The following is a 71,851-nucleotide window of genomic DNA, read 5'->3' as shown; positions in this document are numbered from 1 at the left end:
CTGTGTTGGTATGTTGTGTGTGCTGTGGTTGTGTTGGTATGTTGTGTGTGCTGTGGTTGTGTTGGTATGGTGTGTGTGCTGTGACTGTGTTGGTATGGTGTGTGTGGTGTGGTTGTGTTGGTACGTTGTGTGTGGTGTGACTGTGTTGGTATGGTGTGTGTGCTGTGGCTGTGTTGGTATGGTGTGTGTGCTGTGGTTGTGTTGGTATGGTGTGTGTGCTGTGGCTGTGTTGGTATGTTGTGTGTGGTGTGACTGTGTTGGTATGGTGTGTGTGGTGTGGTTGTGTTGGTACGTTGTGTGTGGTGTGACTGTGTTGGTATGGTGTGTGTGCTGTGACTGTGTTGGTATGGTGTGTGTGCTGTGGCTGTGTTGGTATGTTGTGTGTGGTGTGACTGTGTTGGTATGGTGTGTGTGGTGTGGTTGTGTTGGTATGGTGTGTGTGCTGTGACTGTGTTGGTATGGTGTGTGTGCTGTGACTGTGTTGGTATGGTGTGTGTGGTGTGACTGTGTTGGTATGTTGTGTGTGCTGTGGCTGTGTTGGTATGGTGTGTGTGCTGTGGCTGTGTTGGTATGTTGTGTGTGGTGTGACTGTGTTGGTATGGTGTGTGTGGTGTGGTTGTGTTGGTATGGTGTGTGTGCTGTGACTGTGTTGGTATGGTGTGTGTGGTGTGACTGTGTTGGTATGGTGTGTGTGGTGTGACTGTGTTGGTATGGTGTGTGTGGTGTGGTTGTGTTGGTATGTTGTGTGTGCTGTGACTGTGTTGGTATGGTGTGTGTGGTGTGGTTGTGTTGGTACGTTGTGTGTGCTGTGACTGTGTTGGTATGGTGTGTGTGCTGTGACTGTGTTGGTATGGTGTGTGTGCCGTGACTGTGTTGGTATGGTGTGTGTGCTGTGACTGTATCGGTATGTTGTGTGTGCTGTGGCTGTTTTTGCTACACTGTGTGTGATCATTACAGCCTCATCTTTCCAACGTACCACCACCGTACCACCAACGTACCACCAACGTACCATCAGCTGTTGTACGGCGACTGGACTCTATCTCTGAACGGCTAACCCAGCAAGCTATGTCCATCACAGCACTGTCCGCACGGAGTGATACGCTAGAGGAACAGCTTACAATGGCCATTACCAACAACCAGACCACCACACAACAACAACTGACTGATGCACAACAACAACTGACCGCTACACGTGAGCAAGTATCCGCAGTTCAAGACGAACAGAGTTCAGGAACGCAACGGCTAACTGGACATCTGGAGACCATTGCACGAAACCAGGCCCTGGCACAGACTTCCAGAGAGACCACAACAATTAACGTCCAAGTTACTCCGCTCCCTGGCCAGTTGTCAACGATGTCTGCTTCCACCCATCAGGTATGAATCTTAAATCTCAGAAATAGATAGCTAAGTAATAATTATCTTTATCAGATTGCCTGTTCACCAGTCGGGGAGATGTCCTATCTAGGGCATCGCACGCTGATTGGTCACCGGTCCAGGGTTGTCAAGAAAGCGTCGGTTGCGCACACGCGGTGAAAAGAAGTGCTGCGTGAACATTTCTGACTGTAGGTGGAGGATGCACGATCGTGATGGCGATGAATATCAGAGATCGGCGGGGATTGAGGTAGTGTATGTTCGATTCGCCATCGAATACCCGACCGAATGGCCACTTTTGTTTGGGGATTTCATGTAGGGTTTCTCGTAGCCACGCGGCGCTTCTTTGGAAACGATCGGTTCTAGTTTTGAATGTTTGCCTTTGGAATGTTTCTTCACGCCCCGTGCATTCATTTCGCCCCAAACCTGGCCATGCATGATGCAGAGGAGGAAGACGAGGCAGCAGGCGCTAAGCCCGTAGATTACTGCCTGGAAGATAATATTTGGCCAAAGCTTGCTGTTGGCGTTTTTGATTTCTTGGATACGACAGCTCTTGGCTAAAACTGAACCTTGGACGGTCTTTATTGGACATCAACCCAGGACGTACCACACTGGGCGTGGTGGTCATGGACGTATCACCATCGCTTTCAGCCAGACCCTTCTGCTGCCTGAAACCAATGGCGAAAGTAAAAACTTCATCGCAGCAGCAGCTACTGTTCTGCTGAACGTGCGAACAGAAATTGCTTTGCCAATCCTCTTGTGCACTTGGAATTTTCAATGCGACCAAAACGATTCCCTTGCCAGTTCCTCCGTCCAGGCGTACTCCACAACGAAGAAAATAATATTCGTGAAGGCAAGAGGCAAGATACGAATCTCGACTCGCTTGAGCCGTTGAGGCAAGCCGCCAGGTGAACGACAACTTTTGAGATGAAAGGCCTTCGTTGCGTTTGTTTTGGGTGCGAAATGTTCATCTTCCTCGGACGCAACACAAAGTTTTGAGTCACGTGTCCCGATTACTATGGGAACAGCATAGATGTATGCTGGGTTCCGTGATGTCCTATCTAGGACATCTCCAGGACTGTTCACCCTGAATGAAAATTTTGAACAGGACTGAAATATAATGCATGCCTTCTGACTGTCACTCTCCCAAGCATGTTGTCTGCATGCAGCAGTATTCTTTTTCTTAACATGTAGGTGTTAGCATCCGGCGTGCACGCGCGCCGTGACATTTTTTGTATCACTTGTATAAACCCGCCAAATACATGGCTAGTGGTGTAAGTGCGCTTCGGTTGTCCCAAGTTTAAGCCTGTTTTTGGCGCATTGGCTTTGCTAGTTCCAGCGGCTGTAGCTCTGACCTGTTGGGCTTTTCGCGTGGAGCTTGCCGTGAGAGGATGATCATTTGGTTCTTCCACCAATTTTACTAATTTTAAAATGTATTCTAACTTCTTCTACACCTAAGGGCGTGTTCCAGTTGGCTGGTCTGTGCGTGACGGCGTGGGGAAGCGAAGTAGGGGAATTAGTTGACAGCGTGGTGCCGAAACCCGGGACTAAACTAGGTTTGTTGGGAGTCGGGTGCAATGGCTTCTATGAAAGTGGACAACTTTGTGAAGCCGTTTGGCGGTAGAGCCGGCCAAAGCTGGGAACAGTTTTGGGAGAAGTTTCTAGTACTGGCGAATTTTCAGGGTTGGGATAGTGAGGAGAAACCTATGAAGAATTTTCCGTTGTTTTTGGATGGCGTCGCGCTCCTTGTTTCCAGCAAGATGAAGGAAGACGATAGGAGGAAAAAAGACGAAGTCGTGAAGAGCATCAGTCTATCGTTCAGCATGACCAAGTCTTCAGCGTACCGAGCATTTGTAAGTCGGCGACTGAAGGTGGATGAGTGGGCTGATGCCTACCTGGCCGACCTGCAGAGGTTGGCTGGCCTATTAGGCCATACTGTGATTGGCGACGAAGATGCAATGATCCTGGAGCAGCTGGTTTCCGGCCTGTCGCCCGAGTTTGCTCGCGAGCTGCGACTGTCAATGGCATCGAAGAAGATGACCGTGAGAGGCTGCCTGGATGTTGTGCGAGCTGTCCAATCTGCCATTGCAGATTGTCCGGTGACCCAGAGCAGCAGCGGCATATCTGCAGCAGCAACCAGTGGTGATAGTGACCAGTCCAGGTGCTCCGTGCTGTGTTATAGGTGCGGAAAAATTGGACACATGCGTAGGAACTGCCCACAGCGGAACTCTGGTGTGCAGCAGTCAAGCCATGGCAAACCTCGCAGAGCCACTTGCTTTTTCTGCGATCAGGAGGGGCAGGTCAAGGCCGAATTCCCAGAACGACGAGCCTGGCAGTCCAGCAGGCAAGGCAAGTTTGCTCGTGTCAGTAATTTTGGTACTGGCGAGAATTTCCTCTGCACGATCAGCGTTGCTTCATCTTTGTAAACGTACGCTACCCTGGATCGCAGGGCCAATGGGAGCGGCTACGATCGGTCGTCGACAGCTGCTCTACGCGTACACTGATGGAAATCGGATGTGCAGAGTCCATGGAATTGACTGTCGAGCATGACTGAACTATGGAGAGTCTGGTGACCCCGGACGGGAAACCACTCAATGTGAGAGGTACGGCTATTGTACAGCTGGAAAGGCTGGATGGATCAGTGCATCTGCCTTGCTGCGTGAGTAACTGCCGTGTTCGTGGATAGTCTTGGCACTGTGGCATCATCGCTCTTGATAGGAGCTGATGTCATTGCTATTGCTGGCGGAGTGCGCCTGGAATATGATGACGACCACCAGCTGTCCAGCGTGACATTCGGGAGAGCCGAAGTGGTCGCTGCAGCAGCGTCGAACAGTCATCCACTGCCAAACGTGGGAGACGAGCAGCGAGGCAACGCCACCGTTCTCTCTACGGACAACGGGGAAGTCACATGAGACGATACAGCCTGTTGTTGCGTGCTGTCATGGAAGTGGGAAGATGGCAGTCCACCGGCCGGTCCTGTTGGCCACGGAGTTGGCGAGTAATCACGTTCGAACTCGTACCTGAGCAGAAACGCATGTTTGTTGGCAAAGTGAGGAAGTGGATCGACGCAGGCTGGCTTGTGCCTCACAATGATGCTCTCCACAGCTCGCCAGCTGCTGTCCTGCCGCTCCAAGCACAGGTGAAAGAACACAAGGTTAGTTCCCCAGTTCGTCCATGCCTGGACTACCGCAGCCTGAATGCTCTGCTGGTGTCGCCACCTGGTCGACATGCACCTGTGTGCGAGGAGACATTGCGGAAGTGGAGACGCGAATGTGAGCCTGAGGGCCTGCGATGGCTCGATATCAAGAAGGTCTATTTCCAAGTGCACCTGGCCTCCGAGCTGCAATGCTACCAGACGCCCCGCTCTCTCTCTCTCTCTCTCTCTCTCTCTCTCTCTCTCTCTCTCTCTCTCTCTCTCTCTCTCTCTCTCTATCTATCTATCTCTATCTCTCTCTCCTCTCTCTCTCCTCTCTCTCTCTCTCTCTCTCTCTCTCTCTCTCTCTTCCTCTCTCCCTCTCTATCTCTCTCTCTCTCTCTCTCTCTCTCTCTCTCCCTCTATCTATCTCTATCTCTCTCCTCTCTCTCTCTTCTCTCTCTCTCTCTCTCTCTCTCTCTTCCTCTCTCTCTCTCTATCTCTCTCTCTCTCTCTCTCTCTCTCTCTCTCTCTCTCTGTCTATGTCTCTCTCTCATTCTCTCTCTGCTATTGGCGCGCCTGGTTGTGATGAAGCCGAGACCCAAGGTGGGCAGAGCATCCCAAACCACGCCACCACTCCCCTTATTCATGGCTCACACATGACGGGTTTACGTGGCTCTAGTAAAAAAAAAGAAAAGAAAGACGGTCATCTGGCAGGAAAAGGCCTACGTGATGACGCGCATGGGTTTCGGGTTGAGTGTCGCACCGAAATTTATGGATATCACCGTCCGCTTGGTGACGCGCGACTTTCCATCGGTCGATTATTACGTTGACGATGTGAAAATGCCTGCCAACGAGGTCAACGCCGTAGCTGCAAGGATGCTCGAGAATGGCCTCCCGACAAAGCAGGCCGAGCCGTTTGCCTCATCCAGAGTCCTTAGCCTGCAGCTGCAGAAAGATGAGAACCATCAGGTCCAGTGGTCGCGCTGTGGCAACATCAACGTGAAGTTACCTCGACTGGCAACGAAACGTGACGTCTTCAGCTGATGTGGCCGGCCGACCGGCCATGTCCCGGTGTGTGGCTGTGTGTGGCCGGTGTGTGGCTGGCTGCAACCCGCCTGCAGCTTTATCAAGCGCATGGTCAATGCTGAAGCCACTTGGGATCAGCAAGTGCCCGAACCTCTCCTGAAGATCTGCGACGAATGGGAGGATCAGCTCCCCCGCGAAGGTGATCCGGCTCGTGGTCAGTGGAGTGCTGCCGGTGGGACTGACGAGTCTACTGGCTGCACGGTCTGGGCCGATGGGTCCGACATCGGCATCGGAGTTGCCCTCGAGGTGAACGGCTAAATTATGGAGGATCGCTCTTGGCTGAGGCCATACGACGACAAGCGCCATAACAACATTTCAGAGTTGGAGGCGACGATTAGAGGTCTCTCGCTTGCCGCCAACTGGCAGATCAAGCGCGTCCAACTGATGACGGACTCGAAAACCGTCGCCAGTTGGCTTGACGATGTCATCAGCAATGCGCCCTCCCCCCTGCCCCTCCTTCATTTTTGTTCTGGCTAAAACCCTGCTTATTTTTGAAGATTAGGAAATCAGACAACTGCAATTTGTGCCTGCAATCAGGTTTATAATAGGGCTTGAAAGTGCTACGTAACAGCACAGCAACAATTATAAAAATTTCAAATACCGGATCCCTATGGATCCAGTTTTTGTATGGATCCAAGTACATTTCAAGCGGTCTTACTCACAGTAAGGTGATATAGCCGTTGAAATTGACTGGGTTGGCTAAGGGCACATTCACACGCATGGAAAAACCGGATACGGGTACAGCTTGCCGGGCGTGAAAAGTGTTTTGCTGCATTCAGACGTACTTTGTAAAAAGCGTTCAAATCCTCGAAGGCGCTAGGCACTCTTTTCGCTTTACATTTTTGTTCTAGAGGAGAGAAAGATATAGAGATAGAGAGAGAAAGCATGGCGGGTTTTGTAGCTGCACTTGACTTCTTGAAGAGGACCTTGTCTGCTTGGCTGAAACGCGCCAGGAACGTCACGTGAGCACTTTGACATGACAACTTTCCAAACTGCCGTTGTTTTATCCATGCGTGTGAATGCGCCCTAATGGGGGTGGGGTCACAACTGGTGGCTAAGGCCGTAAGGGCCCGGTCCCACATGCACTTGAGAGTTGCGGATCCGCTGCAGCGGTGTCACAACAGCGTGTATCACAATGGAAACTGTGAGTAGCGGAACTTCCGCTGTGGCGGAAAGTTCAAATCCGCTACTCCAAAATTTTTGGAGCGTATACTCTCCTGCGGAAGTTCTGCTCCTGCGACACCCGACATAGTGTGCGATTTGTGTTTTTCGATTTTATTTTTCGATCATGAAGTGGACACTTTGACGTGAGTCAGAGCGGCTACGGCTGCAGTTGTACACATCATGTATGAGGTGAAGACTCGTTTGACCAAGGGATGAAAAGAGATACGGAGCGGTATAGGTGAATAGCCGAGAAGCTGAAGCTGAAACCGACGGCTGCGGCGTCGGCCAAAGACCAAATCGCGAACCCGTGAGCAGCCAAGCATGGCCATCAAGTTTAACCACGCAGGGGGACCACTGTGAGGTAATCATGCAGTTTAGAGCCCCAAATTATTTCGCACTTTCCCAGTGTTCAGTGTACTGTCACACGCGTTTTCAGACGAAGAATTCAACAGCAGTACCCAGTCTGATCTGTCCTCGGTTTTCATGAAAATAAAGTTCATGATGTGAAAATACACTGAAAACGCGGAACACTGCGGAGCAGGGAGCCGAACGTGTTGTCTTCCGCGCGAACTCTCTGTCTCCACACGAACTCGCGGAGGTACGTCGGCAACAACTCTCGCGAGGTGCCGAAGTTGCGCTTCAGCTGGCGCTTGGCCCGCATCCACATGTTTTCACGTTGTTGGTGTGGATCGTTCGGTCGTCCGGATCAACAAAGTTGTCGTCGTGGACAACGACATCGTGCTGGTATACGCCACCGTCGATGTTCCTGTTCTGCGCGTATGCGGCCCGGCCGTCAGAGATGATGCGTGAGCCAGGCAGAATCCACTCGCTGATACACCGCCGAGCAGCAAGGAACTCCAGTTGACCAAGTTGGGTTCTAGAAAAGGTCGGCACTAGTGTGAACACCGTCCACTTCTCCAGCAAAATAGCATGATCATTTAGAATGTGTGCCTGAGGGACAATGCGTATCGGCGCTCCGGGACGCCCAGCCATTACCACAAAGTCAAAGAAAAACTTCCATAAAGGAGACAAAACTTTGACAAAAGAAACAAAACTTTGACACGAGAAAAGAAGAAGCATAGTGAAAGTACACATGTTTTCATGAAAATAAAGTTCATGATGTGAAAGTACACTGAAAATGCGTGTGACAGTACACTGAACACTGGGAAAGTGCGAAATAATTTGGGACCCTAAACTGCATGATTACCGTACTAGTATTCAGCAACGACAATGTCGCTGCCTTCTCCATTGCCTTTCGACAACGTCTCGCCAATCGACCTCTACCCAACGGAAAATCAATTCTTTCAGATTATACAGAACAAAGACTCAAAGTCAGCAATACCGCGAGCCCACGACATGTAGCTAATGGTAATGCTTGATTCTCAACTGAACAAAAGCAACGATCTGTCCAACACCTAGTATCTACATCATCAGTACATCAGTGCTGCGTTGATGTGTCCACAAAGCCGTCAAAGGATGAAACAGTTCTGTCCACAGACACAGTACTAGTACTGTACTGTATCAGTATGTGCACGCGTACTTCGAAGTGAAAGCATGCTTGAGAAGTTGAGTTGCAGGAGAGCTGCAGTGATTTTTTTGGAAGTCAGAGAGGCGCGCTCGCTTCGTTCGCCGTGCACTCGTGATCATGTGAGACCACGCGAGCATTTTGTTGCAGGAGAGGTGCGACACCACTCCCGCAAAACCTTGTCGCACCAGCGGATCCGCCACTGCATGTGGGACCAGGCCCTAATAAAAAGTCACACCTGAATACGACATGAGTGGGTTGCTATAAACCCACACACTGTAGGCAATAGCAAAGTCACACCTTAGTGGATCCAAAAAGCAGAAATTTGATGTGAACTTACTACTCCCTGGTCGCTTTGATGTCATCACTTTCAAGCCTTATTATTGCGGGCTTGACCATAGTGTATTGAACTTTTCCGTAACTTGGCTTGAAGGAAATTTATGTACGACCAACTGCTGGGGCTGATGTTTTTTTGGTGTTCGCGTGCACAAATGTGTGCGTGCCTGTGCACATGTGCACACACTCTCATAATGTGTGTGTGTGTGTGTGTGTCTGGTAGTTTTTGGCAGCTTCTAGCCATCCTGGACGGCTTGGGGTGGCCTAAGGTACCTCAGCCGTCCAGGAGAGTGTACTGAGGTAGAGGACTCAACAGGAGATTTGGTCGGATATTTCTGATGCCGACACTCTCCTCGTTGTTCCTCTTAAATTTCTCAGATACCCCGCGAGGTATTGCGAACCCGCGGGTGGTGACAACTACCGCACAAGGACAATTAAGCGAATGAGAGTCGATCATTCTGCAGACACAGTGGCGAACCCTCCTTTGTCTGTGCCCAACTCGGTTGCGGCAGTACCAGTGCCGGTGTCATATAGTAGAATGACCCCCGTAGTGGAAGCCCCCCCCCCCCCCCGGTCATTGTACTATAATATAGTAGATTGCCCCCGGGGTCACTCTACTATATAGTACAACGACCCCCCTCAGCCGCTATTTTAGTAGAGGTCCGTGAACTCCTGAACTCTTGCTAGTACTACACCATATACGTATAGACGTGTAGATCGACCCCGAGGTCATACTCTTTCTCTCTGACAGATGCACACATTGGTTAAAATTTAATCAAACCTGGGGATTGTCATTCTCCTCTTTCAAGGATCAGAAACAAAACTGTTATTAGTTTCGCTCCCATGTCATTGGGCAACTCTGCCCGTTTGGTTCATGCGAAGTAAAATAAAAACCAACCAACCAACCAAACTCGCTCAAAGTGCTCGGGGTGTACGTGTGTTGGGAATTTCTATGGAAATGTTTGGTCTCTCACGTGCGAAACGACAAGTCTGGTGGACTCTGTAGTAGAATGACAGGGGGCAATCTACTATATAGTAGAACGACCCCCGGTCATTGTACTATATAGTAGAGTGACCCCGGGGTCACTCTACTATATAGTACAATGACCGGGGGTCCATCTGCTGGGGGGTCATTCTACTATAGTACACCGGCGAGGACTCAGCTAAAACTACCCTGCTGCCAGGCTCATTGCAGCGCATGTGGCAGATTCTGCCGATCAAAGAGGGGTTTCCAACTCCACAGCTTTGCAAATTATACCCGAACTCTCGTTGGCTGCGCGGAGCGTGCTGCGTAACGTATTCAACGACCTACCCCATGTCTGTCGACCCCTCGTATGAGGAGACATGTGACCGTTTCACGGCAATGTTCAGGACAGGTGTGTGTGTATGTGTGTCTGTGTGTCTGTGTGTTGGTGTGTGTGTGTGTGTGTGTGTATTTCCATCAGCTGCAGGTTAAGCCTACCAGCGCGCCAGAAAGCCTGTCAAGTTCTGCATCTGCCACTGCCTCTGCTACAACAGCTACGGTAAGTTGCGCAACATTTTTCTCTGTACTGGCGGTTTCACACTAGTCCGATTTATCAGCCCATGCTTCTACATGGACTCCGGCATGAAATTGGTGAACTGTGTCGGACCAGTGTGACTACCTGTTCACACACACACAACTGAACAGTGACCTAATTCACTTGTAGGGCTGTCTGTGCACATACATACAAGTTGTACACAGCCACACTCGAGAGTGGTAGACGTCAGAGCGGAGATTTGATCGTTTCTATATACACAAGCTACAGGGTCAACAGCATAAAAGGGCTGGTTCACAATCTGCACTGACTTTCTCTGCTGTCATGGTGAAATTAATTGTTGAAAGCCCGCTCCAACATGTGAAAGCACTAAAAATCGGCCGTTCTTTGGGTCAAATATCTACCCTGCAATACTTGGCCGAAAAATCATTATGATGAGAAAATGCAAAGGATCAGTCGGGGATGTGAACTGCCTGAAAAGAGAAAAGAACGCCAGACCCACCAGGACTCAAATCCGGGACTAAGCTTGTCATGAGCAATGCTCTAACCACTGAGCTATGGGACCAGGCTTTAACCTAGAAGGCGCTGACAAGTTTTTCACTCCAAAGGCAACTCACAAAAAGTGCCACGCATACTGATGGCACTTGCGTCTTTTTCCCCTTTGGATTGAAGAACTTGTGTAGTATCCCTGCCTGGCTGATACGGAACTAATACGGAGCTTTGCCTGATGTATGTTTGGTGTGTCTCCGTATGTAAGCGTACGGCGTCTGCTGCATAAAAGCTGCTGCGCATTTCTGTTTTAATTAGATTAGATAGCAACGACCAAGCTAACTCGAAGAAGAAGTATTCAACCTCCAGGTGTGCACCGGAGAGAACTTGAATCATATTTATTTGCCGCTTCTTCTTTAACTTCTAATTATATCCCAGGTGTGTACCTAAGAGAATAATAATAAAAGATAACTCGTGTTAATTGCACCGCGCCTACCACTCGGCTACCTGTTACATTGGTGGCAGCGGTGTAGTTTTAAATAAAACAACGTGATTCGACCCCAGACCCCCATGGCTCAACCCGCAGCAGCTACGTGCGACGAATCAAGATGAGAATCATGTTTCTTGCCTTCCTGGGCCCTGCCCTGCTTATTAATATTAGCCTGCAGCACAGTCAGGGTGCTAGCGTGGATCACCCTTCCCTACGCACGGCACACACTGGTGGCTCCGATGGCGATTCCAAGCGACCCGCTACCTACATGTATACTACCGGTGGTGATGACGAAGCTTATGAGGACGACAACAGGCAGGCTGCTGCCCAAGACAAGGAGGGTATTCCCCAAGACCAGCAGCGTTTGATTTTCGCCGGCACGCAGTCGGAAGCAGGAGCCCACTCTTCACTTGGTACTTCGCCTCCGTGGTGGGATGCAGATTTTCGTCAACACTCTTCCTGGCTAGACCATCACTCTTTACGTCGCGCAAAGCGATGCTATCGACAATGTGAAGATCACGATTCAGTACGAGGAGGGAGGTCATTCGTCTGACGCCGAGCTAGCCGCTCTGAGTGACCGGTGTATGTATGTGTGTGTGTGCGTGCGTGTGCGTGTGTGTGTGTCTGTGCCCGGCATGAACTGGCTGTTGGTAACCACCCAGGAGAAGTGGTGTGATGAGTGTGAGGGACAAAACGAAAAAGACCAAAAAGTAGGCATTCCTTGGCCAGAAAAAGCCACTTCATAGCTATGTGGTATAGACCATGCTGAATAGTGACGGTCAATTCTTCAGCCTTGCAAGCTGTTGAATGGTGCAATCCCAGCAGAAGGTGCTATAGCTTCTGCTGTAGCATGGCTATCATCGCTTTCGGAGATGGACGTCAAAATAGTCAAGGTCAGAGATGTGTGTGTGTGTGTGTGTGTGTGTGTGTGTGTGTGTGTGTGTGTGCCCAGGAGCGTGGTAAATGGCGCAGTGTGTATTCCGCTCAACCAGTACCACGATCGGCTCAGCGTGACACTTCTGTACTCTGCGATGTCTGCCAGCGTACTTTCGCCCACCAGAAATACAAGAATCGCCACAAGTGCCTGGCCGAGAGGAGGAAGCCCATATCTGAGCAATCCGGCAGCCGACTATGTAATGTGTGCGGGAGATGGTTCTTGAGTGCTGGCGGGCTAGCTTCGCATAAGGGTCTCTCCAACTCGGCTGCTGAAGGGGCGTCGGTCTCGGCTGTGGCATCGGCAGACTCGGTCCGGAAACAGCGGGTTGCCCTGCCCTGCTGCAGAGCGCATTGTCTCGGCTGTGGTCGCTGCTGCAAGTCATCCCGTGGTTTCGACCTGCATAGCTGTGCTAATTTCCTGTCCAGGAAGTAGAGCGGCGTTTCTGGATCCAATGCTGAACTCAGTGCTGTCGACCCCTGCACAGGTGACATGTGACCATTTGATGGCAGTGTTACCAAAGACCAAGGTGTGTGTGTGTGTGTGTGTGTGTGTTAGTGTGTGTGTGTGTGTGTGTGTGTGTGTGTGTGTGTGTGTGTGTGTGTGTGCAATGTTCTTCCTGCGAGCGCTGGTTATGCAGTGCCGGAGGTTTGGCCGAACACAAGTGCCCTAACTCCCGGATGCTCCCGCGACATCGTCTCGGGCTCCTTGCCGGGTGGCGGTGTCTACCATTGCTGCTCAGGTGACTCTTCCGCCGCCGCGTGTATGGCTCGCCCTCTCATGCAGCAAGGCCCACTGTGGGGCCTGTGGTCGGTGCTGCCGCTCTACTCGTGGATCCCAAATCCATAGCTACCAAATATGGCTCTCTCGTCGTGCCGATTGAACATGGTCCCTGATCTTTTGGCAGACTGCCGACCTACTGCCGTCACTCGTCGTTTCCATGTTGTCGGCCTTGCAAGGGGACACGTGACCGTAATGGCAGTGTTTACCAGGACCAGGACCAGTTGTGTGTGTGTGTCTGTGCCTGTTTGCTGAACTACAGGTGCCTGTTTCTAGTACCATTGCTGCACAAGACAGCCGGGCAAGTTCAGCTTCTGCCTCTGCTCCTGCCACTGCTTCTGCTACTGCAACGAGAGTAAGTTGACTGACATACCTCTGTTGTACGATATCCAACAGAGTCAATGTCGGTAGCGACCAAAACATCCGCACAAGGCCAAATATGCTATTTTGCCCAAATGTGGCTCCTTTTTTTTATCCCAGATAGGGCCTCATTCCCCCACGGTGACAGTTTGCTGCAGATTCGTGCATAGTTTCCAATGCAACAAGCACCTCATGAATATCGGATAGCTATGTGAGTTACAGCACGAGCTCCTGTGTTAGGAGCAACCAACTTTCCTATACAATTGTACCCAAAGTCACTAGCACTTTGTCATGCTTACAGATACTTTCATTCCACTTTGTGTTTCATGATATAGGTCCACCTCACTTGTTTTTCTCCTCAATCCTGATCATGGCTCCTGGCCGAAAATTTGATTGAAATATTCTTATTTTGCAGCACAGATTCCACTTGATTTGAGCATGGTGTGTGTATGGTGTGTGTATGGTGTGTGTATGGTGTGTGTATGGTGTGTGTATGGTGTGTGTATGGTGTGTGTATGGTTTTCACGTAACTTAGATACTAGTAAAATAAATCAATGATATTGTATAATTTTGAGGTATTATGGATATTGTATCTCTGATCCTTTCAGGCTGAAGCTACAGCAGCTGAAAGCACAGCTGTTTCATCCGTTGATAGAGGATATCATGTCTTACCTGCTATGCCAACCCTAACACAGATTGCAGACATCAAGAATCGCAGAAAGGTATGATTGGATGAGTCTTTTTTGTTTTGATCTTACAAGTACTTCCAGTAGCAAGTTCAGGCGGTATCGATTAGAAGATTGTTTTATGTCTGGTTAGTACATACCCTTCCCTTTCCCAACTGACAATCTCACAAATGTATTTCAAACAATCACGAAAATTGCGATGGATATTACGGATAATATTTCCAAATTCTCAGCCCTTACGCGGTGTTTAATGTCAATATGCGGCCATTGTGTGGTTTACACAATCATAGTGAAACCAATGGGTCTACAGCCCCTCACTAGACATCTCTGCATGGTGCTAACAAATTACTGATTAAATTGAATGGCATCGCGTACAATCAGCTTCCACCATGGGAAGCATAGCACAGCCTATGCCAATATTCTTTTATTTTTTGAATAGGAAAAACCCAACCAGCGTCTGCCCCAGCACCGGGTCATCGACCCGGTTTGGGGGTGCTTAGACCCGTTAACCCTTTCAGTGCCAAGGGGGTCAGAAAAATATGAATTTTTCTGAGTTCAGCTGAACTCAAATTTTTCATAGCTCAGCTTTTATATCCACGGATCTTTACAAACGATGGCTCTTTGGGAAGATATCGTGGCCAGGCACACAGCTGTGAAGAGAAAATGCAGCGAAAATAGTCTTCCTCGCGAGGGCGCCTGAGCGAAGTCCGTTTTCTGCATTTTCGTAGCATCTGCACTTTCTCACGCGCGATCGATCGCGGTGCAGTCAACTTTCAACGCACGAAATTTGGACAAAGTTGGCATGAAAGCCACTGAAAATCTCGATGTTTTGATAAGCAATACGCATGGGTTGCTGGGAAAGAAATAGAGAAACCCGCGATACGCATACGTCATGTTTTCTACGGGCGACAATTGTTTGTTTGAGCGAGCGCGCTTCAGGCTTCGCCCTGGCGATATCTATCCTCACGGACACAAAACGATGTGATGAGTCGATAGTCAAGGTCTTTTTGAACACGTAGAGTGGTCGTTTGTAACTCTCCTGTATGTAAAAGTGGAGATACGAATTTATTGTACACACATACTCATTTTGGGCGGCTAAAGTCGCCCGTGACACTGAGAGGGTTAAGGTAGCCCAATACCAAAACTGGTGCGAACGTTGGTTTTTTATTTTATTTTAACAGCACTACCTAGATTTATGAGAAGAAAAGAGGACCAAGGATTAATTTATAAGAAAAAAAGAGGACCAAGGAGCCTTCCCCCTCCCCTTCCCCTCCAATGTTATTTCTGTAACTTAGAACCTTCCAAACTGGAAGGCTGTTGGAGTGCGCGTCCAAGATGTACTAGAGCTGATTGACAGTTAGGTGTAAAACGTCAGTACCGTTGGTCAGTGTTGTGCAATGTTATCGCATGAGCTGATTGTCAAGTAACTGCTGGTGTTAGTGGATATTATAGGGTAACTTGTAGCTCTTTGGTCCTCTTTTCTTTTTATCAATTTCTCCATAGGGTCTACTTTGCTAGATAGCTTTGCATAGGCCAATATCATGCTCTAATTCCTGCAGATAGGCCACCTGTACAATGTAACATTTCTAAACAACAAATAACAGTCTTTTAACCCACTGCAATCTTCCCTAGCCATTTGCAGACGGTGAAATGGACACAAATTGTTACTTTTGCACGTAAACCCAACTATGATTTTTTTATCCTTTTCAGTCGAGGGCACTTTTTGTACTTCAAGGTGATATGCTCCAGCAGGCAAAAGCGATAGGCGCATACAAACCGAGTGTCCAGTGCGCATTGTTCTTACATGTATGATGATGAAAGCAAAGCATTGTTCATACACCTATGATCCTGACAGGATAGCATCGCAGTCGTAAAAAGATTACCTCTATCATTTACGACTTCCCGATTTACGTGCAGCAGCCACACTTGAACGTAACCCGGCTCAAACCCTCTCTGGCTCTGTAAACGTTGCACCAGGTACACGTAAGTTGCAGCGCATGTGAAAAGGGTGCTTGGCTGCACTTGACTGAAACAGACAAGAGCTGATTTTGAAGTTTGAACTTGCCCTCAGTGTTGGCTAAAGACCGTGCACATAAAACCATCACCACAGTATTTGAACGGTCTCTGCCGGAATGCCAGCTACACCATAGCTCAATGTTTAGAGCATCGCTGGCCTCAAGCTATGGTCCGTGGTTTGAGTACTGATAGGGTCAATATATTTGTTCGAACGTATTCTTCAGACTAATCAGGCGAACTACCCTGCATCAATGTGAAAACTAGGAAAACACTAGCTGAAAACTTGTTACCTCCTGGTCTACATTTTGACCATTTACGTCCGAAGAAACAATTAATGTCCATTTCTGCGCATGTTTTTCCATGTGTGCGTTTGTTTTATGTGTGTGTGTGGGGGGGGGGGGGGGGTGAGTGGGTGTGTTGTGTGGGTGTTGGTGAGAGTGTGGGTGTGAGTGGGTGCTTCTGTGGTGTGTGTGTGTGCGTGTGTGTGTGTGTGTGTGTGTGTGTGTGTGTGTGTGTGTGTGTGTGTGTGTGTGTGTGTGTGTGAGTGTGGGTGTGTGAGTGTGTGCTTCTGTGTATGTGAATGTCTGTAATATGAATGTAGGAATTTGTAAGTGTGTGTATTACAGTGTTTGTGTGTGTATGTGTGTTTATGGTTTTGCAGCTTAGCCGTATAACGGCAGCTGTATGTCAATGTGAAAGGCAAGATGTGTTTATGTGTGTGTTTGTGCGTGTGTGTGTGTGTGTGTGTGTGTGTGTGTGTGTGTGTGTGTATGTGGTTCTCTTCTGTCATGCAGTGGAACAAGATAACAAGAAGTCCTGGAATGGGATTATTTAGTTTTTGGAATACTTCACATCCGGAAGTACAGCAGCATGGCAACAATGCCAAGCTTGCCACGTACAGTGACAAACTGGTTGCTGTGTGGTATGATGGTGTGAACATCACCAAGATGATGGAGACATCAGACTTGCAGACATGGCACAGTATTGACCTACCAAGTGAATACAGTAAGCTGCAAGCCCCATCACTGGCATCCCATGGTGGTATGCTGTACATGCACTGTGACATATACACCAAGAGCAGCAACACATGGGTGCGCTCTATTCTGCAGTACTGCGACACACCAGATAACAGTGATGGCGGCCGCAGTGGTGGTGGTGGTGGTGGTGGTGGTGGTGGTGGTGGTGGTCAGTGGACGAAACTGACGGACGTCTCGCAGTGTACTAGTGTCCATAGCTGGTGTACTCTACATGCATGCCATGATGCTATTTCTCTATATGGTGGCCAGCATGTTGCAACAAGGCACAATCATGTTAGTACTTATTCTCTAGCTAGCAAGCAGTGGAGCTCTTTTTTTTCACCATCCAATACTAGCCTAGTATTACCTTCATTGCCACTACCATGCTGCGAAGCATCACTTGTCACATTCCCTGATTCACTGTACTTAGTTGGTGGTATTACTGGTTGTTTTTTCAAACACCATGATGGTAGGTGGGTGTCCACCAGTCCGCCTGCTGGTGTAAAGCTGAAGTTTAGTGCAGCATGCGCACTGTCTGACCATTGCATGGCTATTTTCCCCCACACTCCTTCTGCTGAGAGTGTTGTACATGATATTTCATCTGGTCAGGTCTATCCACTACCAGCTATGCCAGAGCACAGTCGTTTCACCCCATCTCTCACACTGTTTTGCAGTACCCTGGTACTCAGTGTAGGTGGACCTGACAATCCTGGTTCTCTGTACACACTGGATATGAGTGTGTGAGTGTAGTAGGTTACTAACTACAGTCAATCACTGATGATAACTACAGTATGCAAACTGTACTGCTTTTCACTTTCTTTCTATCGTCAGAAGGTTGCTAATCTTTGTTTTCACATCTCTCTGGTTGTCAAGACAAGTAACTGTCTAGTTTTACGCTGCCTCATCCCCTGTAACATATTATACCCAGATTGGTTAAGTGAATATTACTCTTACCTCTATAGTCACGTCCACACTCAATCCGCCGACTGAACTCTTTCCTTCTTCATATTTATGTCCTGACTCAATCCGCCGACAGAACTGTTTCCTCCTTCTTATTCATGCCCCGACTCAATCCACCGACTGAACTGTTTCCTCTTCATATTCATGTTCCGACTTGATTTGCCGGTAGAACTGTTTCGTACTTCATATCCATTTCCATTTAACTATTTGTGTATATCAACTCATATCTCGATGTTGAAATGGTTTTTCACGTGAACATTCTCTTTCAGGGAATCTCGGTCTTGCACAATGCCATATCCGCCATTTCCCTGATTGTTGATTGTGTGTGTGTATTTGTGCATGCTTCCAAGCCCGGCGGGGGGGGGGGGGGTATGTAGGCATGGGAGGGGGGAGGGGGTAGAGGGGGTGCCTTGTGGAGTGGCACCATGTATGGTATCTATAATTGGAGTGTCATTATGTTCAAGAGGCTGTTCACTGAGCACCAGATGCTAATGCTTGTCTGCATGTCTGTACTTTGCATTTGTGATATCCATAACAAAACCATGTCTGGTTTCTTGACGAGAGAGAGACGAAGACAGAGACCGATACAGAGACAGAAACTAAGAGTCTAAGACAGGCAGAGAGGCATAGTGAGCCACGCCTTACTGCTCATACAGATACCACACATATGCTATGCTCCCTGACAGAATCCGGTAACGTGGGTCTCTCAGAGAGAGAGGGGAAAGCTTCTAAAGGAATGTTGAGGACGTTAGTCTATTGGCTAGTGAGCGGACGCACACTAAAATCCCCGGCCTCTGGTGCGGATTTTGGAAATGATTCTACTAATTGGCTCACCTCACTGCAGTACGTGACTCAGAACCCCGTTCAGGATAAAGAAAGACTGGCAGCATCAAGCTTACCGTACTGTTTGGTTACGGTCAAGGTTACCATACTGTTTACTGTTTGGGTTCTTACATGTATATCACAGTGCTTCTCCTTGACATAATTATTATAGACGTCACTGGAACGATATGTAACGCCAGCGTTAATCAGTATGTTTCAATTTTTTTAACTCGGATACTGAGCCAGTGATCAGTCTCGGGTCACTGAATGTCTCAGTAACCTGTCAGTTTTGTGCCCTATTATCGCACTTTCTGACCGTTTATCATCTTGTTGCAGTCGTGGATAGTTGCTGCATGACTCGTTCTCATGCGTTTCTTCTCTTTTTTACATTCAATTTTTTTGTGCATGTTAAGTTTGTGGATAAGGAAATGGAGCCGGGAAGTGCCTACCAGACTCGGATGAAGAGTCAAAGATCAAAATTTAAAGAGAGGAGCAAAATTTTACAAGTTACTGTAAAACATGTAATTTTAGGCCGCATTCACAGTACGCAAAAGCAACTGCCTGCAAAAGTATGTTGAAGGCGACTTGAAAAAAAATCTGTTCACACACGATTTGCGATGCGCGTCACGTGATGCACTTTTTACCTTCGCCTCGAAGTAGGCCCCGGTGTAATATGCCCGAAACTTTGCCGAAAGTGCTTTTGGGAAATTCTCGTAAACCTTGCCGAAAATGCTCCCAAACCTTGCCGAAAATACTCGGAAAATGCTCACTTTTTTGTCATCCTCAGCACACGCCATCAAAACCAGGGAGTCAGAAAATACTCAATAAGAGACTTGCTCGAGTTTGCCATGGTAAACAATTCATAAACTACTCAACAAGAAGCTAACCCACGGAATGCGGAAGTGACGTTCTTGTTTGGGAAGTTTTTCTTCTCTCAATTTTGATACACAACGGCCAAGTGCTCCGTTTCCCCCAAAATGCTGCATCACGAGCCCAAAGTGCTGGGTTCGCGGATTGTACCGAAAATGCTAAAAAAATTACGGGCGCCTACCTCGAAGAGAGGGACATAATATTTCATCTCCACATTTTCGCGAGACTTTTGAACAGTTTCTGGCGATCTGAAAACACATCAAATTTTCGTTGATCGTTGTAAATTTCTGGTGATATCGCAAGGAAATCCTTCTTCGCTGACATGGATCGCCATGCCCGTGACAGACGTCGGCGAAGAATTGCCGCACCCCTTGCCATTTCTACTTCTGTGGCTGGTTTTGTGACACAACAGCTTCCGCCTCAGAACTATATGGTTGAACTGTTTGGGAATGCTGAGAATTCACTGCATTTGTGGATTCCAGTTTTGTTTCACCTGTTTCTGGGTGAACAGCTTGGAGGCGAGGAGCGTCTGTTGTGGACAGTCCATCCACAAATTGAATACGCTACATGTGACGAGTTTGGGGAGAAGGAGGTACTGGGTAATTGGGAGAGAGCTAGACTCGAATCAAGGCAATATTGGATTGGCCAATGGAGGACGCATTTCAGAATGAGAAAACGAACGTTCTTCTACCTTGTGCAGCGCTACGGTAATTTGATAGAGCGAGCCACAACTCAATTATGTTGAAGTACGACGGACAATTCCAGTGAGCAAGCGCTTTGCAGTAGCGCTGTATTTCCTAGCACATGCAGAAACCTATTCAGAAATTGCTGGATTGTTCCAGATCGGCACCAGTACAATGGCCAGCATTGTGCATCAATTTGTGACAGCCTTGGTGGGACCAGTCACAGGGGACAGTATTGTCTTTTCTGTGGGACGGCAGTTGAACCGCATCATGCGTCAATTTGAGGCCTTGTCCAATCTTCCCTTCTGTGCGGGTTCAGTGGATGGAACTTTTATGAAAATCCAAAAACCAGAAGAGTACGTTGACACCTATTGGTGCCACAAGGGCTTCTCAGCTATCCTGCTGATGGCATGCGTGGACAGCAAAAGTCGCTTCACATTTGTGGATATCGGAGCCGCTGGAAGCGTAGGTGATGCTGGAGTGTTCAATAGCAGCCAACTGAAAGCCAATATCATCAGCAAAGTATGGCTGAATGCGACGACGGGGATGTGTGGCAATGCAATGGTTCGTCCGTATCTAGTTGGCGACAGTGCGTTTGCCCTCACTACAACTACGATGAAGATATAATTATCATAACGATGGACAGCTCACGCCGCAGCAGCTCAGTTTCAATGCCGCTCAAATCCGAGCACGTCGTGTCGTGGAGTGTGCCTTCGGTCGTCTCAAAGTCCGATTCTCTGTTGTTCATGAGTGCAACATCAAGGATCCTCACTTTGCTAGCCAGGTTGGCTTGCTGTGCTGTGGACTGCATAACATCGTCAAACGCAGACATGTTGACTACTTGCCCCAGCTCGTCAACTATGAACCCCTTCCACTCGTGGCAGTCAATTCTTCCCCTGCTGCTGCTATTCGTGAAGCCCTCGCTGCATATGTGCACACACCATAAATTGCGGCAGCGTGTTGTTTTGATTGCAGCTGTATTTATTCATCTTCAGGACTGGCATCAATGTACCAGACGTGTTGTAGAATATTCAGGACTATCATGCAATATGCACTCAGTGTATGATTTCTACATGTACATACTATGTTGTGATTTAGTCTGATAGCATGCAATGCATTGAGTGAAGACTATTCATACCTTGAGAGTTGATCTCAAAAAGAAAGAATACACAACAAAAAATATCCCAGGGTATATCGAGAAGCGAAGCGTGCTATAGCAGTGATCTTTCAATCTTTCAAATACTTCTGAAACAGCTGTGCCTGGAAGTCCATTTGTCCCTGAACCAAGGCTTGTGTGTGAGCTTGATGCTGCTGCATCATGGTCTGGTGCTGGTTGATGATAGTCGATAGGAATGTTTAGTGGTTCTGCTGTATCTCCTGGGAGTCAGTGATGGCAGTGACAATCGCCTCTGCTGCTATTGCCTGTGCGGTAACAGCACCTCCCTTCTTCTCGACCTTCTTTTTCTTCTTCTTCAGCTGTTGCTGCAGGGGCTGATGTGGCTGCTGCTGGGGTTGCTTCTGTGGCTGCTGCTGTGGCTGTTGTACGTCCTGCCTGTTCTCAGCCTGCAAGACCTCTACAATGTCACCATCCTCATCATCATCGCTGTCGTCTTCTTCGTCCGTAGTGTATGTTGCTGGTCGTTTTGTTGGCGTTGGTCTTGTCTTGCATGGCGTGTACAGCATAATTATCATCAAGCATTCTAGCGTCATCATCACTATCCACTGTCAGTGCTGGCCGGGTACCTGCCCTCACCGTTGTAGGGGTGGAAGCTAGTGGTGACACTGACAGTGATGGACTGCTGCTGCTGCTGGCACGCGACACTGATGCAACGTTTGAGTTTGCCTGGGACTGCGCTGACGGTGTACTGACTGTCAGGCTAGCAATATCAACAGTGCTCACCACTACTGTTGTGGAGTCAATACTCTGCAGAGGCCCGTAGCCAGGAACACACTTGAACGTACTGTGCCACGACTTGAAATTAGTCCATGTGACAAAAGCAGTCTGCAGGTCGTAGGCAGAATCTTGGCCTGGGCTGCCAAAAGGAGAACCGGTTTCCGTTTTCTTCCTATATCTCTTGTAGAGATCCCGGGCCTTTGTTTTCAGGTTGTCCACCTTGCTGTGGACACTCGCCGCCGTTAAAGGGGAAGTGCATCGATTTGTCGAGTAGGGTCCAGAAGAAAGACAATTTGATATCGGTTCGAATGGCATATCTCTCGCTTCCATACAATAAGCCAAACTTGCCAAATCGCCAATTGTATGCTCACGTTGCCATAGCGACCAGAGCAGTGATGACGTATGAAAGGCTTAGCTCCTCCACAGAGAAGGTCAATCACTGCAGAAATTGGTCATTTTCAATTGTCTTATTGTATTCACGATGTGAAAGAAGTGCTGTGTTCAATGCTGTTAGTGCCGTGAACTATTTATCGCCCTTCTCATGCATTTCCCTAGGCTGACCGTGCCTAGGAAATGGTTTCCTCCAGGACAAGATGCTTGGAATTCGCCATCTCTCCTGAGACATTTTCAGCAAACTTTCAAACCTACGACATTATTTCATTCGTCAATCTCCACCACCCGTCGTCTCACCTGTCTTCAGAAGATGTTACGAGAGATAGGAGAGTCGCCAGGAAGAATCACATTCATCTTCAGGAAGTGGAAAGAGCAAACGGCATGGTCCTTGGTTGGGGGAAATGCTGAACGTCTGATTTGTCCCAACCAAGATTTCAGCATTTGGTTCGTCACTATTCTCGCTTGTCTGCTGGTGTCTCCGCACTCCAGCTTTCTCCTGTCGGCGTCACGTCCCAGTACACAACCGAGAGGACTACTAACAAACAGTTCACTGCACTAACAGCATTGAACACAGCCCTTCTTTCACTTCGTGAATACAATAAACCAATTGAAAATGACCAAATCCTGCAGTGATCGACCTTCTCTGTGGTGGACCTAAGCCTTTCGTACGTCATCACTGCGCTGGTCGCTATGGCAACGTGAGTATACAATTGGCGATTTGGCAAGTTTGGCTTATCGTATGGAAGCGAGAGATATGCCATTCGAACCAATATCAAATTGTCTTTCTTCTGGACCATACTCGAAAAATCGATGCACTTCCCCTTTAACACGACATCCTTGATACCAAGGTGCTGGACGTAATCATTCAGTTTTGAAGCAATCTGACGATCTGCCACAGATTGCTTCATCATCGTGCCACATTTTGTTCTCTGGTACTCTCCCCACAGCTCAATGAGACGACACTCCACATCATCCGTGAACAAAACCTTCGGCATATTGAACTAATTTACTTGAAATACTGGTACTCTGGAAGAAAAATACAGTTTCCTGCAAGCTGTCGACTTCTGCTTGAAAGAAGAAGTTGCCTTGTACAGGGGTACCGGAGTTGCGGAAACCTTTTAGGTAACTTTTATACTTTCGCGCCAAATTACCGAGGTTGCCAAGGAGAATGGCCTGGAAAATGGTCCATGACGCACTTTTTCAAGTAGTGTGAATGGGGCCTAAGGTGTATTCCCGGTATGGACCTTCCAGCCTGGGTTAAGGTGTAATTTGAAATTAGGTGACGAGCGTTGCCTTCCCATACATGTACAGTACCTTCTCTAGTGCTCTTTTAGGTGTAATCTTATATTTAGGTGCCTGGTTTTGCTACCGAAATCACCGAAATTAAAGTTACACCGATAATTACATGTTTTACAGTATGTGTTTTGTGTCCAATACTCAATAGGCAAAACTTACAATTAATAACAATCGTTGCACGTTCCAATTCACCAGTTTCATGTATATAATTGTTAGTGCTGGACACGAAACGCATAACTTGTAAACGTTTGGAAGTGCCTACTATACGGTTCGTATGGTTACGTCGTTATCACTGCCTTGCAAGCAGAATCTGCCAATTGTTCCGTCATTATTAAATTTTGTCAAGGACTATTGTCAGCACACAACCGATCTATTCAGTTGTTGCAAACTCGATGCGTTTACTGGAACCTAGTGCATTTTTGATGTGTGCAAGAACAGCGATTAATTAAGGGGGCAGCCTACCCATAAATTTCATACGGCATTCAATTGACCGTAACTTTGGTGTTTCTCAATGGATTTGAGCGAAATTTTGACCAGACACTCCTGCCACTATGCTGGCCCTCCGGACATGATCTACAAGTTCTTGCGCCTCACTGACAGGCTTTCCAGGCCGGAAAAACTCAAATTTCCGGTATAGTTCCACGGTGTGCGAGCCACCCAGAAGCCAAACAAATGCATTTACAGTTTTTTCACATTTTCGTGCCCATTCTGTCCGTGCGCGGAACCCAAACCTAAAACAAGTCCAGAAGCAGCCATGGGTGATGGGGTAGGGCCCCTCAACGTGGCCCTGGAATCTGTCGCAACGGAACGAGTGGGCGTTCTCTCACACACTCACACAGACCCAAGTCAATTTTTGATTTTTTTAGGTTTAGCACGTGCTACGAGGTCGTACCTTTGATACAACATCCAGTGCTGGGACGTCCACAGCAAGCCATTTCCACAGCACTGCACACCAAATCCAGGATACCCTCAGAAACCGGCAAAGACTACCACTCACGTTCCACTGTTGCCTAGTACTGAATCCTACCTGACTTCTTGACACGACTCAAACTTGCCAAAATCACTAAATCAACGTCAACTACAATAATCAAGCCACACAGGCTTTGCCCGCCGCCGTGCAGCCCAATACGTGGTTTTTAACGGGATTTTTTGGACCTTTTTGGACTTGGTGCAAAATTCTTCACACTTTCGCGTGTTTCCATGATACGACAAGTTTAGGGTTCACGGATGGGGCTGTTAAGTGTGACGTCACGGCCCCTTCGATACGCATAGCAACGGAGAGCACTGGGGACAAACAAAAGTCGCGTCCTCTGGATGGAACCAGTTGTCAAAGGCAACAGCATCTAAATGACTGGAGAGAGAGCAGTTTTTCTTTGCTTTTTCTTCAAGCGATTGTTGTCGCTCTTTACTCCTTGTTCTTTCCACTACAAATCTCCTGTAGTCGTCGAGGGCCTTCATAATGGTTGTGAAATTGGCTGCCCACTGTAAAACTCCGTGTTTGAGAGTGCTTTGAAGATTCTTCGCGTCCTAATGGATCAAAGCACGAGCGCTCCCTGTGGATTCGATTATATGTAGGTGAGTTGTTCAAGAAACCAGTGTCTTCTTTCTGTCTCTGCCCTCACGCTGGCACAATAATATCAGCCTCTATATCCATGACAGCTCGCACCTCCCGTAAACTGCATGACTTAGATATATTCTCGCCCTCCGTGGTGATTGAAGACCCATGGAAGAAGTTATTATGTTCACAATGATGTCCTGAGAATATAAAATAAAATAATTCTAGAGAATTGTTACAGGGTATTTTGGAGGGATGGAGAGAGAGAGAGAGAGAGCACTGAAGTGTTTGTCTCCCTGTAATTGCTCCAGATTATTGAATGGTGCATGATCTACTCGATATTTTCCACAATGGTTTTTCCTGATTTGCGGGATCTCTTCTTTTGCTGTTTGCGTGTTTACAGGAAGTGACTGTCTGGTGTATCTGCACCAGATCCTGGTGACGTGAAGTCAGATGCAGAGGCAGGGTCGTCCAGTGATGCAACACTGCCGTTCTATGTGCAACGTCACCGCTAATTCCCCCGGCGAAAACACAAAAAGACAAACACGTCAAGAGACTACAGTATTGACCGTTCTGGTAACGAATCGCGACTGCTCGGACAGTCGATAATCGAAACACAGAGCACCAGCATGATGTTTTGATATTGGGAACCACACACCAGCTCAATTCTCAAGCCCAAAAAATGATGAATACAAAACACAGAGCGACGCAACAAGAGATCATCCGGCAACCAAACCAACCTGGATCTATTGCACTGAATAGTCCTGAAATACGCAGGCCACACAAAGCAGTGCAAGCACATACTGTTACAAGGTACATGCATTGCAGAACAAAGTGTAACCAAAGATACACGGGGTTATAGCTGCACACTCGTGCATGTGCTCGCTCAGCCCAAGAACACGCATGATGATAGAAATAATCCGGGGGAAACACGCTAGCACCGAAGTAAGCTTCAAGACGTAAACAGTCATCATCACAAGCCCTAAGGCCGTCGGGGCGTCACAGAGCAAGTATGAACAAGCGAGCGCCATAAAAATCGATCGCGTGCAGCAGCGAGCAGGGACTGCACGTCAAGTGCAGTCCATGAAATAATATTATCAAGCCATGACATTCTGGGCCTGCCTCGGCCACGACCTCCAGCAACACAACCCTGAAGAATAGTCAATGACAAACAGCCGGAACGAACAATATGACCAAAAAATTGCAATTTCCTTTTACGAACAGAAACAGTAAGTGGGACTTGTTTGTGAATACTATTTATTTCCTCTTTAACAGACACATTCGTCCGTAAATAGTGCAGCTCTGAAAAAGTAAAAATTACATTGACATGTACATTGGTGTGCCGAGTAGTATCATCCTTGATTACCCATCCAACCAAGACGTTATCAGGTCCCAGACGCCGAGATCTCACGCCGAATGTGAAGTGCATCTAGCCTTGAGCCTGTTGCACAAGGCACACACATATGACAAAAATGACATCCACTCCGATTATTTCCAGAGGCCAATCATAACAGAACACAGAAATGAAACCACGGGCTCAACAAAGTACATGTAAACGCAAAGGAAATTAGTTAAAATAATCCATGAAGTGCTATTTTAATTCCAGCGCTGATTGCAGCGTGGCGTCGTGGCCCGATACCCGCTGAGCATAGACACAAACTCCATTTGACAGGGGCAAGACATACTATTTTGGAATAAAGTCATAAAGTACAGCATTTCAATGACATGACGGACACCTCTTGCAAATGCGTGGTCTGTTCATCCGGCCAACTCGGCCACGCATGAGAGTGTGTGCATGTACACGCGCACACAAGCGCGCGCGTGCACACACACCATGTATTCGGTGCGTACGGCGTACCTGTTGCGGAGATATGAAGATGGAATCATTATCATGATGTTACATGTACATGTACAGTGTTTGTTTGAGTGTAAAGTAAATTTTATTTTATTACACATTTCTTCGACACAACTTACTCCACATCTTCGCATTTCTCATAATCCATCCAGCTACACTCCGTCTCAGTTGAGGAGAAACTCTCCCAGGTATACACTAGTCACCACAGCCATGTGATGACATTGAGATGGGTCCCAAGCACGATTGCACTCTCCAGTTACAATATAATTTATTTGTCCAGATTATCTGTGAAAACAAAATGCAATGCATAGTGGCAATCGATGGATGAAGAGAGAGTTTGTAAATACACATATCTTTCCATTTGTTCAGGAGCTTACCTTTTGGAGTTCTCATCGTTTACACGATCTCTTATGCTGTCTTGCACCTTGGCTTTGTTGACCATGGATACGCCATCCCAGAAGACATTCTACAGGAGCTACTAATGCAGAGAGTTTTCACGCTCGATCTCGGCGATCTACCTCGTCACGCCAATAAAATCCTCCGTGACACTGGCTACAGTCACAAGAGACGTCTCAGTAAGGTAATGAGCACGACAACACCGTCGAGATCAAGGACAAAGAGAAAACAAAACACTCACTGAAAACAGCAAAGAAGAAACGAAGAAATGTACACGATTCCTATATGTTGCCACTGACAACTGGTTCGGTGGAGACGACGCTACTTTTGTTTGTCCCCAGTGGGATCGTTGCTATGCGTATCGAAGGAACTGTGACGTCATCACTTAACAGCCCCATTGGCGTGGCATGCTAGCGTCGCCAGCTACATCATGCACGTGACAGGCGCGTGCATATACTGTCCCACACAATCGGTCAGTGCTCAAATCGCATTTTCCCATCAATATCACTCACTTTCAACTCTACGGGATTCATTACGGTTGGCTCAACTGCCTGAATTTTTGAATCCACACGCACGAAAGACGTTCCAAGACTTCCACCGTTCGTATTTTTTCAAACGAGTTCCGGGTTTTCCAGTAACTTTGGCCAAAGTTCGGCTAAAAAAACAGGGGGAGCCGTTGCGTTTCCGTAAAATACTGAACGGTAGAAGGATAGCCAAGGTCGAGAGCAAAACAACAAGCCATTATTTGTCAAAATCGAACAAGAAACGGCTCAGCGCATCTATTTTCCGTGCACGCGCGCGCGTACTTTGGCCGACAAGGTGTGGAGAATTTCTGAAGAAGAAGAATAACAAGAGCAGCAGCGCTCGGAACAGCCGTGCTGGATACTTCCAATCCCGACGATGGAGCGTGTTGGCTGTCGTGAGCTGCTGAAACGACCATGGCATTTCTTTTTCTTTGTATACCCTAGATATCTTGAAGTGCCCTAGCTCAGTTTCGGCCTCTTTACAGGAAGAATATTTTCTTCCATGGCATCAGCGGCCAAACAGCAAGAAGAGCAACAGATCGAGATTTGCAGGGCAAACAAAGGATGCGTGCAGCTACATCTAGTCAGGTTCGATGCAGCTGCGCTTTGCCAGAACCTCAGCAGATAAGAAAAGACGACAGAGTGTCTCAGATGGAGCTGGATCTTTCGCCAAGACCGCCACCGCCGCCATCATCAAGTCCAGGTCAGGCAGAAAAATGCAAAGCCCGAGTGAAGTGAAGCCACTGAAGCCAAGGAAAAATTCAAAAAGTACGCTCTCCGGCTAGACTTCGAGTCGATATTTTTTTTACTTCGATAGGCGCTGTCGCGGCCTGTAGCGCGCGTCCATAATCCAAAATGGAGGCGCACTTGACGGGTGCTTTTAGTGGCAAGCCGTGAACCCTAATAGTTCCGCACGGTCTGCTCACATTCAAATACAGTAGTGCTGCCAACAAATGACAGCGTGCAACAAAAAAATCTTTCCTTGCAAGGGCACATTTTCGGCCATAACTCTTGAACGGCCAGAGAGCATCCATGCGGAATTCAACTCCCACTCTTATTAGAGTGAAGCGTTCCTGCGCCCATGAAACGGCTCGAAGCAATCGCAACGCCTATCAAGAACGCTGCCCATGTCCAGGCCACTCCGTGGCCGTAGCTAAGGCATGGAGGAAAACGGCGTCCACTATAATCCTTCTCTTTCGGCTAGCTTACTCCATAGTGACTAAGTCCTGCTCTTCTTCGTCCTCCTTCTGTTACAATTTTTATTTTGTTGCTTTGATCTTCGCGTTTGGTCAGGTCTAACAATCCCAATTTACATAGGGTTCTAGTTGATTCTACTTGATTCGAAAAGGATCCACCTGAAAACACACCAAGTTCATAAATCGAACGTGCAATGTGCAAATTTGCGATTTTCCAGTGAATTCGACGCCATTTTGATAGATGGCCGCAGCTGAACAGCCGTGACGGCTGGTCAGATCAGGACACAATTTTCAGAGAATTTGCAGCTATTCATGCTCTTTCAACTGACGTAGCACTCAATATGAATTTACAAATTCGATTTTTCAGCGAATTTTTGGGTAGTCTGCCACCTTAATGGCGAAAAACGAAATTTTGTAACAAAATACATTAATCAATAAAGAGAGTTATACAATTACACTAGATACCCTTAACAATAATAACGGATACAATTACACTAGATACCCTTAACAATAATAACGGATACAATTACACTAGACACTCTAGATACTAGATACTCGGTACTCTAGATACTAGATGCTCTAACAATTTTATCAAACATTATGATAATTGAAAAGGCGACGAGGAGACAACTTTATTAATGCGATTAATAGTATAAGTGAAGCGGACATTACAAAATGATGAATGAGAATACATGTATCTAAAATGGTTGTTCCTAATCGATTTTCTTGAGACTATCATCAGGGAAAATCGTCTCACAATAGAGGCTATACGGAGAAACAAACTCGAGAAAATCGATTAGGAACAACCATTGTAGATACATGTATTCTCATTCATCATTTTGTAATGTCCGCTTCACTTATACTATTAATCGCATTAATTATGATAATTACCACATCAAATGCTGCGGAGACCTATCCAGAATCGGCAATATGCTGGCCCTGGCCTGGAGATCTGCAACTATAATCAGCTTCTACTTTGCAACACTAACGGATTAGTCCCCTTTGTCGATTGATGGATCAATCGGTAGATTCGGCTCTGTTTTTCTTTCCTTTCTTTCTTGTTTTGAATTGTACGTTGAACTCATTGGATTTCTTTGTATTCTGTATCTCGTTATCGTTATCGTTAGATTTCCCTCTAGCCCTCTCGCTTAGGATGAGCTTTCTTTTTTTATGGCAGCTTAAGCGAAGGCTATATACCTGCTTTATGCAGGTTGATGCCAACGCGAACAAGCAAAATAATAATAATAATAATAATAAAGAGAGCCGATTACTGTGCAATCATTGAAGTATTGTTTTTTTAGATTACTTTGAGGTTTTCAAAACCGTTTCCTTGGAGACACTAAAGTTATCACGCTTACAAGGAGAACATACTTGAGGCTCTTGAACGGCAACGTGTTGAGCATTTGCACAGTGAGTTAACTTTTAACATTATTATTTGCTTATACACCTCGTAGAATGTCTAGACAGCTAATTGAATTGCGGACAGGGTGAGACCAACCACGAAAATAATGAAAAACACGTACACAAAAGGGGAATTGATTAGCAACTATTACTTACCCAGCAATGGTATGCCCGGAGACCTAAACACCGGCAGTGATGACTGTGATTATGTGCAAGATACTATAGACAGTGCTGTAAAGTGAAACCCGACCCCTGAGTGGTGGGTGCGCTCACATCGCAAAGAATGTGAACCCACTGCTCAGGGGGTCGGATTTCAGTTGCCAGCCGTGTACATTCAAGCTTTCCCTTCAGGTGGCATACGTGCAATTGTAAAGGAACAAAAACAATGAAGTACTCCGATGGAGAGCCAAGGGAGTATTTAAACGCTAATTAGTAGTTACGCTATAACAGTTACTATCTACTAACAGCAGCAGTGACAGGAGAGTCATACTCAGTTACTGTCCACTAACAGCAGCAGTGACAGGAGAGTTATACACTGTCCACTAACAGCAGCAGTGACAGGAGAGTTATACACTGTCCACTAACAGCAGCAGTGACAGGAGAGTCATACTCATGCGATAAAATTACACGACATTGACCAATGCAATGGTACTGACGTTCCACTACTAACTGCCAATCAGCTCTAGCACATTTTGGTTGCCCACTCCAATTGCCTTCCAACTTGGAAAACTCTAACTTATAGTATTAACATCTGAAGGGAAGGTGCACGCAACCAAGGCAAGCACAAGCTGAAAGTTTCAGGTGTGGAGAACGTTGGGGGATGTACTTTGAAGTATGCGTATGGCAATAACGATACTGTCAAGATCATGGGACGATACGAGCAAAACACGATTAATGGACGTATAGCAACATACCGCACAACTTGTGCGACTTTAAAAAAATACGAAGATCAATTGGAGGGGACGCTAAGCGAACATAAATCAAAACCAAACGAATCTGTAATAGAGTACTGAACGTTGACAATGACAGTACTTCAAAAAGTATTATTTAGATGTGTCAATGAGCAGCAGTTTCACTAGACGATCATTTCGTCGTACACATGTACAATGTAGGTGAGGACCACTCATCAGATACTGCTAAGTATAGAGATTACTCACAGTTGATGAGCCGTCCTTATCTATACGGCGACGCGACCCTTGTGTGATATTGCTACTTGTTACTCGTCTCAATGCCGTCGCTGGCCTTTGAGGTAAACAGTCTTGTCAGTAAACATTTGAGATACGTGGTGTGCCTGTTACGCCTACATACTACATACTACATGTAAATGTACATGACTGTATTTGTTTGGCGTAGTTGACCAGAATATCCTGTGCATATACTGTGTCTCACATCGTACTGGACACTCCATGCGTGTCCAGTAGGACACTCCATGCGTGTCCAGTACGATGTGCTGAAATATAACATGAAGCCATGCAGCACCCGTCTTACAGTGGATGGAGAAGAGTAGTGGGTAAAGAGCAATGGTGTCAGTCATCAACAGGGAGGTAATGAGTGCGGAGCATCAGACGGTCCGTGGACACACGGCACTAGCACTCGGATAGGTGGATGAGATATGGTGGTATCATGTGGGAAGTAGTGCAATCCCGAAATGCATACATGTGGCCAGTAGACGTCTACACTTGGTGTATTTAAGTCTTGATTGATTTTGTTTAATTTCGGCCAGTCGGCTACTATCATTTTATTCTTTGGGGATAGACAAGGGGAAGTAGCCATGTAAGGGTGTGAGCCCGCCTTTCGGCACCGGGAGTTACAGCATGCTGGACTCAACTCTACTGAGTGAATTATGTGGTAACCGGACCTGTAAACAGTTGTATAGACCACATTTCGCCAGGAGATTTTAGATTTCTATTTACTAATGGGGTTTATGTACAAACCCGACTCGTTATAATGAGGGAGGACCCTACCATGATGGCGGATGGATTGCCTGCAATCCTCCATATTATGGTTCTAAGCTGGCTGAGTTGGCTGCATGTGCACGATCTGATCATAACATGACTATCTGTCAGATGGCTGGATCTGATACTGATAGTTGTGTTGTACATGGTGTTATATTCCGTCAGGTCTATCCACTCATTCCACTGCCAGATTCCCGTGTGAGCGTGTACACGCCATCTTACACATTGTTCAGCTGTCCTCTGGTACGGTGTGTGGCTGACGGCAGTACTAATCCTGCTCATATCGACACATTAGATATGGGTGTGTGATTATCTTACTTAATTGCAGCTACACAAACCCCGTTACCATGGAAACTGACTGAAGCACTTGGTACTTTGCTTTCGCTGGCACTCAGTGTCCTTATTTCTTCAGATTTAATAATTCATGACTGTTTTGTTCATTTTCTCGAATAATATTCACAAAACCATGCACACACACATACATGTACACACACACACTCCAACAAAATGATAATGCACAGTGCACTGGTGTAAGATTTAGCAAAAATACCAGCAAGCGTCAGATGTCACCTCAGTGCGCACATATCAAGAGTGAGTAACTCAACGCACAGTAATATTTTTCTAGGTGCGATCTTGACTAGTAACACTGAGCGAACTGTCATACTCACACTCCCCAGCCAGGGTTTGTGTTAATTAATCTGTGTTCCCAAGTTCCTTATCTCCACAGCTTCCCTCAACTTCCTGCTTGCCATGTCACCTTCCCTGGCTAATACTGACAACTCCGTGAAAACAGTATCTAGTCCGTGGGCCAAACCTGAAAAAAGGCTAATCCCCCAGCTAGCGCCAGTCTCTTCTGAGCATGCTTGGTGCGCACGTGCTCACCCCATGGCTTGTCGCGGGTACGGCGGCGCGCTTATCCATTATGCTCCATCAGTCTAGTTTCCAATGATCTTTCAGTCTCTCCGACGTAGCGTTCGCGGCACCACTTGCATGGCAAATGGTAGATCACATTCTTTTGCATACACACTCGCTCACCTCCAGACTTACAGGTCAAACACGAACCTAGTGGACGGCCTCGTCTCCTGCCTTCAGTAATGTTGGGCTCTTTGGTACATGTGGGTGGAGCCTGCTTCATAGCATCACAAATTGCATGTACATGTACATGTATATAACTCCTCCTTTGCATACTTGCGCACCATTGTATACCTGATGAGGGCAATTTTGCCGAAACGTTGTGTACAAAATTGATTGGTAAATGAGTTCGAGTTTGCAGAGTGAATGGGAAGAGAGCGAGTCTGCTCCGAAAACCTTTTTTTCCTATAAATACTGGTGTAGCCAAAATCACCACCCTCATGTTGCCTGATGATAGCATAGCATGAAACTAAGAATTTCACCATCCTAGCATTGCCCCTTGTTGTTCATGTGTACAGTGGTGTACTCGTTGTGTCTGTACCAGTGGGACCTGCAGCATCTATCACACCATACTTGAGGGTGGTGGAATTCTCCAGGTGCTGATCTTATTGGTTTGACTGATTTTCGGCAAACCCTAAAATATCTCCATGCCCTAAATGAAAATTAAACCCACAAGAGATTCGTGACGAATATCGGTGGGACTACTGAAAACCAGGAAAGTGTAACGACCAAAAAGTTTAACGTTTTCAACGGTGTTTGTAGTTTTTGCATGATTACGTGCAGCAGAAAGTTTAACGATGGCTACCTGGTCACCGATCATTATGCGCATCTTCACACAGACTTCTAGCGATAAAGTTTTTTTTCAAATAACGAAACAAAAGTGGTCGTTAAAACGTTAGACTTTTTGACTCGTTAGACTTTCCTGTTATACCTTGACGGATTATGCTAGCATAATTTTTCGCATAATTTCTACCAAAATCGAATAATCGCATAATTCGAGGCAAATTGCATATGAATCGCATAAATTGGAATAATCCGCCTGTTCGCATCAAATTCCATACAGTTGTACATGTTCTACAAGTACCGGTACAAGTAGATGCACCAGGAAGTTGTAGGTTTACGACTCCCTTGAGAACATGTCCAGTCCACTACAATCAGTGACGGTCGTAGCTAGGTCGGACGGTGCGGTGACCCCGTTGAACTTTTGCTACTACAGTACAACGCCCTCTACATAACAATTCCCCTGGTATTTTGCGCAGAACCATCATAATTATACACTACATCAGCAGCATATGTGAGCATAATGCGGCATAATATGATAACTTTTAGCATAAAAATAGCATAATTCTGCAATTTTTCAGCAATGTGAAAAGCATAAATTCACGAAAATATTAGCATAATCCGTCAAGGCCTCACAGTAACCCTTATCAATATCAACAGATCATGTACATGTATATTGGGCGCTTTCGATTACACGCATTTCGGTAAAATAGTTATTGTTGATGCACAGTTCGATTACACAAAAAGTGACAAATTTCGTCGCTAGAATTGATTTTATCCAATTCCGTCAAATCCGCCAATTCTGAAAAGAGGACGGAATTTCTCTAGTTCTGGCGCCAGAATTGCACACTCCGTGTGTTACGGGTAGGGCCCGGTGACCAGACCGGTAAGTTACCGGTCTGGTCATGCAGCATGACTCAAGTCAAGGAAGAGCCTCCCTGGCCGGTGTGGCCCTAAAGCAGGGCTACAACTGCATGTAGTAGCTACTTTTGTCTTCCCGATAAGCTAATTGTCGCTGTTTAGTGTTTAGTTTCCGCTGGCAGCTGATTATTAGACCAGATCAGTTTGGGTGGTCCTTTCGCACACGCGTTCAGCTTTATCGAAGCCCAATATTGTTGCCGACATGGAGCCTTCGCCGGAATGGACAGGTACGCGAAGCTGGGTCGACGGGCGCGTGAGGGTGTACGTGATATCTTTTTACGGCCAATTTTGTTTGTGATATGCCATGAATAAAATGCGTTGTGAATTCCAGTCGTTCGTTTACATGGCCGGAATTCGTACATTTTGGTCATTCGAGAATTACAAAACCCAGTTCCAGAATTGTGTCAACGTGTAATCGAAAGCGCCCATTCTGACCCTTTGGCTTTGACTGACCGACTGACGGTCAGTTTCTGTGAGCGCCCATATCCTCACGGTTACGAACTAGAGTTTGCAGACCACTGAAACAGAGATCAGATAAAGGTCATCGTGTGGCACGTGGCGGGTTAGCGTCAACTAGTGCCGGCTGAATCGGGGGGACTACTGAGCAAAATAATTGTAGTGAGCAGGGAGTCGTGTAAACCAGTCCCTGGCCTGGTAGTGAGTGTAGATCGAGTTCGCATGACAGCCGGCTAGCCTATCACGAGATTTCGCCATAGCCACACAGCTTATTGTAGGCTGTCACCTGGTCACGAGATTCAACCATGGTCGCAATCATACTATTCATAGCAGATGACAACCGCTGAAATGGACAACACGAGGCCGAGGACCTCGCATTTTAACGGACTTCGCGATACGGTCATCAACTCTACTACTACTCGTACTACACTCCAGTGCTGGCAACTGAAATCCGACCCCCTTGCTGGCGCGGTGCGCCGGCAAGGGGGTCAGATTTCAGTTGCCAGCACTGTACAAATTATGATGTCATGATAGATCTTTGTTTAGTGGATACGCAATATTGCCAATAATGACTACAATCGACGACAACAACTAAATTACTAGTATCAGTTACGAAGTTTGTAAACCATTGCCCACTTCAACACGTCTCAAAGTTCATTGTCCTTTCTGGCGTCGCTGACTCAGTGCAGACAATGCTCATGTTCTTCTAGTGGCATGGAGCTGGAAGCTTTGCCATTGATGAGAGAGTTGGGCCTGACAAATCAGGATATTGTCTTCTTGGGAGACGTACGAGTGAGGCTAGAAGATGAACTTGGTCGTGGCTCCGATGCCGCCGTGTATCGGCTGACGTGGCAGGGAATAGATATCGCCCTGAAAGTTCTGCATCCCATTTTGATTGAGCCCGGTGTTCAGGACCGAGAGAGGAAAATCCGTTCTTTCGGCCAAGAGGTATTCCGTCTCAGTCGTATTCACCATCCGAACCTGTGCCAATTGCTGGGCATTGCCAGAGTTGGGCAAAACGCTGCTCTTGCGTTGGAGTTGCTGACTTCGACGTTGGAAGAGTTGAGTATCGGTGAGGGTCGGGAGGATGGCTTGATGCTGATCGGCTACCTCTGCGACACGTCGGCTGGTATCAGATACCTGCACGTTCGTGGTATACTCCATCGGGACCTCGCCCCGAAAAATGTGATGATCAAGAACGGCGTCGCAAAGGTATGCGATTTTGGTATGGCTAAATTCGTACGTTTGGCATCCCCTCGTCAACAGCAGCAACAAGTCCAGGCGGCTCGAATGGACATGACCCGTTGCCCCGGAACGTTGGCCTTCATGCCGCCGGAGGCCCTGGTAGAGCAACCTGACTATGATCGTCCGCTGGATATCTTCTCGTTCGGAGTTACGCTACTGGCTGTTATCACTGGTGTTATGCCAGGGATCGACCTGATCAATGCTCCGTCCGTTGTGATCGTGCGCGACGCCGCCAGTGGACGGGAAACGACGCAGGTGGTGGCGGAGACAAGACGGCGTGCTGCTTATCTGCGGCGACTCCCTGATGACCACCCATTGAAGCCGCTGGCAATTCGCTGCCACTCCAACGAACCGAGCGAGCGAGCGACTGCCGAGGAAGTACACGAGGAGATGAAGCGAGTGTTACAGCTATTCACCAGTCTCTCGTCGGTAAGTAGTTTGTTGAAAGGATTTCTATTTTTGCATTTCAAAGTATCTTCTTGAGCCTGACTACAGTCCCTATTATTTTAGCGATGTAATGAAGAAGTGATGGCCAAGCGTTCCTGATTGTATGTGGAGGATAAGCGAAATCACTTGTGATGCATTTCTTTGTAGGTAGGTGTAGTTTGACGGAGTCCGCGACCAGGCTCCAGCAAGCTTCAAGCGCAAGCTCCTGTACCTTGTGTTGCAATCCAACAGGGTTCGCAGAAAGTGCGAAAAATCGTGAAAATGGTCACGAATTGGGTTCTCCCGATTGCCCGTCTATCCCTGAGACAACCACGTCAAGACACACGAGAGTGGGGTTGTATTTTTGTTGCGTTACAAGTACAAAGATCAATGTATTATTTAAGGACAGTGAAGATGGGAGAGGTGGTTGTTGTTCCTCTGCTAGACCTTGTAGTCTGGAAATGTACTTGTTGTGTGGCTACCTGTCCTTATCCTGCACTGCACGTCATATACTTGGTGTGGGCATGCCGTGTCTTGCCTGGATACTGCACTGCACGTCATGTATACTTGGTGTGGGCATGCAGTGTCTTGCCTGGATACTGCAGTGCACGTCATGTATACTTGGCGCGGGCATGCAGTGTCTTGCCTGGATACTGCACTGCACGTCATGTATACTTGGTGTGGGCATGCCGTGTCTTGCCTGGATACTGCAGTACTGTTCAATGAAATCCAGTCACATTCCTCAAGTACACGCAGGGCGTTGCGCACCCCTAGACCTGCGAACACTGGGCTGCGAAATGGTGCAAGGCGCAAACTTGAGTGACTGTACTGGATTTCATTTAGCTACACTGTAGAACCTAGGCTGCGTTTACATGAACACTTACAACCCTCTAGAGTACAACCTGGGTGAAAGTCTGTTCGTTGTAAGAATTTTTGTGGATGTTTACATGAAGATAGTTACTGATATGCCTCGCAAAGTCCATGGCTAGAGTCCAGCATGGTCACGTGAATGTTTTCACACAACATATACCTATGCAGTACTGTTGAAATCTGGAGCAACATACACACAGAAGTACTGTAGCACTATTTCTTGCTTTCACCCCCCCCCCCATTCCGCAGGGGACTGTTGAAATCAACCCTGGTCAAGCGCAATGCGTAATGTAAAATGCGCCGATGATCACTCGATCAGTCTGAGTTCAAGCCGGGCTAAAACGCCTCTTGTAATGTCCTGTCTGCACCTGGCTGTTACCCAAAAGCCTGCTGTCTATGGCAACATAGTGTCCTTGCCGGAAACCGACAGTGCAGGCAGCCGATTGTGTGTTGGCTGCTAGTGTCCTGTGCTGCTGCCATGCCTTCATGTTTGGTGTGGGCATCACAGTGTCAGAGGGTGTCCTTGCTAGTGCAGTGCAGATATTGTTGATTTTATCTCACTTCCAATTATTCAGGGAACGTAGTCACGTGAGGAAACATTTTTCCGGCATAATTCGTACGTACAGCGTATGATGTCATATCTCCATGCTTTCCGTAGGTGTGTGCTGTATGCTGGGTACCTTTTGTCTTGTGCACTGCATGTGGTGCTCATACGGAAATGCAGCCATACCTAGCGTAAATCTTGGCTTGAATTTAGCTTTCCTGCTGGACCCAGTATTCCACTGCGTGGCATGCAAGTCTGTCTGGGTCTGCCAGTCATGACTTGCTTGCATGTAGACAGTATATCTTTAATGGACACGTATATCACTGCTCCCAGGATTACAGCTGCCTGGAAATACCGTTCCGACAGCCAATCTGGCCCAATAATAATTTGGTTTCGGCCATGCGGCCTGTATGTCCCACTTGGTATGACTGATAGATTTTGTTTATCTGGTGTTTATCTGATGCTAGTCTACATAGCAAGTATGCGTTATAACTTGCCTAACTAAGTTAATATTGCCTACTGTATTTCTAGTCCAGACAGAATTGTAGGACTGACTTCTTCATTCATTAGAAAATTATCAAAATGAGTGGGCCGTATGTCCTGCTCTGTTCCAAAGAAGATAAGGGGTGACATCGCGACATCCTTTTTCCCAAGGCATCGTATGACATTAGACACATTAGGACGTAAGACGCCTCCGGATTGAGGATATCGCGATATCACCCCTAGATTGTAATGCGGTCATAATATTATTTCCTTTTGTAGATTAGTGCATGCTTGTTTTACTGGGGTGGCTCTGAGTTAAATACCAGTTTGACTTGGCCAGCTAATACTTGTTTATCAACTCAATTGTTAAAAGGGCATTTTAGGCTTGTCTTTGCTCTGTCGACGATGGACCACCTGATGTCGTACTCTTCACCCTGGTCCTGCAGTGCCCCCAGGTGCTTCGACAGCTGCTTGCTTTTGCGGTACTTTTCGTATCTAATAGTCGTGAGGTGGTTCCTATAGAGCGTCTTGAACGGTGTCTCGCAAAGCCCGAAGTACCGCCTCTCGTCACCTGAGCTCCGAGCCGTGAAGTTCGCTTGATAGACCACCCTTTCCTGCAAACACCGGCCGTCCAGAGGGCAAGAGGGTTTAGCTCGGCAGTTGCATTCCTCTGCTGGTTTTCGCACGTCGGCCGGGGCCAGCACTTTCTGGTTGTGCCCCTAGATTATGAAGGCCATGTTGGGCATACACGAATAGCTGATCTTGACAGTATTTTGTTGAAAATTTTACAAAGAGGTGACGATGCCGGGAAGTGCTTTCGGAAAAGCGTCAGGAACCTCTGGCCGATACTGGTAGACATGGATTTGCTTTTAAAAAGGAGATCATAAGGAGAACTTCACCCGCGCAATCCTGCGACGATTAATTAACCCTGCCAAGACGGAGACGGGCATGATCAGGAAGAGTATTCTGGACAAGATCGTCCGAGCAGTGCAGTGCCACACTAACACTAATTTGTGGAAGAACTCGGCTGAGATGATGACCTGGTTCAAGAACATCGAGGATAAAGAACAATATTCCTTCATCTCATTTGACATCGTCGAATTCTACCCATCGATCTCAGAGCAGCTCCTCAAAGCGGCGCTGGAGTTTGCAACGCAATTCACCACCATTCCCCAGCGTGACGTCGATACGATGATGCATGCCAGAAAATCCTTATTATTCACAAGCGACAAGGTATGGGCCAAGAAGGACAGAGTAGGCGTATTCGACGTCACCATGGGGAGCTATGATGGCGCGGAAGTGTGCCAACTGGTACGGGCGTTCCTGCTCAAGCGTCTTGCAGATATGTTCGGCCCCGCCAGCATAGGCCTGTACCACGACGATGGCCTCGCAGTATTCAAGTACATGACGGGACACAAGGCAGACTCCACCCGCAAAGCCGTCACGAAGCTCTTCTGAGACTCCGGGTTGAGAATCACGATCAGCACAAACCAGGGAACGGTCAACTTCCTTGATGTTACCTTCAACCTCGCAAGTGGCCGCTATGAGCCGTACCGAAAACCGAACAACGCACCGAGATGCATCAACACCGAGTCGAACCACCCGCCGACAATCATACAGAAAGTGCCGGCAATGATCAACAAGCGAGTGTCGAGCATTTCGTGCGACCAAGAGGCCTTCAACAATGCTGCACCGGCCTACAGGGAAGCACTATCAGCCAGCGGATTCCCGGCCGCACTAACGTTCAACAACGGCGGCCAGGCAAAAAGAGCCGAGAAAGAAAGAGAAACATAATTTGGTACAACCCGCCATTCAGCGAATCCGTGTCTACCAGTATCGGCCAGAGGTTCCTGACGCTTGTCCGAAAGCACTTACCGGCATCGTCACCTCTTTGTAAAATTTTCAACAAAATACGGTCAAGATCAGCTATTCGTGTATGCCCAACATGGCCTGCATAATCCAAGGGCACAACCAGAAAGTGCTGGCCCCGGCCGACGTGCGAAAACCAGCAGAGGAATGCAACTGCCGAGCTAAACCCTCTTGCCCTCTGGACGGCCGGTGTTTGCAGGAAAGGGTGGTCTATCAAGCGAACTTCACGGCTCGGAGCTCAGGTGACGAGAGGCGGTACTTCGGGCTTTGCGAGACACAGTTCAAGGCGCTCTATAGCAACCATCTCCCGACTATGAGATACGAAAAGTACCGCAAAAGCACGGAGCTGTCGAAGCACCTGTGGGCACTGCAGGACCAGGGTGAAGAGTACGACATCAGGTAGTCCATCGTCGACAGAGCAAAGACGAACAGCAACATCTCAAAAAGATGCGGCCTGTGCTTAGCATAGAAGGTAAAAATCATCCGCGCTGACGCAGCCACGCTACTCAACAAAAATCGGAATTAGTATCAAAATCTCTCGCGCTATGGCACTGGCGTCACTTAGTCACCTGCATGCCGCCGCCGGCACCTGCCTGCCGCCACCAGGCCCAGGCCAGGGCCTCGGCCTGTCTGCCCGCCGTCACTGTAACTAACGTGTTATTTGACGGTCACCCCTCCTTCTCTCCCTCCTTTTCTCACCTCCCATGTAATAACCGACACCATCCGCACCATGTCTCCCTAAGTAACGTATCACTTGAAATGTCACACTAAAGTCGCGCTTTTGCCACCTTTGCTCGCTATGCCACCTGCTTTTTCGCGCTTCACTCACGTTGCGCTTTTTTTTAGCTACCTGCCTTGGTACAAATTTGGACCCAGATGATGTACAGGTTATCAGTTGTCTGAGGATTGCCTTAGCTTTGCAATGAAACACAGCGTTACAACAATGACCTAGCCGGCTGTCTCTGTTCTCGCCTTTGTGGTAATGCTCTATCCTTGTGGTGTTGAGTACTCGAGGCAATCTGGGAACTAGCACTATTGGGTTTTTATTCCATATATGTATATCCTGACTGAATACATTTCATTCTCTTTCCCTCAAACCAGTTAATATGAATATATTTCGGTGTGTATTTTCCTCTGTGTGCTGTTGGTGGGTTGGTATGGCGTGATGTGAGTGTTGTTGTGATGTTGGTATGTTGTGTGTGGTGTTGCTGTGTCACCGCAACCCTGTGTGTTCATTACAGCCTCATCTTTCCAATGTACCACCAGCTGTTGTACGTCGACTGGACTCTATCTCCGAACAGCTAACCCAGCAAGCTACATCCATCACTGCATTGTCGGTACGCAGTGATACGCTAGAGGACCAGCTTACAGCAGCCATTACCAACAACCAGACCACCACAAACCAACAACTGACTGAAACGCAACAACAACTGACTGCTACTCAACAACAACTCACAGCTGCCATTACAAACAACCGGACAACAACTCAGCAACAACTGACTGCAACACGTGAGCAGGTATCCACAGTTCAAGACGAACAGAGTTCAGCAACGCAACGACTTACTGCACATCTTGAGACCATTGCTGAAAACCAGACCATGACACAACAACAACTGACTGCTACTCAACAACAACTGACTGCTACTCAACACACTATGCACAGCGAACAAACCACCACCAACCGCCGAGTACAAACTCTCGCCGACCAGCTGCGTGATACAAACGTACAGACTTCCCGACAGATGACAGCGTTGGCGGACCAAATTTCAGCGGTTTCTGGCCAGCTATCAACGATGTCTGCATCCAACCATCAGGTATGATTTTTTAATCCCAGAAATAGAACGCAAGTTAATATTTGAAAAGGCGGTGAGGTGCAAAAGAGTTTAAGGATTGCAATGAACAGAATCAGCTGAATATCTTTATCAGATTGGCTGTTCATCCTGAATGAAAATGTTGAACCAGACACTCTGTTTACAGTGATAAGAACTGGTTACAGCATGTGACCCATGTTACTGGTGCTTCCCATTCTTCAGTCTCAGATGGACACTTTCAATTTTGCAATAAATCCTATCGTTAGAAGGCAGTCCTTGATGCAGTCACTGTAGACCATAGATTGGTGAAGGCTCCTAGTGGATGAAGTAGTTTGCACAGCAGACACCAACCCAAACATGGGGACATGCTGGACTTGATGTGGAAGATAAGGAAATCAGACAAATGCAATCTGTGCCATCAATCAGGTTTATAATTATGGCGGGCTGGACTATAGTGTATTGAACTTTTCTTTAACTGGTCTTGACGGAAATTGATGTGTGACTGACTACAGGGGTTGACGTTATTTTGTGTGCATGCCCTCACATCATGTGTTTGTGTGTGTGTGTGTGTGTGTATATGTGTGTGTGTGTGTCAGCTGCAGATAAGGCCTACCACTGCACCCGAAAGCTTGTCAAGTTCTTCTTCTGCCACTGCCTCAGCTACAACAGCTGTGGTAAGTTGAGCGCCGGTTTTCTCTGTAATGCCAGTTAGGCCAAACGTTTCTATTTCCATGTTTCTCGTCACCCGCTCGCATACGATTCAGGAGTCTGGAAGAAAAAAATGGGATGCACTGACTGTGCATGTGGAGACCAGCACACTCATGCACATGTACATAATGTGGCCTGGCCTGCGCGACACATGATGCAAGGACGGCATATTTTTGTGCGCAATCTAGCTGCACATGCACAGATTGTGACAGAAGTAGGGCTCAAACGGTTAGTGCGATTTACCGGTTGCAGACCGGTTACGAAGGATTAACGGTTAACCGATAAAGATAACGGTTACGCACTTTTCAGTCAATATTTCAAGTATCAGGTCGCTGCAAAGTATGCACTTTCGCAGGCTGTGGCACGCGTACGCAATTTCTGGGCTGTCAACTCGGTCATATCTGGTCTCTTGGTGTGAGAGTATGTATGAATGAGCATGCAAGAGAATGTACACGTGTGCGTTGTACTGAATAGGGTACATTTTTTGAATGAGTATAGTCAAATATACGGCTTTCTTGCAGGTGTGCCGAGGGGACGGTTCAATGGACTTCTCGTGTGCTCTGGATGGCAGTCGTGAGTCAGTCAAGTGAGAATTCAAGTCGGCAGGAAAACCGTGAGCTCCCATGTAGGGAGCAACACACTCTTCCCCTATTATCGCCGAAGTCGCACCAACCTCTTCTTCACATATTATATCCAGCATGTTTTGTACTATTTACTCGTATAATCATGCGAATAAACTTTTTGTTTGTGTGTGTGTGTGTGTGTGTATGTGTGTGTGCATGTGCGTGTGTGTGTGTGTGTGTGTGTGTGTGTGTGTCTGTGCCGGTGTGACAAGCTGCAGGTACCCGTCTCTAGTCCCATTGCTGCACAAGACAGCCGCTCAAGTTCAGCTTCTGCCACTGCCCTTGCCCCTGCTTCTCGTACAGCAACGAGAGTAAGTTGAATGACATAACCAACATGTATTTTGTAAAGCTGTGTTCACAACTGACGCGTAGACGCGGTACTCTTGCGGTTCATGCGTGCCTAAACCCGAGCTCAGGCGTTCACAAAAAAACAGCAATCCGAGTCGTATTTAGTGCATTAAACACCTTCGAGTACTAATTCTTGACCGCGCCAGTCAATGTGACTGGCATGTACGCTGGTACGCGCCTGATACGCACTGAAAATTCCAGCATGTTAAGATTTCCATTTCGGCGTGTTGCCGTGGCGCTCCAAAAGCCAGCAAAATACACACGAACGAGTGGTTTCACTCGTACATGCGCCAGTTGTGAACACAGCTAAATTTATCCAACATTAGGATTCTATGTCGTTTAACGACCAAATACCCGCATGAGGCCAAATTTGCTATTATTTTGCCCAAATTTGGCTCTTCTTTTATCCCAGATTATGCCTCATTCCCTCACTGTGACAGTTTGGTGCAGTTTGGTGCATAGTTTCTAGTGCAACAAGCATGAATATTGGATAGCTACGTCAGTCAGTGTTGTTCTTCATGGATAGATACATTGTCATTCGCCATGCTTTTGCCCACAAACCAGCTAGTCCGAAGGCCATGCTAAGCATTACTATACCAGATAGTGGAAACCACTTTGGCGTTAATTGTAGAAAAGTTGGATGATCCCACACCAGAGCTCGTGTTTTGGTGGATGATGAAGTTTGTACAGTGGACACCAACCCAAACATGAGGGCCTGCTGGACTTCTCAGGGTTCTCGATAAAGCAACATAGCGCGGCACTACGCCCTCTTGCACTTCCCCCTTTGAGAGAGAATGCTCCAACCTTCAGAGTGCGAGCGCCACCTTTTTATATGCATTATAAGTCCTGTTGTAGCACAGCAGAGAATGGAGGCACAAGATGGCGGTAAAACTCACTAAATTGTGGGGCAGATGATCCACGCAACCCCCCCCCCCCCTTCATTTTTGTTTTCGCTATAACACTGCTTATTTTGGAAGATTAGGACGTCAGACAACTGCAATCTGTGCCTGCAATGAGGTTTATAATAGGGCTTGAAAGTGCTACGTCACAGCATAGCAACAATTTCAAAAATTCAAAAACTGGATCCTCATGGATCCAGTGTTTGTATGGACCTAAGCACATTTCAAGCAGTCTTACTCACAGCAAGGTGATATAGCCGGTAAAATTTACTGGTTTGGCTGATGAGGATAGGGGTGACAACTGGTGGCGAAGAAAAAGTCACACCTGCATCAGACAGCAGTGGGTTGCTATTAGAGCTGAGCCGGGTAGCATTTTCTTTCTCAGGTATAATAAGGTGATCATGTGTGTACAAAACTTGTATTGGTAATAACTTTGGCATCCATCAATATTTTTCAACCAAATTTTCTGTGTCGATACATTGGGTTAGTTTTCATCGATTTCCGATATCAAATTTCAAATAGGAGCCGAATGACGTCTTCAGTGCTACTTTTTATGTTCAGATTTCAACCCAAAACGCGGAGAAAACGAAAAATAGTAAGGCCACAAATCCCGGTGGATTGGGTAGCCTTTGGGCCCTAAATAAAGGATATTGGTGGATATTGTACATAGATAACAACATTTCGCTGGAAACCAGTGTCGATTTGTTTTACCATACGCACTGTACACATTTAGTATACAAAGCTGTCGTACCTCGGGGTCTGCTCAGACTCACCACCGCCAAGAACGGGTGTTTAGCATTGATATCCAGCACATTCCCGCTTGCTGGGATGTACAGCTAGCCAATGCAACAGCTCTCATTCGCCATTCCCCACGCTCCACGTTTATGGAAGAAGCTGTCATTGCTGTTTCAAAATAGCCGACATTGTCTCCTACACACAAATGACTGTACTGTACTGTACAATGTAGTGCATCACACTAGCTGTACTGTAGATCAACCGACCCGTGCACGCATGCACTTGAGTAGGGCACTTGACTCCCACGCACGATCGCGCTGGTCACAACTGAGTCTGTACGGGACTGTGCTCGTGTCGTTGTGTCTTGCAAGTGCACTCTGTACCATGTGTACTAGCTGTACAGAAACAAGGCAAGTGCAGTTTTCAGTGCATGGACTCGGCCACAGTACTAAAACATTTTGTGGAACAGACAAACCTTCTTTACGATCTTGGTCATTTTTCTCAATCGACTCTGTACTTCAAGCTAGATGTGTCCCGTGGGGTATTGCCCAACTAGAACTGGAGTCCTCACATGCCCCAGGTCGCGCCGAGCTAATCACTTTTGTCAGCAGAACTCCTGATCGCGACTCAACACATTTATTCTGTCCGATGTCATTCCCGCTGCGAGTGGGATGCGCCCACGATAAAAAAGAACGACATAATCTTTGAATCCTTCCCCAGAGAAAGCTACTCGAGCTCAAAACGTCACAGGACAATGGCCATGATAATGATTCTCGTACAGATCGCGATGTGACTCGCCTGCAATCCTCCAAGCTCCAAGTGCTGCCAAAACAGACTGGAAAGAATTTTTCAAAAACAAGACTTAGAAAAAAAGCTGAGCGCTCGAGTGCGGCGAACAAGGCCAAACGACATGTTTTCCTTGGTAACATGACGTCAGCCGCATTATCACCATGGCGAGTTGCAGCGCTGATCTTGAAGTACAGCGGCACCAGAAAAGTGTCCTTATTCTACCTGAGTTGGGGAACCGGGTTCGGTAAGTTATCCACGGGTAGCACGGGTACCCGATCGGGTAATGTTTCCATGGTAACACCACAATGCACACCTTCCCTTACACACTGGGTAGACATGCGGAGTGTTACATGAATTTGTGCACCTACGCTGTACATGATGTCATCTGCGACTTCGAGTATTATTATGTACCCGAGGTCCTCACGAGTAGCACGGGTACCCAACTACTCGTGTATACAACTAGTTAACTAATTCTGATGTGAACTTACTACTCCCTGGCCGTTTTGATGTCATCACGTTCAAGCCCTACTATGCCGGGCTTGATCATAGTGTATTGAACTACCGTATTTCCCCGTAAGTTAGTACGTACTAACTTTCGAACTTAGCAGCCACATGAGTACTAACTTTCGGGGGTGGTACTATCTTTCGGGGAGTACTTTTTTATCGGGGGTAAATGACACGCAGTGGGAAGCCGGCGCAATTCTAGTGTCCGTGCATATCATGTATGTACTGTACAGTGTCTGTACATGTAGGACGGGTACGAACTTACTATCTTTCGGAGGGAACTGTCTTTCGAGGTGATAACCTCGGCAGTGGAAAGTGTATTTTTCATTGGGGAGAACTAACGTACCGGGAAATACGGTATTCTGTAGCTTGGCTTGAAGGAGATTGATGTACGACCAACTGCTGGGGTTGATGTTTTTTGGTTCGCGTGTATGAATGTATGCGTGCCTGTCGGCATGTGCACACACTATCATAATGACTGTGTGTGTGTGTGTGTGTGTGTGTGTGTGTGTGTGTGTGTGTTTGTTTGTGTGTGTGTGTGTGTGTGTGTGTGTGTGTGTGTGTGTGTGTGTGTGGTGTGTGTGTGTGTATTTCCATCAGCTGCAGGTTATGCCTACCACTGCGCCAGAAAGCCTGTCAAGTTCTGCATCTACCAATGTCTCTGCTACAACAGCTACGGTAAGTTGCACAACATTTTTCTCTGTACTGCCGGTTTCACACTGGTCTGATTTATCAGCCCATGCTTCTACATGGACTCTGACATGAAATCGTTGAACTGTGGGACGAGTGTGACTACCTGTTCACACACACAACTGAACAGTGACCTAATTCACTTGTAGGGCTGTCTGTGCACATACATACAAGTTTTACACAGCCACACTAGAGAGTGGTAGACGTCAGAGCGGATATGTGATCGTTTCTATATACACAAGCTACAGGGTCAAAAAAGGATGAAAGGGGTAGTTCACAATCTGCACCGATACTCTCTGCTGTCATGTTGAAATTCCTTGTTGGAAACCCGCTCCAACATGTGAAAGCACTAAAAACCGGCCGACCTTATGTCAAATATCTACCCTGCCATACTTGGCCGAAAAATCATATGATAAGAAAATCCAAAGGATCAGTCGGGGAAGGGAACTGCCTGAAAACAGAAAAAACGCCAGACACACCAGGACTCAAACCCGGGACTTTGCTTGTCATGAGCAATGCCCTAACCACTGAGCTATGGGACCAGGCTGAATCTAGAAGGCACTGACAAGTGTTTCACTCCAAAGTCAGCTCACAAAAAGTGCTACACATACTGATGGCACTTGGGTCTTTTCCCCTTTGGAGTGAAGAACTTGCCAGATGAAAGGCAGTTGGCCGTAGCCAGATGTGAACCGAATAACGAGTGAGGTATGGAAGCAAGGACTGAGAACAGAGTGTCTCAGATAGAATAGGTGCGCGAGCGGGTAGCAGCAATAGGCCATGATGCAGAACCACTGGGGACCGTCAGATTAATTTTCCTGGTCCAAGCCAACCGGGAAAAAACCCTAGCGCAGGCGGCAGCAGTGAGGGAAAAATCCGGGTGTAAATTCCCAATTGCGATTAGGCATTATGTAGGCATGGCAAGCACATCACGGCAAAAAGTGATAGAAAAGTAATAAAAAATATGCACAGAAATGAAGGGTGGGACGGCAGGGACGCTGGTGAGACTCAAAACAAACTGAAGAAGTCAGGAAAAGAAACGACGATATAGAACACACCAGATGCCATATATGCAACTGAAAATGTTTCGCGAGAAATCATTTCTCGCCTATCTCGCTGCGCTCGGCCGGCGAGAAATACAACTTTTCCAAGTCCATCATAGTTTGTGAATTTCAGGGGGTTTGGCCGTTGGGCAGTTCAATAGCCAATTGAGTTCTGTTCCCAAGATTCCTTTTGAGTTTTTCCCTCCCCTCTCCCGGGGAGACCCAAGTGACCAATCTTTGAAAGTGAGAAAGGACAGTCCAGTACAGGACCGTGTGTGTGTGTGTGTGTGTGTGTTGTGTCGGTCTCGGCTGTGGCATCGGCAGACTGGGTCCGGAAACAGCGGGTTGCCCTGCCCTGCTGCAGAGCGCATTGTCTCGGCTGCGGTCGCTGCTGCAAGTCATCCCGTGGTTTCGACCTGCATAACTGTGCTAATTTCCTGTCCAGGAAGTAGAGCGGCGTTTCTGGATCCAATGCTGAACTCAGTGCCGTCGACCCCTGCACAGGGGACACGTGACCATTTGATGGCAGTGTTATCAAGGACCAAGGTGTTTGTGTGTGTGTGTGTGTGTGTTTGTGTGTGTGTGTGTGTGTGTGTGTTTCTGTGCCTGTGTGTTCAACTACAGGTACGTATTTCTAGTCCCATTGCTGCACAAGACAGCCGCTCAAGTTCAGCTTCTGCCCCTACCCCTGCCACTGCTTCTGCTACAGCAACGAGAGTAAGTTGAACGACATACCTCTGTTGTACGATATCCAACAGAGTCAATGTCAGTAGGGACCAAAACATCCGAACAAGACAAAAAATTAATAAAATATGCTATTTTGCCCTAATATGGCTCCTTTTTTTTATCCCAGATTGTGTCTCGTTGACCCACTGTGACAGTTTGGTGCAGTTTGGTGCATAGTTTCCAGTGCACCAAGCACCTCATGAATATCGGATAGCTATGTGAGTCACAGCACGAGCTCCTGTGTAAGGAGCAGCCAACCTTCCTATACAATTTTACCCAAAGTCAATAGCACTATGTCATGCTTACATATACTTTCATTCCACTTTGTGTTGCATGATATAGGGTTCACCTCACTTGTTTTTCACCTCAATCCTGATGATGGCTCCTGGCCGAAAATTTAATTGAAATATTCACGTAACTTACATGTACTAGTAAAATAAATCAATGATATTGTATAATTTTGAGGCATTATGGATATTGTATCTCTGATCCTTTCAGGCTGAAGCTACAGCAGCTGCAAGCACAGCTGTTTCATCCATTGATAGAGGATATCATGTCTTACCTGCGATGCCAACCCCAAAACAGATTGCGAACATCAAGAAGCGCAGAAAGGTAAGATTGGATGAGTCTATTTTGTTTTAATTTTAGAACTTTCAGTAGCAAGTTCAGGCAATATCGATTAGATTGTTTTGGAATATGTCTGGTTAGTCCATACCCTTTCCTTTCCCCAGTGACAATCTTACAAATGTACTTAAAAATTACGGAAATTGTGATGGATATTGCGGATAATCACTCCTAATTCTCAGCTCATACGCGGTGTTTAATGTCAATACGCGGCCATTGTGTGGTGTACGCATAGTGAAACCAATGCGTCTACAGCCACTCACTACACATCTCTGCATGGTGCTAACAAATTACTGATTACATTGAATGGCATCGCGTACAATCACTTTCCACCATGGGAAGCATAGCACAGCCTATGCCAATATTCTTTTATTTTCTGAATAGGGAAAACCCAACCAGTGTCTGCCCCAGGGCCGGGTCAGCGATTCGGTTTGGGGGTGCTTAGACCCGTTAAGGTAGCCCAATACCAAAACTGGTGTGGAGATTGGTCTTTTTAATTTGTTTAATAGCACTACAGAGATGTACGGAGCAAGTAATGACGATTTATTAGGGGGAGGGGTGGGGGGGGGGGGAGTATTTGGGCATCATCTTCCAGTATGCCGCTCTGATATTACGGAAATTTTGTGTCATTTCTCCATAGTTAGTCTCGGGTGGAGAGCCAAGGATTAATTTATAAGAAGAAAAGAGGACCAAGGAGCCTTCACCTTCCCCTCCGATGTTATTTCTATTACTTAGAACCTTCCAAACTGGAAGGCTGTTGGAGTGCGCGTCCAAGATGTACTAGAGCTGATTGACAGTTAGGTGTAGAACGTCTGTACTGTTGGTCAGTGTCGTGCAATGTTATCACATGACCTGATTGTCAAGTAACTGCTGGTGTTAGTGGATATTCTAGCGTAACTTGTAGCTCCTTGGCCCTCTTTTCTTTTTATCAATTTCTCCATAGGGTCTACTTTGCTAGATAGCTTTGCATAGGCCAATATCGTGCTCTAATTCCTGCAGATAGGCCTCCTGTACAGAGCAAGATCTCTAAACAACAAATAACAGTCTTTTCACCCACTGCAATCTTCCCTAGCCGTTTGCAGGCGGTGAATGGACACAAATTGTTACTTTTGTACGTAAATGGACAAAATGGAGACGAAAAGGTAACATAAACCCAACTATGATTTTTTTTGTCCTTTTCAGTCGAGGGCACTTTTTGTACTTCAAGGTGATATGCTCCAGCAGGCAACAGCGATAGGCGCATACAAACCGAGTGTACAGTGCGCATTGTTCTTACATGTATAATGATGTAAGCAAAGCATTGTTCATGCACCTATGATCCTGACAGCATAGCATTGCAGTCGTAAAAAGATTACCTCTACCATTTACGACTTCCCGATTTACGTGCAGTAGCCACACTTGAACGAAACCCGGCTCAAACCCTCTCTGGCTCTGTAAAAGTTGCACCAGGTACACATAAGTTGCAGTGCATGTGAAAAGGGTGCTAAGCTACACTTGACTGAAACAGACAAGAACTGATTTTGAAGTTTGACCTTGCCCTCAGTGTTGGCTAAAGACCGTGCACATAAAACCATCACCACAGTATTTGAACGGTCTCTGCCGGGATGACAGCTACACCATAGCTCAATGTTTAGAGCATCGCTGGCCTCAAGCTATGGTCCCTGGTCCGAGTACTGATACAGTCAATATAATTTGTTTAACGTATTCTTCAGACTAATCAGGCGAACTACTCTGCATCAATCTGAAAGCGAGAAAAACACATAGCTGGAAATGTGTTACCATTTGGTCTACATTTTGTCCATTTACATCCAAAGAAACAATTTATGTTCATTTCTGTGCATTTTTTCCATGCGTGCGTTTGTGTTATGTGAGTGAGCGTGTGTGTGCGTGTGTGTGGGGGGGGGGGGGAGGGTTGGTGAGTGTGTGTGGGTGTGAGTGCGGGTGTGATGGTGTGTGTGGGTGCTTCTGTGTAAGTGAATGTTTGTATTATGAATGTAGAAAATGTGAGTGTGTGTATTGGAGTGTTTGTATGTGTGTGTTTATGGTTATGCAGCTCAGCCGTTTAATGGCAGCTGTATGTCAAGGTCAAAGTGTGTTAATGTGTGTGTTTGTGCGTATGTGTATGTGTGTGTGTATGTGTATGTGTATGTGGTTCTATTTTGTCATGCAGTGGAACAAGGTAGTACCAGGTCCTGGAAAGAGTTTTTTAAAATTTTGGAATACTAAACATCCGGAAGTACCATCGCATGGCAAACATGCCAGGCTTGCCACGTACAGTGACAAACTGGTTGCTGTGTGGCGTGATGGTGTGAACGTCACCAAGATCATGGAGACATCAGACTTGCAGACATGGCACAGTATTGACCTACCAAGTGAATACAGTAAGCTGGCTGGCCCATTACTGGCATCCCATGGTGGTATGCTGTACATGCACTGTGGAACCTACACCAAGAGCACCAACACACTGGTGCGCTGTATTCTGCAGTACCGCGACACACCAGATAACGGTGATGGCGGCCGCAGTGGTGGTGGTGGTCAGTGGACTACGGTTACGGACGCCTCGTCGCACTGTAAGCATGACTGGTGTACTCTACATGTATGTGCTGATGCTATTTCTCTATATGGTGGCCAGAATAGTGGAACACATCACAATCATGTTAGTACCTATTCTCTAGCTAGCAAGCAGTGGAGCTCTTCTTCACCATCCAATACTAGCCTAGTATTACCTTCATTGCCACTACCATGCAGCGACGCATCACTTGTCCTGTTCTCTGATTCATTGTACATAGTTGGTGGTCCACTTGGTTGTTTCTTGAAACACCATGATGGTAGGTGGGTGTCCACCACTCCACCCGATGGTGTTAAACTGAAGTTTAGTGCAGCATGCACACTTTCTGACCATTGCATGGTTATTTGCCCCTACACTCCTTCTGCTGAGTGTGTTGTACATGATATTTCATCTGGTGAGGTCTATCCACTACCAGCTATGCCACAGCACAGTGGTTACACTCCATCACTCACACTGTTTGGCAGTACACTGGTACTCAGTGTAGGGGACGCTGACAATCCTGGTTCTCTGTACACACTGGATATGAGTGTGTGAGTGTAGTAGGTTACTAACTACAGTCAATCACTGATGATAACTACAGTATGCAAACTGTACTGCTTTTCACTTTCTTTCTATTATCAGAAAGTTGCTAATCTTTGTTTTCACATCTCTCTGGTTGTCAAGTAATTGTCTAGTTTTACGCTGCCTCATCCCCTGTAACATAAACCCAGATTGGTTAAGTGAATACTACTCTTACCCCTACAATCACCTCCAAACTTACCCATTCTTTCCTTGATTCCTCCACTTCATGAATGTGAATTATGAACTGAAAACTATTTTTGATTGTGCGTCCTCCCCTGACTCTGTTATGTCCTAATCTCTGTTTCTGACATTGAGCACTTTCTGCAGCTCGGGGATCAACGAATTTGTTCATTAGGTGTGTGGATTGTTATGACTGTATGCTTTGAGGACGAGGGTTGGGGGGGGGGGGGGCTTGTGGAGTTGCATCATGCATGGTTCCATAGTCGAAAGACCATATGTTCAAGAGGCTGTTCAGTGAACACCTGATACTAATGCTTGTCTGCATGTTTGCACTTTGCATTTCTGATATCCATAACAAAGCCATGTCTGGTTTCTTGAAGAGAGAGACGAAGAAAGAGACCGATACAAAGACAGAGCTAGAGACTAAAGGCCTATTCATACTTCATTTCACGTACGCGAAACGCGTCGCATAGGGGAAAGCCATCGCGTGAAGGTCGCGCGATGAATTTCCCGTACGCGAAATGAAGTATGAATAGCCTTAAAAGACAGAGGCAGAGAAGCCACGCGTTCATGCGTACACACTCCGCACACATACGGTACTAGCTCCCTGGCAGTATCGGGTCACATGGGTATCTCAGGGAGACGGGAAAAGCATCTAAAGGAATGTTGAGGACGTGAGTCTATTGGCTAGTGAGCGGACTCACACTAAAATCCCCGTCCTCTGGTGTGGATTTTTGGAAATGATTTTACTATTTCAAGTTTGCTCATCACACTACACTAGGTGACTCACAACCCCGTCCAGGATAAAAGGATTGGCAGCATCTAGGTTACAATGGTTGAGTTCTTACATCAGTGGGGATCTTATTTTCATGTAGACTTCACTGGAGGACTTTTTCCGCCAGATTTAATCAGAAAATGAGTAATGATTGTCAACTAGCACTAGGCGGATAATGCCGGCAGTTAGCAGAATTTGGTCATTTACAGGAATGTTTTATGTATGTTGAGTAGTTGGACAAAGGAATGAAGCAGGGAATTGCCGGACATAAGTTTGGTATGGTGATTTCTCCACAACTGCTAAACATGCGTTATTGCTTTGGAGACGCGTTGGCTGCATGCGCCCACTGCGTGCACCATGAACCGAAACCGCGTTTTCCATTAGATTTTGCACGTGGTGTACGGTGTGTGTACCTTGTGTTTCGCGCGGCTTGAACGTTGCCATGGACAAATGCGGAAAATGCGACAAAATTTTTTCAAAAAGTCCTAAGGATGACCCAACGTAGGAAACAGCTTTCCTACGGAAATCCGTAGAGAGATTTACGTATGAAAGTAAGTTGCCCTCGCTCCCCGGCACGTACGACATACGGATTTTCATACGTAATTACGTAGAGCGAAACCTCCCTAATACTTTTACTACTGCACCCGTGCACGTGTGCGCAGCGCTGCATCCTTTGGCCTTGTACTAGAATCTACACGCGCGGCGGCATGCTGGATGTTTGTTTGAAACAGAAGATATAATAATTCAGTGTGGTCGCAAGTAAGTTAGTCAGGTCACCACACTTGAAGAGTCTTTGGAGCTGTTTCCTCTCAAAATGTCGTCTTCTCGAAAAAAGAAAGCGCCTGGCCAGCTCATTATCAGCGAACTTTTTCGTGTTTTCCTGTGCAAAAATTTTCCTGTGCAAAATTCCTGTGCATCCCCCTGTGAAGGGGTCCGGTGACGCCCCTGCAGTAGCACGATGTTCCTACCTCTAGATGCAGCTGGGGACTCTGGTCCATAGGCGTAGGCCATTAACTATTACATGGCCGTCGATGAACTCCAATGTTGGATATTCCACGTAAGTAGCTTCGTGTAGTAACAAAGTTACGCTACCATTACACTGTGATACCTTGTACCAGTGGTGGTGTTGTTGTTGATTTTTATTTTGCTTCGCAAGGCCAAACGGGCAATGGTGCCCAATTCTATGGAAGCGAATTTCAAAAGGGAGAGAGCTACGGGGAGAGAGAGAGAGAGAGAGAGAGAGAGAGAGAGAGAGAGAGAGAGAGAGAGAGAGAGAGAGAGGGGGGGGAGGGAGGGAGGGAGATGATAAGCAATTTTGCAGCGTCAACAGAGCGATTTTGCAGTGTCAATAGAGCGATTTTGAAGCGTCAACAGAGGGAACACAAAGAGTTCATAAGCGAACAAGCACGCAGAGAAGAGTAAATGACGTGGTGTGTGGACGGGAAAAGTCAGACAGAGCATTCATTGCAAGGTGTAGGGGATGGAGGCAAGCTTAAATTGCTGGGCAGCCTTGATCTCCCTTACACTCCTTGGGAGAGCGTTCCAGGCCAAGGCTGCCTGAAAGGCCAGGCGAGATCTGCCGGCTTCTGACTGTGCCGAGGGGACAGTGAGGCCCCTGGAAACCTGGTGCTGGGTGGTGCTGCCAGCTGATGGTGAGAATAGGTCCTGAAGGACACTGCTGGCTTTCCCATTGACACAGCGCCACACCAGGACGAGCCGCTTCTGGGCGTAGCACTCGCGAACTCTGTACAGGGACATCCGTTCGAGCAGAGGCTGAGCCGAGGTGTGAGGCGGCAAACCGTATACCGCTCTCGCCGCTCGGTTCTGCAGGACCTGAAGGCGATCAAGCTGCGAAACCTTGAGGGAGGAAGAGAAGGCGTTAGACCCATATAGGAGGTCAGGCATGATGACTGACCTCACATACTGGATGCGACTACTGAGGCTCAGACATCTGCGGGACCGCCACAATGCTCCAATCTTCTGCACAACTTTCTTCGCCATCGCGTCAACATGGGGGTCCCACTTCACAGCGGCGTCAAGGGTCACGCCGAGGTACCTTGCTGTTGGGCTCAGGGGAAGCTCTGTCTGGTTGCAGCGGACAGCGACATGCTGACCCGCATTGCGTTGTGGTACAATTGACAGGACATTTAGAAGCAGATGTCGATGCTTGAGCCAGTCAGCGACGTTGGTGACAGACCCTGACAGGCAGGCTGATGTGGCTAGCACTGATTTTCTGTGGCAGTGCACGGCAATGTCATCGGCAAATTGCAGAGATGGAGCAGGATGGGCTATGGCAGGGACATCACGGGTGTACATGCTAAACAGGATCGGTCCTAGGACCGAGCCCTGAGGTACACCAGATGAGCACTTAGCAGCAACACTGTAGGTGGGGCCAATGCGCACTTGCTGGGTTCGATCGCTTAAGTAGCTGCAGAACCAGCGAGGGGAGGCATTGTCCAGGCCGAGATCGAATAGGTCCCGGACCAGTTGGCTGTGATTGACCTTGTCAAAGGCTTTTGACATGTCGATTAGGCAGACGCCTGTGGTCAACTTGTCGTGTTAACCTATGTTGCATATCCGGGTCACATCACATTGCCCCAAAGCCCGGGCAAACGTGCCCTTCGGGGTACTGCAGTATGGTAAATCTGATTTTTCTTGGAGTAAGAGGAAGGGTCAGACATTTGCCTAGTTCCTCCCAGCATTCGCACGCGCGGCCAGGCACAGCGCGCATTAGTTCTTCCGCCTGTTTCTACGCAATATGGCATGCGTTCTATTTCTTTCCTGGCGGCAGACAGATGGAATGCTCTTCCCACTGACTGCCGTCAGGCCCCGTCTCTTACTCTGTATGTAAACATGGTAAAAATTCACCTAGGGTTCCCAGTAAAAAGGCAACGCCTGTTGGGACTCCCCTAGTAAAATAATAAAATCTACTACTACTACTACTACTACTACTACTATTCCTGGATGCCAGCATGTGCTGGACACTTCCCTCCCCCCCCCCCCTTCTACTGCCTGAAGAGGGCAACACACGTGAGAGCGTTCAGACCAGTACAGTCGGCGGAGAACATGGCAAAAGGCAAAAAGACAACACACATGAAATCCTTATAAACAAGCAGTGGCAACCCTAGTTCCAGAAATGTTGTGCTTACATTCCAGACATTGCCGTCGGATTCCCACGCTTCTTCTTCTTCTTCCATCTTGCAAAATTTAACACTCCTTCTCGTAAGTTTAGAGAATAGTCCTGGGAGTACAGTCGACGGAGAACACGGGAAAAGGCAAAACGGCAACATACATGTACTTGACTCCCTTGTGAACAGGCAGTGGTAACTCTAGCAACAGCAATGTTGGACTTACATCCCAGCCATTGTCGCCCGATTCCCACGATTCTTCTTATTCGTCTTCCACCTTGCAAACACGCCTTCCAGTAAGTTCATTCCTGGGTCTACGTTTATTTATTATTATTATTATTTTTTCTTCTTTTACTAGGGAATTCCCAACAGGCGTCAGCGCCTTTTTACAGGGAACCCTAGGTATAATTTGATGGATGAGCGAAATTCAGCTGGTGAACTAGACATGCGGCAAGCCGGTGGAAGTGTATTCCACCTGGCAGCGCCCAAACAAGAAATTGCACTAAAGCCATATCGGGTGTTAGCGGGGGGCAGAACAAGAGCAGCAGAGACTTGGCCATGGGTGGTGGCTGCAGTGCGAGCACCATGGGCGCGCAAGGTAAAGCGGTCTCGCAGAAGAGGACTAGCAAGTCCATTCAGGCAGCGGTAAACAAATACATAGGTTTTGAAATTGAGGCGTTTCTCAAAGGCGTACAAGTTAGTATGACTGTATAGAAGAGTGGTGGGAGTCATTCTATCCAACGAAAATATTCTCTTTAATGCTACGCGGCTGGCAGTAAGAAGCTTGTCATATAGGGTTTGTGATAAGCAATGAATATATGCAGTGCTGCCAAACTCAAATGTGGACTGAATAATCGATAAATAGAAAAGTCGTTTGCCAAAAATGCTGATATTCTGCTTTGCATGGACAAATGCTCCGACCTTCCTATTGACACTTGCACATACTGCATCCACTTGGGTTGAGAAAGACAGATGTTCGTCAACCAGTATTCCTAAGTACCGAGCGTAAGCAGATGGGGCTATGGAAGTGCCCCGGCAGTTGACTGCGGTGCCAGGTGGCAGCTCCTTGCCCGGTCGCCTGAGCAGGACAAACTGAGTCTTGGACGGGTTTAACACCAGTCCCTTCTGATCTAGGTAGCGATCCAGAGCGGCAAGGTCAGCACTCAGCTGGGTTGTGATGATCTGGATGGACTTGTGCCTGATATAGAGTGTGATATCATCGGCATAAAGTTGATTCAATGCATGTTGGAAGCACTGTGGTGCATCACGGGTGTAAATGCAAAATAGCAGTGGGCCGAGCACGGAGCCTTGTGGGACGCCTCTTGTGCAAGGGCGGGCCCCACCTAGCTCTTGTCCTACTCTTACTCGCTGGACGCGTCTGGTCAGGTAGCTTGCAAACCAAGCAAGTGCAGTGTCAGCAATGCCAAGCATCTTCAACTCGTCAATGAGCTCTTGATGCTTAACTCGGTCAAAAGCTTTGCTCATATCTGCAAACACTATGCCGCAGTACTCGTTGTTATCAAGGGCTTGGAGCCATTCGTCGACCACTAGCGCTAGGCAGTCCTCACACGAGCTGTTCGTACGGTAGGCAAATTGATTGTCAGGCACGTACATGATGTTGTGTAACTTAAAGAATGCAATCAGCTGCTCCAAGACAACTCGTTCTAATATCTTGCTGCATATGGGCAATAATGAGACTGGTCTGCAATTAGTAGAGCTTTCTGCATCGCCTGATTTGAAAACTGGGCTGACTGTGGCATTCTTGAAAATATCTGGTACGCACCCTGTGCTCAGAGATTTATTGATAATATCAGTGAGAGAAACTGCTATGGAATCACGACCATGCTTCAATACGGCTGGTAAGACGTTGTCAGAGCCAGGTGACTTACTTGTGTTTGTTGCTTTGAGCAGTGTGGTGATGTGCGCCACAGTTACGGGTCGAAAATGGGACAGTCGAGCAGCAGTAGTTGGCTGTTGGGTGGCTGGGCGTAAACATATGTCAGCAGGCCGGCTTGGATCGTGCACTATGTTAGCAAATGTCTCTGTCAGACTACTGAGAGATGCAATTGGCTGATTTCTTACTTTCCGCCTGCCAGACAGACTGTTAAGAAGAGCCCACTGACCTCTAGGATTTCGTCGGAGTGCCGAGAACTGGTGCATCAGGAAACGGGATTTCAGTCTCCTACTCAGAAGCGTCCCCTCGCGTCTGACAGAACGATACTGTTGCTTAAAGGGGAACTACACCCAAAAATCAAAACTTCATGGTCCGTAGAGTTTTGGACGCTGAGTCGAATGGTGAAGGTCCCACTTCGATCCGACCAAGCGTTCTTGAGATATATCAGTTTGCAATTGTCCTTTTCGGGTCCGTGCCGTGACGTCACAAACACGTGACGTCATTGAGACTTGGTGATCCTTTTGGCTTTGGCCAGATCCAGAAACACTGGGATTTCGCATCTTCTTTCTGTTTGTCCATGGAAGAAGAGGGTATTTGTGTCATCATGGCTTCTGGCTGTGTTCTTGGCTACTATAATCTTACTGGTAACCCCCCTGGGATGAACCTGCACCAATTTCCGAAGGATTGTGCTTGGCGCAGGCCGAGCAGTGCACCATAGCAGCTATCAAGCGACATAATTATTTGCTTGACAATTTCGGGACTACAATGTAAATCCTTCGCGTGTGTTCCAGCCATTTGGCAGAGGAGGATTTTCAGGAGGAATATTATGCACTCATCCGATGCGGACGCTGGTGGATGAAACTGTGGTGTGTCCTTTTTCGCACGCCACACTGTGAAGCGTCAGGCGAAAAGTGGAGGTGAGTGCAATATTTCAAAAACACTAGCTCCTGTATGTAGTTCTTTCTTTTCCAAAGCATTTGTAGAATTGTTTTGGACTACATCACTACGAAATGTGAAGCTTTCCGAAACCGGCTTGCGCAAGGTTGACGGGCCCGTCTTCCCCCCAGATGAAACAGATGAAACAAGATGAAACGAGATGAAACGAGATGAAACAAGATGAAACGCCAAGTACGGGCGCAGATGGGGCCGAGATGAAACGAAATGAAACAAAATGAAACAAGATGAAACAAGATGAAACAAGATGAAACCAAATGAAACTCGAAGTACGGGCGTAGATGGGCCGCGAATGAAACAAGATGAAACAAGATGAAACAAGATGAAACAATGTACGGGCGGAGATGGGCCGCGCGCAGTGCACCCGGCGTGACGTGCACGAGCGAAAAGAACTGAATTTATCCAATCATTGAAATAATTTTGTTTGCAGAGGAGGTATAGGAATTAATTATTTGGCTTGCGAGTGACAGCACGAGCCGAATTTATTGCCCGTGGAAGTACCCACGATAGGAATACACTGTTGGGAACATGGTGGCGCCGCTGACGGTACCTATGTAAGTGGAATTACTTTATTGGAAGTACCCACGACGGGGAAAATAGTCTCTCTAGTATTGTCGGTGAATGGTGATGGTGGTGGTGGCGATGGCTACTTTCCTCTGCTCAGAGAGAACCCCTGCATGTCCTTCGTCGTGATGCGAAAGAGCAGTGGATGCAGGTAAAGGCCGTGTCAGAGAATTTCGCCTAGTGCTGTGGCCAGGGTGAAAATAAATTAGGGCTGAAACGATCATTCAATAACTCCAAGCGATCAACCAATCTCTTTAGCGATGAATATCATTGTAACATAGAAAAATGTGGGTACAAGTTATGCAATCGAGTCCACCAACTAAACCAGATTTCGAATAGTCAGACGTGCACAATCTAGCACGAAACTGACAAGGAGTATGAGTACTGAGACATTGGGATCAATTATAATTGTTGGTTCATAATTATAGATTCTTTCCGGCTGTAGTCGTGCACCTGGAACACAAGACTATGAAGAAATTCCATGATGCCTTTGCTACATTAGCTGTGGCCACCAGTCAAACACTCTATACCCAGGCCACCGCTCAGTGTTTGGTATTCTGTAAACATTTCAGGCAATTGTGTCGACACCTGTAGACATCTGACTGGTCTAAAGCCTAGTTCACATTCGACGTAACACTGACGGTACAGGACGTAAGGGCCTCTCGGGACGGCTGGGGTGAGCTGTAAAATCTTTTACGATTCGTACGACACGACATGCTGCAGTCGTTGCGATGTTCTCCAGCGAACGGCGCGAGTCATAAGACACAGTCCGTGACGGGGTGACTTTCGGACCTAATTTCTTGTTTTTCGGGACTTCTTTTCAATTATTTCTCCTTGAATGAAGCGAAATCAAATTCACAATACCAGTTTTTCATGGAGACAAAAAAGTAGCCCTGAAAGTTGTGCCATTCGAATAGTAGCCCTAGGAAATGATAAAACAGTTCATCTGTCATTCTCCTAAACTATCCCTAAATACCATAAGTGACATGAGATCTTATCTTGCTAAAATTCAAGTCAAGTCGTGTTAGCCATTCTGCGAGTTATCATGGGAAGCGCAGTGTTCGAAATCCTAAAAATTTCCCAGTACGAATCGGGAGTGGATGGCGCACGCCGCCGCCTCCTGTTCTCACTCAAAATGCAGCCGTTTTGTACGCTTGCGTCTCCGTCTATGCCCGTCTACGGTATGAAAAGTTGAACTGATCCAATACTTCCCGTCGCTTCCCGATCCGTACGGTAGTATGGTTACGTTCCCGTTCCTGGTGTTCACATTGGACGCCGTCAGACCGTCCTGTCGCTTCCCATCGATCCTTACGCCGCGTCCCGTCGAATTTGAACTAGAGGAGTTCATGTTGTTGTTTCTAGAACGAAGAATCAGGCTTGTCGTCACCCTTTGGCTTGAAGCTCTTATCACCAACTTCCGCAACGAATCAATCGAAAAGATACCGTCTTGACTCCCGATCTCTTTCATAGCAACGCATCAATATTACTGCGCTTGAAAGTACACGATTGCACTCGTATCCACAATTGGATGGAGTGCAAGGGCTAGAATACTGCCACTGGTATGCATGCATAAAAAATCGTTTGCATTCGCTTTGAACACTAACGATTATCGATTGCGCTCTTAAAACGATCGGTTTGCGAGTTATCTGTATACTTGTTTCAGCCCTAAGTGCATTGCCCTCGTAGAGGACAGGGATGAGCAGTGATATGAGCAGGGATGTGAGTACTGATATGCCTTTCGTCCTCATATTTTACAGAGAAGACGTCTGCCCCCAATAATAAAATTAATGTAGTAATGATAATGTGTTGCCCTTTCATCTTCTCAGGAGCCCTATGCCTTTGCCTCTTCTCCCCTGGACTGAATGGACTGGACGCTCTGTCCAGTAGTGTCCAGTAAATGATTTGTAGTGTAAGTTAGGGTGCACTCTCTCTTGAGGATTTGCCCACCTTGATGATTGTGCTCTTCGTGTTATTAGAAAATGTCTCTACCTGCCAGGATGGTATAAGAGCACGAACTGAATCACCTGTTGGTGCAGAAGGCTTGGAGGACTGCTTTTGAAACAGTTGTTCAAATTTCCTGCACCTCTTCGTAGCCGTTGTCTGATTGCTGTATTCTGGGGAGACTGAAGTTAAGGTTAGTGAAGCTGCACAGTCCCCGTGGAAATGTTTATGCTGCAACTATTTACTGCTGACATGTATTTATGTATTTCAGGAATCTCCAGAGGGTGAAGGCTTGCTGCAAGCTCCGTCCCTTCAATGTCGTGATACATCCGTAGATCAGTCGTGTGCCTGTCCTGTGCTTTTATGAGCATGCTCCTTTGCACATGCCTTTGTCCTGTGCATGCGTGGGCGTGGGCGCGCGCGCGCGTGTGTGTGTGTGTGTGTGTACGCCAACGACACCGTCCGTGCACATGTGCATGGACGTGAGTTTGTGCGTTTGCCTTTGTTATATGCATACAGTATTATCAATTTATCATGCCTATACAAGCCTTGCCAGTGTCTCGATAGGAGAAGCAGATACATGATTACACCACTTGGGTTTTGACCTTCTTTGGCCGGGGCGAATGTCGAAGGAAAGACTCCCTCTGGGCCAAGGTGTTGGCGACAGTTGAGAGTTGTCCTCTCTATTTTGCAGCGGGGGACAGCATGGCATATTTGGTGCCGGAAAGAGTGCAGTTGCACTTTTCATGTTACTGTAAAATTTGCTAGGTCAATCCCTTGAAGCTGGAGACTGCTGATACTGCTGCTCAAACGGCTGCTGCTGTTACTCTCTGCTGCTACCATGGTCGTTGCTTTGTATCAATGGCGAAAATTCTCAGATGAGCTTTGGGTCCGGGCACTAGAACCCTGCTGCTGCCTCTGCAGCAATTGTAGAAAGTTTTATAATACCAGTGTCGATGGTGAACTTCTGCTCTTTTTTTATCCCAGACACTTTGTGCTCAAGAGACTGTTAGGTCTTTGTGGTGTTGTCGTTGCTGTTTGGTTATACTAGTTGGCGTCTGTTTGGAAATATATTGTGCTTTTCTGTGTGTTCATGTGAACGTAGAAGCCCTCACCGAAACCAACACTACGTTGCTGTGTTGTTTTCTTCCAAGGTCGGGCACAGTAAAGGAGACGACTCTGTGAGTATATTCGCAGATGAACTTTGGGTTAATAGAATGCAGGTGCTGCTGCTCTTGTGCCGGGCTGTTGGTGTCAATGATGGGGTGGATCATGCTTTCTCTTTATATACCTTTTGTATATTTGTGTGTAATTAGGAGCACATACCAACACGTAATCTTTCTAAAGCCTAGTTCTCTTTCGACGCAACGCTGACGGTACGGGACGTAAGGGCCTGTGACGGCTGGGGTGAGCTGTAAAATCTTGTACAATTCGTACGACACGACATGCTCCAGTCTTTGCGATGTTCAATAACGAATGGTGCGAGTCATAAGGCACAGTCCGTGACGGGGTGACCGCCCCGGCGTTTCCCGTCGATCCTTATGTCGCGTCCCGTTGCGCCCCGTCGAATGTGAACTGGGCTTAACAATGGCATGGAGACAGTTTCAATTGCAGTTTAATGTTACTGCACTGCACTGCAGGTATCAAGGCACTACCCAGAGGGAGGATGTTGGCCTTCTCCTGATGGGAAAATGTCTTCTTTCTCATGGCGTGGCCAGGACTGCACTGACCCTACCATCCACTCTACCTCTCCGGAAAGGGACTTGACAACCAGTCAAGATGGATGTGCAGAGATATACCAGCGGTAAGTCACATGCTTAGGATATCCACTTGATGAAGGAAGGACAGGTGCTCAACTACTTCACCAAAATGTGAGCATAAGGAGATGGGCTGATGGGTCATGGGTGGGTGACAGGTCTTTGCCCGGTTGCTGGAGTATAACAACCTGGGTCTTTGATTGGTTTAGAAGCGGTCCGCTCTATTTGGGGTGCCATCCTCAATTAGACGGGCAGTGAAGATCTTGCAGGATCAATCGCACATGTAGAATATGGACATGTGGATGCGGGCAGCAGATCTGTAATTTCCAGTATCAAAGTTCAGTTGTATTTGCTTTTCTTTATTTTCTATTTGTGATGTTGTTCACTGCAGCTTCTAGCATTAACTGCCAATTTGCACTGACGCAGCAAGACTCCCAACAGTCAAGTATGTTTCACTGCATGCACTAGGATTACAGTAGAATGCCGATTATCCGAATGTCAACTGTCCAAACGGTCAATTATCCGAAATTCCTGTTTGCACTGAATTCAATTCAATAAGTCGACTTATACCGGTAAAATATGGTAACAGCGGGACTGTAGGGTGTGGCATTTCCATGATACAGTGGAAAATTTCACGATTTTTGGTGCAAACATAGCTCGGACGCTGCTCGATTGGATATACAATGCAGGTTCTTGGAACCACGGACACGACTCTTCGATTCAAGGATCACAACACTTCGGGATCTGAACGTTTTAGGTCCGGGAGCTGTTCGCGGTTTTGTCGCTTGTCACGGTTGTGGACTCATCGTTGTAGCATAAATGAGGCTGGACTATTCCAAGCGGAAAACTAAAATATTTCTTTCTCAAAGCACAATCACCGGCCCGGAGGAGCACACCTTCTCTAACTACATACCGGGTGCAGTACATGACACGTCCGTGTATTGACTAGTCTCTTGTACATTTAGATCTACCACACGACTCGCGTAGCGCTAGCACAGCAGTGCGGGTGTAGTCATGTACTACTACTACTACAGTACTGCCGGGCGCCGATGAACGGCCAGGCTATGATTTCGCTATTTTTTAAGAACGGTCTAGGTAGAAACGTAATGTACAATATGAATATGACGTACACTCAGACGTATAACTCTGCATAAATGTACATGTAAGACTGTACCATCGAATATGAACGAAACTGCTGTGTTCGCCAAAAATAAGAACGGGCTAGGCTAGAACCCTGACCCCGGTCTTCGGTGCCCAGCAGTACTGTAGTGTAGTGTTCCGTATGTTTGTTGACTATGGCTATGGCATGCACGCAGAAGCCAGCGGATGTAAAAAGTCCAACTCGGAAACGGCTAAAAACGGGGTATCCTCAAATTTTGCCGAGCTGAAAATCACAGGGTACGTAGGGCTTGTAACAGTGAGTCGAATGCTCTTGGTACGAAGAAGCTGCGACATGGTTCTCAAATCGAACGCGTTTCGAATATTGGCCATTTTGCACGCAAATAAATGGTGTGGCTACCTGGCTGCACACTGTGACCTTATCACCTGGATCAGGTAGACTGCGTGCTCGCTTTCGCTCATTTTCGATTGGGCGTATCTGACGAACCATGGACCGCAGCCTCCTCGGAAAAGAACATTCGACTCAGCGCCCCAAACTCTATGGGTCCTGAAATTAAAAAAATTCAGCAGACTTCCCCTCTAATACGTAAGGCAGAACTTATTACAGTCCTTGATTAGAAGTTGACATATTCTTGTACGAATCCGGTGTCTTTTGTGAAAAATGTATGCAAGCCTTTTAAAAAGCATCTCCCACCAGGCATTCGATCGAATTTTTCATGGCGTGGAGATTTGTTACGGCGTGAACCGATGCTTGGCGTGTAGAATTTGCTTTTTGATGTGTTCTTTGGAAGATGCAGTCTTAAAAATGGTGTGGATGTCTTTGTTTCTGTCCTTCTGCTGTCCTCGTAGAAAGAATAATATAGACGTGCAGAAAATGTAGGAGGGGCGATGACATCAGAAGGACACTCTCAGGTTCAGGGTACCTGTACTGCCCCAATAAAGTGGGTCAGATCCCAAAACGAGGTTGGCCGAAGCAAAAAAAAATAGAAGAGCCTGCCTTGAACTGAATATGAGGAAGAAGAAGAAGAAGACGAAGAAAGAGAAAGAGTAGGAATTTGTTTGTGTAAACTTTGTTTCCTCTGTCTAGGCTGCCATCGCATTATAGCAGCCAACAGTGTGTGTGTGTGTGTGTGTGTGTGTGTGTGTGTGTGTGTGTGTGTGTGTGTGTGTGTGTGTGTGTGTGTGTGTGTGTGTGTGTGTGTGTGTGTGTGTGTGTGTGTGTGTGTGTGTGTGTGTGTGTGTGTGTGTGTGTGTGTGTGTGTGTGTGTGTGTGTGTGTGTGTGTGTGTGTGTGTGTGTGTGTGTGTGTGTGTGTGTGTGTGTGTGTGTGTGTGTGTGTGTGTGTGTGTGTGTGTGTGTGTGTGTGTGTGTGTGTGTGTGTGTGTGTGTGTGTGTGTGTGTGTGTGTGTGTGTGTGTGTGTGTGTGTGTGTGTGTGTGTGCATATGTGTGTGTGTGTTTGCGTTTGTGTGCACACGCTTGTGTGTGTGTTTGCATGTGTGTATATTCTGCTAATCTTGACTTAAATTTCCACATCAGGGCATATTGTGTTCTGTATGTGAATTCATCTTCATTAACTTGTGCGCTACGTTCCTTTCTTCACGTTACGGCACTTTAGTATTGTTTTACTTGAACATCATACTCTCGCCCAACTTTGTTTCACCAACAAAGGTTTAGTCTCCAAAGTATTTCTAATTGATTGTGTATGAGTTTCATACTACTGTCAGGGGCGTCGGAAGGTATCTTAGTGTGGTACGGTCAGCCATCTGAAGTACAAGTTACTCGTGGGGGAGTGGTGTCTGAGACGAAAATTTTGGAATTTTATACCCCAGATCAGTGTATTTTGTTGACTCACGGGTATCTGGGGCAAAAAGTGGTACGGTAAATACCGTAGTGACCGTACCGTGTGCGACGCCCCTGACTGTTGGAATCCACCAGCTGTGTTTCCTTGAGGGGCGTATCCTTACCTGGGATGTGTTTTCTCATTCCCGGCAGCAGAAAGAGCTCTACAATATGTATATATTATAAAAGAATAGAATTAGATGTACAGAAGAGTGCCGATTATCCCCACCCCTCGGGACGCGGGCTGTCTCCAGAGGGTTCAGATGAGAAGAATGTTCGGATAAGAGAGCAGTCACACATCTATCTAAATCATGCATATTCCAGCATGTTTTCATCATTTTCATTCTCTTCAGCAGTGCAACAGGAACTAGGTGCACTCGTGCTCCTCTAAATTAATGACACTATTATTACACATTTTGACTCAAACCTGTTGTAATACATCTTGTGAATCGCTTCAATGGTGCCCCGAGCGACGAAAATCAACAACTTGAAACTCATCTTCTACCCCTCAATTAAAATGCAAGCAATTATTTTGGATAATTAATCATTTGGATAGTTGACATTAGGATAATCGGCACATTGTGTGTGATGGGGGAGGGGGGAAGGGAGGAAGAGGAGGAGGCTGCGAGAGGCCGTGGTGGATGTGTACTTGTGCAGAGCCTGGAAATAGCCTCACTTTAGATGTATGCACATTCAAACGGTGGATTCTTCCCGCCATCCTTTTCCCCCTCTTTTTCCTTTTCCCGCCATTCTTTACCCCCTCTTTTTCAATTTCCCGCTCTTCTTTTCCCCCTCTTTTTCCCCCTTTTTCTCCCCTTTTCCCCCTTTTCTGCGAGAAGATTAGCCCCCTCCTTGCGCAATGGACGGCAGTAGATCTCCTGTTTCCCTAGGCTATACTGCGTGCGATCGATGAACCTGTCTGCGATTGCTGTTCTTGATTTTACAGGAAGAAGATCAAGAGCGGCTGTACCATCGGTCGCAGTGACTCACTGTTGAGCTACGACCACTGCCACCGCCCCAAGGTTATAGGAAGGACTGTTTGCAGCGCCAGCGCCTCTAGCTGGCATGTTTTTTTCCTGTATGAACACACAGTATGTACTGCTGATAAGCTACATCACGCAATGACCCGCAGTTCAAGGAGAGAAGATAGTCCACATACCGGCAACAGTGTACACCGATTCGGGAACTCGTTGGGTTTTCTCAGTAATACTGTATGGATGCAGATGAGAGCCAGACATTATTATTATTATTGTGTGTATGCGTGCAAGCGCGTGAGTGTGTGTGTATGCGTGCAAGCACGCGAATGTGTGTGTGCGCGCGCACGCGCGTGAGTGTGCGCGCACGCACGTGAGTGTGCGCGCACGCGCTTGAGTGTGCGCGCACGCGCGTGAGTGCGCGCGCACGAGCGTGAGTGTGTGCGTGCGCCCGTGAGTGAGTGTGCGCGCACGTGAGTGTGTTTGCGTGCACGCGCGTGAGAGACAGACATTATTATTATAGTGTGTGTGGGTGCACGCGCGTGAGTGTGTGTGTTTGCGCGCACGCGCGTGAGAGACAGACATTATTGTGTGTGTGGGTGCACGCGCGTGAGTGTGTGCGCGCGCACGCGCATGACACTGAGTGTGTGTGCTCGCACTTGCGTGAGTGTGTGTGTGTGCGCGCACATGCGTGTGCTTTTGTGTAATGTAATTATTATAACATTCCAAAGATATTCATGTCATCTATTCTGTGTTCTCCTTTATGTCATTCTCTCCCCCTTGCGGGAAGGACATGGAATGACAAGTAGTAGATTCATTGCCGTTAGTGATCCTGAGGAATGTGTGCGTGTGCAACCAAGTGCATGAGTGCGCGCATGTGTGCGTGCACGAGCATGTGCACAGGCACTTGTATGCTTATGCAGTCGTGTTCGCACGCGCTTGTGAAATTGCGTGTCTGCGTGCGTGAGCATGTGTGACTACTATACTATGTGCCCACCAAGGTGAGCACATGTGCGTGCGTGTGTGTGGGGCGCAGGCGGATATGTGCACACATTTTAGAATGATATTCAAGAAGGACAGAGCTCTGTCCCCGGGGAAAATTGCGGAAAAAAATCGCGAAAAACGCGGGGGAAAACGCGGCATAATATGGCATAATTTGCGGTGAATTTGCGGTAAATATGCGGTAAATATGCGGTGAATAATATTGATGTGCGGCAATTTTCAGTGAGTATGTAGTGAAATCAATCAGTTACAAGTCTCTGGTGTAAGCACTCGTCATATTTGAGTAAAAAGCCGCCACGATGAGACGATGCTGACCGAACAGTGCACTGTGTGTACGTGTAGTGCAACAAAAAAGTTCAAAAAACGCGGGAAAATCGCGGAAAACGCGGTCTTTTAAAAAATCGCAAAAAACGCGGAAAAAAACGCGGCCGCGGAATCGCAATTTTCCCCGGGGACAGAGAGCTGTTCCGGTAATGCAGTCATGAGACACCACAGTAGGGCAAAACGCACTCAATATGCTACTGTGCTGCTGCTGCTGCTGCTGCTAGAGTGCACAGCGTAATTGTTGGTACACAGCTACGTGAAATACAAGAGAACGTCTCAGCATTCTGTAAAGACTAAGTGATAATGCAAAAGGTGAGAATGTATTTCGCCACAATACGAATTGAGGTGCAGTCCACTTGTGTGAGACAAAGCACAAGTGAACCGATACACATTGCACGACTTGCACGGAGATAATACATTTTTTTGTAGCCATGTTACGCAGCAAACTCCATGTACAGGAGTACGAGTGAGGAGACTATTGATCTGAGTACTGTGCGAATACAAAATTTCACACAATTTACGATATGAAGAGAACGATTCGATTTGTGAGCATTACGTAGGACTATACTGTGAAAACACTTACGGATTGTCAGGCTTGTCTGAGCTGCTTTGGCTGCCGCTTCATTTCGAAATAGCCCATCCAACCGGTTGCCAGATGTTGCTGATGGAGAGCGACTTCTCCAATTGCAGTAATTTCTGCTTCATCCACATTTACAGTCCGAATGGAAGCCACCGCTTGCGCTGCCATGTCCTTTCCCGAAAATTTCGGCTCATGCCCGAAGCCAAACATTTTCAGCTCAGGCTCTGAGCTTTCAAGCTCGTCTGATACGTCGGAATCGCTCATGGTGAGGACGTCTTTGTCAGAACTATTCCTTTCACATACCAAAATACCTGTACTTCTGAGCTTGGCCCAAGCATGCAAGCGAGTCTCAATGACGTAGAAGGGCGTGCTGGGGGTGTGTCGCGGCCGCATGACGTCATGGCGCGTCCCCCGAAAGTACAATTTAAACCGAAGATATCTCAGGAACGCTTGGTCGGATCGAAGTCGGACCTTCACCATTCGACTCAGCGTCCAAAACTCTACGGACCATGAAGTTTGGATTTTTGGGTGTAGTTCCCATATTCCCAGGCTGCGAAAGGACTCTACGATGCAGAGTAGTTCTGCGCTGCAGCAGTTTCCGTAACTCTGGTGTTGCCCACGGTTGAGGCTTAGGTTTGGGACAGAGGGGTAGTCTAACTTGTTTAGATGGAGCATGCGTATCAGTAACAGCAGCGATAGACGTTAGAAGATGGCAAGTTTGACTGTCCAATGTTGAAAATGAGGATGAGTCCTCGAGGATATCATTCAGGTCAGCATTAAACTGAGAGTAGTTGATAGTAGCTATTCCTGGTTTTCTCACAACCTTAGTTCTCTGGGTTGCTGGGGGCTTCCATTCCGGTATAACAATATCAAGGCGGACTAGGTGGTGATCAGTAAGATCTGACATGGGAATGATCGTTGGATTGGGCAATGGAAAGGTAGTGTTCAACAGAGCCAGGTCAAGACACGTGTTTGACGGCG

General features: G+C 47.2%; 2 protein-coding genes and 1 long non-coding RNA gene across 5 annotated transcripts; 2 read left to right on the top strand and 1 right to left on the bottom strand.

Moving 5' to 3' along the window:
- The first annotated feature begins 950 nt into the window (after positions 1-950).
- On the top strand, positions 951-18,173 carry LOC135812289 (uncharacterized). Its single transcript, XM_065325662.1, has 5 exons — positions 951-1,374; positions 10,064-10,141; positions 13,091-13,183; positions 13,797-13,910; positions 16,685-18,173. The coding sequence occupies exons 1-5, from the start codon at positions 1,066-1,068 to the stop codon at positions 17,648-17,650; spliced, it is 1,560 nt and encodes a 519-aa protein (XP_065181734.1). The 5' UTR covers positions 951-1,065; the 3' UTR covers positions 17,651-18,173.
- A 7,811-nt stretch (positions 18,174-25,984) lies between these two features.
- On the bottom strand, positions 25,985-28,006 carry LOC135812777 (uncharacterized). The gene is made up of 3 exons (XR_010552965.1): positions 27,612-28,006; positions 27,354-27,519; positions 25,985-26,820 (listed from the first exon to the last, which is right to left on the bottom strand). It is a non-coding gene; the product is annotated as an uncharacterized LOC135812777 (long non-coding RNA).
- Positions 28,007-36,374: 8,368 nt separating this feature from the next.
- On the top strand, positions 36,375-54,182 carry LOC135812288 (serine/threonine-protein kinase par-1-like). 3 transcript variants are annotated; one of them, XM_065325661.1, is made up of 8 exons: positions 36,375-37,449; positions 42,454-43,026; positions 43,626-43,697; positions 44,567-44,665; positions 48,230-48,307; positions 49,984-50,076; positions 50,584-50,697; positions 52,880-54,182. In XM_065325661.1, exons 1-8 carry the CDS (start codon positions 36,490-36,492, stop codon positions 53,810-53,812), a joined length of 2,922 nt encoding a protein of 973 aa, XP_065181733.1. In that variant the 5' UTR covers positions 36,375-36,489; the 3' UTR covers positions 53,813-54,182. The 3 variants fall into 3 exon arrangements, with proteins under 3 accessions (XP_065181733.1, XP_065181732.1, XP_065181730.1); XM_065325660.1 differs by having other exon boundaries at positions 43,620-43,697; positions 44,573-44,665; XM_065325658.1 differs by having other exon boundaries at positions 43,620-43,697.
- Positions 54,183-71,851: the final 17,669 nt, after the last annotated feature.

The sequence above is a fragment of the Sycon ciliatum genome, chromosome 3, assembly GCF_964019385.1.
Source record: "Sycon ciliatum chromosome 3, ocSycCili1.1, whole genome shotgun sequence".
Lineage (NCBI taxonomy): Eukaryota > Metazoa > Porifera > Calcarea > Leucosolenida > Sycettidae > Sycon > Sycon ciliatum.
Note: the sequence above shows the minus strand (reverse complement) of the source record. Positions and strands in the feature narration are given on the sequence as shown.

Bases quoted from the DNA above. Each gene is read 5' to 3' on its own strand.
- LOC135812289 (XM_065325662.1), top strand. From the start codon at position 1,066: ATGTCCATCACAGCACTGTCCGCACGGAGTGATACGCTAGAGGAACAG. The intron at 10,142-13,090 runs GTAAGTTGCGCA...GCTGAACTACAG, and splicing joins CCTCTGCTACAACAGCTACG to GTGCCTGTTTCTAGTACCAT. The intron at 13,184-13,796 runs GTAAGTTGACTG...TGATCCTTTCAG, and splicing joins CTTCTGCTACTGCAACGAGA to GCTGAAGCTACAGCAGCTGA.
- LOC135812288 (XM_065325658.1), top strand. From the start codon at position 36,490: ATGGAGCTGGAAGCTTTGCCATTGATGAGAGAGTTGGGCCTGACAAAT. The intron at 48,308-49,983 runs GTAAGTTGCACA...GTTCAACTACAG, and splicing joins TCTCTGCTACAACAGCTACG to GTACGTATTTCTAGTCCCAT. The intron at 50,698-52,879 runs GTAAGATTGGAT...TTTGTCATGCAG, and splicing joins ACATCAAGAAGCGCAGAAAG to TGGAACAAGGTAGTACCAGG.